We start from the raw sequence: 71297 nt of genomic DNA, 5'->3' as shown, positions 1-71297 counted from the left end.
CCTGTTTACTAAATCTGGCTCTTGGTTGGACTTGTCACTGTCTAAATCGGGCAGCTACTTTGAAACAAAGTACAGTCACATCCACCTATTTCACAGCAAACGTTCTGACTTGTCATAGAAGGAAAACTACAAGTGGAGGAAATCACATTAGCAATAGTTCAGTCCCATTAAATTTTCTTATAAGATATGTGCTTGTTTCAGAGCACAAGTGGATATTTTGCAACAAGTGGGAATTCTAGAAACATCTGAAACCCTACCATGCATGATGGCTGTGGAACACCCACTTGTGAACTGCAGAGACCTTTATTTGCCAGTAACCCATAAAAAGACCCTAGAACTCACGTAATGGAATGATTATAATTGTTATAAAGCATACCATTAACACACAGACATATCACTAACTCAGTGGTGAATACCATCACGTATACTTTGCTTAGGACTTATAAATGAGTTTTATACCATGAAACTTATTGTATAAAATGTATGCAGATCCATTTCCAAAACCTTTCCTGGACTGATTTCCTAAAATCTTGCTGTGTTCCTTTAAGATGCTCAGCTTTGGCAAGCGAGATATTTCATTTGAAGAGGAGTGTGTAGGCCTACATGTGTGGGTGTTCATGATGCAAGTCTGTGAAAGCATGAGCTAAATGATAAAAGCCAGCAGACCCTTCAGCCGTGGTGGCATTTAACTCACACACCATGGATTCGAATGGATGCAAGTGAGCTTGTAGCATGAACGGGACAGCTGAGGTTCAGTTGGCGCGCACAAGACAGAGAAGATTTTTTTTAAATGTACTTAGTGTGTTTAGAATGCAAATATGCACACACAGACTCATCCACCCCCTGGGGGAATTGGTGTTTCTTCCTGTGAGATGCTCGGTAGGCGTGGGAGGAGGTCAAAGTTCAAGGGGAAGTCAGGGTGCACGCATGCACTCGATCAGAAGACAGAACGACCCACTCCAAGACATCTCACTCACACATGTGCCGGTGAATCCACACCTCATTCTCTGTTGCATGGGTGTTAATCTCTCGCTCCATTTGCACTCATCAGGAGATAACGGCATCATTAGCACACATTAACATGTCTGTGTTATCATTCCCTCAGAGGCCCGTAGTCCCTGTGCAAACTATACGTATGTGTTTGTGTGTGTGTGTGTGTGTGTGTGTGTGTGTGTGTGTGTGTGTGTGTGTGTGTGTGTGAGTGAGAGAGAGAGTGAGAGAGAAGAGAAAGAGCTGTGAATGGGGATGAGGCGTGAATATGGCTTTTTCAACAATTTCAGTCTCTCACAGTCTGTCACTGAGATACGCATGTGTAAGCCAACACATCCATTTACACATCAGCCAAGATTTTCAACAGCAAAAAGTACTTGCTAATTACACCATTATGTGGACGGTTGACATAAGCTTTTTGTCATTATGTCAATGTTGGAGTGGGAGAGATTTTCTTTTTTTAACCGAATCATAGTGGGGAAGTGTTTTTTGGCACTTTTTGTTTTCAAGCGTTTAGAAGTTAACAACGTAGGAGCTATACAAACGTCACATGGATGTAAGAGCCATTTTGTACCCCTCAAACTGCTTCATAATTTTATGTTTGTGAATTTTAAGAGTGTGAGGAAAAGAGAAGGAATAAAAAAACTTTTATTTTTTGGACAGAAGTTTTTTGTTTTTGTCTTTGGATTTTAACAGTTTTTGCCCTATATATAGCGGCATGTGTTTTTTCGATATTTGGATTGATCTGTCCAGCTTGTAAATATGTTAGAGGTTACCCAGGCAACCAAATCCTGGAAAGCCTGCTAGCAATCTGCAACAGGACAAGCAATCACCCACTGTGGACGCAGCATAAAACTTAACAAAGTCGGGTGAGTTCAAGAAAACGTCACCCGCTGTAGTTGTGTTTTGCAGAGAAAATTAGCTCTGGAGTCTAAATGACCCCCTTTTTTCCACGAGGCTTTTTACTGCTGTAACATGTTAGTCTGTGGGGATTGACTCCCTTTTTCAGCCAGCCTCAAGTGGCCATTATAGGAACTGCAAGTTTTGACACGTTTGTATTTCAGCTGGTTTCTTTTTCAACCTCAAAAGTTGATGCTTTACTAAAGCACTTCAATATACAGCCTAAGAAAGCAGCATTTTTCATTCAGCTGCCATAAGCAGTAGCAGAGGGAGCTCTCTCACCACAACCGAGCAGTATTTCACTACTTTTTCTTTTCTTTTTAACCCAGTGTTCTGACCAGACTGCAAGCAAACAGCTTATTTTGTACTCCAAGCTAACACAGAGCTTACTTCGTGGGATGTTAAACATTTTTCGTCCATTATATTTGCACAAAAGCAGCTCCTTGTGTTTCTCTTCTCATGAAATTCTTAGTCATTCTGGTGTGTTTCTTACCCCCCACATCCACATAGCCTACTTGTTGTCACTGCGAAATATCAATGGAACCTGTCTGAATGCTGTACAAATATTACTAATAGCTGGTTAAAATAAGGCTCAGTAGAAGCTTATAATTATATTAAAAATAAACATGAAAAAGCCCTTAAATTATTCACATTTTATTCTGTTGATTGTGGCTTAGAGGGCCACTCTAATTGGAACCTGTGTGTTTTGTTCAAGGTCACTTAGAAGCATACATTCTTTGCCCTTTCCAATTTTATCCCTCTCTGGACCATCCTGCTGCCAAAAACAAGGTGACTGTATTATATTCTGAATGCAATTTTTGCTGTATCTGTTTTTTCAGGCAGTCTGCGTATTTTCTTTAGAAAGATCCTGCCACAGCCTGATCATTTCCAGTGTCAGGGTCCTTGGCCTATCCTGATGTTTAGGAATGAGCACAAATCAAATCCATCTGGGAACTTGAAGGATGGGAATTTGTTGCTAGCTACGGGTCTCTGGTGGATCTGGATTCCCACTGGACTGAGAGCCATCTATGTCAACAGCTGGTATCCTGTGCCTCAAACACTCACATGTGTGAAAAGAGAAGAGTCAATAAACATAAAGATGGAAGGGTTAATGCATCAAAGGACTTCTTCAAATAGTCTGCAAAAAAAGAACAGATGACTTTAAAAGAAAATGTTTAACCAGGTTAACCAGCAGCAAAAGTCACTCAGACAGAAGAAAAATAGGTGATTATTTAGTGTAGTGGTTAACACATTTGCCTTGCACACAAAAAAATTGTTGCTTTGAGATGAGGAGGAGACACAAATAAGTGGGAGAGTTGCATGTGTATCCATCAGCTTTGCTGACCCCTTATGAACAAGGTAGCAGCTGAAAGGAACTTTATGCATTTAAACAAGGGTCTACTTGCCAACTAGCCAACACTTGTGATGGTGTGCAGGCGTGCCTTCAGGGTTTCTTGGTAGAAGAGCTCTCTATCTCAGGCAAGAGCAACAGATTGCACAGAGAGCAAACCCAGCACACTTATCATATCTTAGAAAGCGTTTCTGTTAAAGTCACCAAGAGGCAATGATAGAAATATGTGTTCTTAGTCTGTGGGCTACTCTTGTTTGTGCTTTCCATAGACGCTACAAAACATGGAAATGGCTTCTGTGCTGGAAAAATGAAGTCAATGAAGTTCCTAAAATCCTGCATTTCTATCTGAAGGCCACCAGGTGGCGATAGCTGTAGTTGCAAAAGGACTTTAGATACGTGTCAAACAACTTTGTTTCTTGACCTCTGTAAACACCTTAAGAACTTTCCTGCATCCTTTATGAGCTCAGTCACTAATTTCTGGTCCTACTGAATAAAAAGTCTTTCGTGCAAATTTCGGACATACAGTGTTTGAAATTGCAGGATTACCTATCATACGAAACATTGGCTAAAGACTGCTCCTGCACGTCACATTCATTCATGTGTTTTGGGGGGATTTTTACTGGAGGGGGAATTCTGGGAACCAACAGGTGATAGCTACGTCCATCTTTTATGCTGCGTGTGGTGCTTTTGGTGAAGGTTGAAGCCATAATATACTTACGTATGAATTATGCTTCAGTGGGAAATCTACGTTGTGATCTACAACATAACTGGAAACCCCTATTAACAAATCCCTCCACGTAACATGCACGTATCAAGAAATGTAACTACACTCTGGGCCAACAATGGTTTGAATAGTGTGGATGGTTGTGGTGTAGAGTTTCGTAAGTTAGCGCCTAGATTCCTGCAGAAGTCTAAATCAAGCTTTAGTTTCTTTGTAGTGAAATCAAACAGGGAGTTAGATGCAATATAAACCGTCCTCTGCAGTCTTTGTCAGTGTGTCATGTCTGTTTCTTGAGCTTCAGTGATTTCTTTCGTGATTCTTACCTTCGTCATAAACTTCCCTGCTGCTTTCTCACGTATTTAGGCCTCATTTACAACTATTCAGCATTCAACTTACGAGATTCATTGTCAAAATCGGGTTATGTGCTGTTAAATTATTTGTTAGGCTGCACGAAAGCAACACTGTGATACCCACAATCCTTCACTCTCACACTCAAATTTGTACTGCATAACAAATCAATAATTATTTCATGTGTCATGTGTCCAGTCTTCAATTATTTGTATATAATATTTGCATGGAGGACAACTTTTACTTTTATCTTCTGTAAGTTTTGTATGTAAATGTTGTAAGTTTTGCATCATATTTGGTTACCGACATTTATTGTCCTGGTATTAAAAAGCTGAAAGGTGTTCTTAAAGAGGAATAAAACTTCAAAATGCTGCCACTCTATGCACCCATTTAACTAAATTCCCCAGCTTTTAAATGAGCAGTGCAATGATACCAAGTTGTTTGTACAGTGATATCAACTGAAACTGGTACTATTTAAATTATCCATGATAGAAGCCCATTTTGTAGGTGCAGCTGATATTGTGGATCTAGAGTCAATTATAAAGAATCCCATTATATTTTGGAGTTAATGCTATGCTAAAAGATCAGTTTGTGTGAGAACTACACTAATGTTGAGCAGTATTTTCCGTTATTTTCTGCTGAATATTTTCATTTCATGAGCAGCATCTTTTTTCCTCAGTCAATACTGTTGGTAGATAGCGAGCCTGCAGAAAGTAGGATTTCTGTGGCGGCTAAATTTATTTATCTCCTGAATCCTCTCTCAATCCATGATCCATGATGTTCCTCAAAAACCTCTGGTCTGGCCTTTTGGTGCGCATCCTAGGCCCTCAGGAGTGTATGTGTCCAAGCTAAAGCTGCCTCTCTCTGCCTGACCTCACTGTGCCTGACTGCCTGCCTTCCTGGGCCTTAATCCTGATCAAGCTTGTCTAGACCTCTCATTACCAGCACATAATAAGAGAGCAGGGGAAGGACAGGGCAATAGGGCGAGAGGGAGCTGGATGGTTGGAGAAGAGGGAAAGATACAGAGAAAGTGACCCTGACTTTGACCTGCTCCTTCATTCTAGTGTTTACTCTCTCAGTAAACAGACTATATATTCAGCCAATACACAGAATGGAAGAAGGATGGCAGGACAGATACGAGGCTGTGGAGAGAGGGGCCCGGACACAAACAGGGGATTGCTGAGAGAAAGCAAGTCAATAAAACAGATCTTGAAAGTCACAAAATTGTTGAAAATTGTTGCTTCCATTCGAATGCTTAAGTTAAGCTAGCAATCTCCAAGCAGTTTCATGTGGACTGTTTAAATACAAAGGTGTTCTAACTTGTCACTCTATACTAAGCATGTTTCCTGATATTTAAATGTACCAAAATTGCTGTTTAGATTACCGGTTTACAATCTAGGCATTTATTTTGTTGTAATTTGACAGAGAAATTCAGATTTTCCTTTCTTTTATCGAAAGACCGCTTTGCCAGTGACTATAATCAAACGGGAATGCCCAGGCTGATAAAAGAGAAGAGGCAAATATCATTGATGTCACTGGATTTACCATCATGAGCTCAATCCCATTTCCACACATACTCAACGTCTGCTAAGCCACGGCTCCAGTCGAGCAGCTGAGTGTGACATGCTGCGATTACTGAACAAGAGTAGATGTGATGAGGGGCTAAACGCGTGAACTAACGACATGACGGGCGTCACTGGCCATCCACGAATGGAAATGACTGCACGAAACCATAAGACAACACAGAGCCCAGAATATTGATTCGGGAGTGTTTTAAGCATACACAGACTAGATAGATGTTGTGAGTGTGCATATCTTTGGGGTCTTAGAAGAGTTGCATGTGCTGTACACGGTGCCATGTGCAGTAGCGTGATCCCATACAAAATTCCCTGCCTGGCACGATGTCTCCCTGCAGCTGAACGCATCCTCTGACACTCGTGCTCCCACACACGTGCACAAAATCCACTCTATATATGATCAAACAGAATGCCTAATGTGTGCACCTGCACGCAGCCCCACATTCACAGTCTATGTCCTATAAATGCACAACCAGCTGTGTTACTATGCACAATGACTGGAAGCCTATTTCATCAAATTACTGAAACACTGATGTAGGCTTGTATTTAGTCTCATCCCAGTATTCCTCGCTGTTTCCACCCCCTCACCCTCGCCTTGCTGCTTCTTCTTCTTCTTCTTTCCCAACCCCCCCCCCACCCCACCCCACCACACACACTTTATTCTCACACTCATAATTTGGATTCTTTTTTTTTAAACACACGTATATTCCTCATCTTGTCCCCTACTCTCTCCAGCTTCCTAATTACATCCGCATTCATTTTTCAATTCTGTGCCCGAGACTTTTGCCATTGCTGGCAGCACTTGAATGCTTTCCTGCAAATTCTTAGCCTTATTTACATACGAGGGGGGCTCAACAGTGATGCTCTAATTGGCTGTCTGGACTGTATTCAGTATGCTAATTGCTTGTCTGCGAAAGTGTCCATACGAGGGTCGACCAATGCCATGGGAGGAGTTTATAGAGTGGGCAGTCAATAACTACAGCCAACCAAGAACGCTTCTATTGCAATACCTTAAGCAGTGACAATCCAAAATAAATTGATTGAACCTGAACAAGATGCAAATATGAGCATTATATTGTAAAACATTTAGCATATGTATCTTCAATGTCAGATACACAAAGGGATGTTAGCCTCCTAAAATAAGGCTAATGTTACTTAGTCCAACAGAAAGCTATTAAAGTGGACTTTCAGCTCCACGTGGACACCACTTTATCCACTTTCAGGAACGAACAACTTTAATCGTGTAGTAAAAGTAACTTTTGGTAATTTATATTAATGCAACTATACAATATGCTAACCTTTCATGTCGAGAGACAGTGTTGAAAGGTACCACAGAGAATGAGCGACTCATGAATATAACAAATATAAAATAAATTCCCCAGCAGCAGGATTTATAAGGGTTTACAGTGAGAGGATTGGGGATTTTTTTCTGTCACTCAGTTAGAGTAGAGTTTCTCTTTGCAGCTCACAAACGTCCTGGACATTTCTTTCTTCTCCTTCTGTTTTTCCTCTAGAATCTTCTACGAGGAATAATTTTCAGAATTTGACATAAACACGAACTCTGTTCACCAAACGTGGTGGCAAAACTCTAATCTGAAGAATACTGCCATATTAAGCAATAAGACAGATGCTCCCACTCAGCTTATAGTGAGTCACGTGTAATAATTTTCACACACTGGCTGTGAATAATTACACAGTGTTGTTAGTGGCGCACGTCACATCTTTAAGTATCCTATCGTCCAATTCTTACTTTGTAATTAAACACTATTTTGGGATTCAGGCAGCAATACGTCTTATTCTTTATTCATTTATCTTTTAATGTGATCGTGTCTTTTAAAAAGTTGATTTTTCCATGTCACTGATAAATGCTAAAGCAATAAAAATGCTTTGATTTTTATGTTAAACTTCTTAGTTCAAAACTGTCGTGGTCTCCGTGTCTCCCTGGCTGGCTCAGCATCCGGCCATATGTTTTTGTTGTTGTTGCTCTCTCTCTGTCCTGTCCTCTGTCTGCCTGGGCAGAGCTCATAATGGGCTCCGCCCTTGGCCCATGCACGTGGCCATTATTGTCCACCTGCTGCTGGTTTACCTGATTACGTGGCCACTACTTAAGGTGGTGGCTCAGTGCTTCTCATCGCTGGATTGTTGAGTAACCTGAGTTAGTGCAGCCCCGGCAAATCTTGATCTCTGTGTGAATCTCTAGCTTGCTTCTGATCGTGTATTTCTGTACATAGAAACCCCTGGACCTGTTCCCATTTACCTTCCCTGGATTTCCTGAGTGTGGGAGAGTGGCATGGTGTGAGAGGAGCGAGAGCATGAGTGTTTGAAGAGGAAGAGGAGTGTGGCCTGTGGACCTTTCCCCCCTCCTTTCCACGGATCCCTGGAAACCCCGATCCTTGCACATTGTATATATTGCACTTGGTGTTTTTGCAAATAAACTGTGACAAAAACATTTACAAAACACATGGACAGAATATTTAAATAAACCATGTTGACACCAGAAAAAAGGAAAAAAGTATCAAGGCTATAATGCATCTTCAGAAGAGTGTTTTTTTTTTACTTTTTAACTTTCTTTTCTTTTTGGTTTTAAGCTCCAGTCATGACTCTTTTCTGGTCTGAAGCATACACCTTCAAGCACACAGAACTCATTTTCAAGCACTGTTGCTGCCTACACAATAAATTAACCATATTACACCCTGCACAACAAAATATTTGATGTTAAGGCTCCTCAATCTGTTTACTACTAAAATACTTTAAAGGTGCTCATTACTTTAAGATAAGATAAGATAAGATGGCCTTTATTAGTCCCACAGGTGGGAAATTTGTTTTGTTACAGCAAAGGTGCAAAGTTATGTAGCAAAAAATACTTACATATAATTTGATCATTTTTTTCTTTACAGACTGAGACTCACTGCCTTGTTTTACTGTTTACCTGTGAAATATTTCAGATGAAAATGACACCCTAAATTCAAAGAATGATAAGATGTATTTTCTCAACATTAATCCTAAATCGTGGGTTATATTATGAAGCTAATAAATTGAATGTGAACAAATGTCCAATTTTAATAAGGTTGCTAAGTCTTATGTGAAAATGAGCTGTAGCAAAAGGTAGATTACTGAAAACAACTGGCTTTTCATGTCCATCCCTTGCGTTAATTCAAAAGATCCTTCCTTATCAGCACCATCACAGTGTTGACTGTGTTTTATCTGTAATTTTGGGAATGTTTGCCTGTGAATCCTGCAGCTATTGCATTGTGTGTCCTGTGATAATTTAAGATTAAACGCTGAGAGGCATTCGGACTGCTGTTGTGTTTACCTTGCAATCAAAAAAAAAGAAAAAGCAGGTCATTAACATTCTCGTCATTGTTGTGTGCCACTTCTCAGGCGCTGCGTTGCATCTCAATAGGCTTTTCATTGAGACAGTCCAGGAGTCAATTAGCTTATCTGGCAAATGGCAATATCTGCCTTGATGTTGTTGTTGTCATACACAAGCAAAGGGCCTGTCCACATTGACTCCGAACAGTTCCTTTACACAAAGTCACGTAGCGGCACGTCAGCCACTGATAACACCAGGACCATCTTGAAAGAGACCACACATGCAGGTTCCCTCATCTTCCACCCATGTACACATTCCCCTGGGCTGTAAACGAGAGCAGGGTTTCCCCAACAGATAAACAGGATTTATTGATTCAGTGTAATTTGACTCAGTTGGCCCCATAATGACATTATAGGGGAGGACCAGTGACTGTGTTTGTGTGGATGTAAGCATGCATATATGCATGTGTGTGTGCACAGACGCTTGCCACAGTGACGTATTATTCAGCCAGAGGAATTTAGCTGATTGGAAAGTGATATAGAAGAGAGCAAGCCAGATGAAAAGAGGATAGGAGAGGACTAGAACAGCACCAGCAAAAGAGGGTCTGTGTGTGTGTTGTAGATGAGGAGGTAGGAGTGTGAAAGGAGAAGTAAATTGTACTGCTCTCATGTGTCTTTTTCCACGGGTGCCATGCCATAAATACTGCCTATCTGTGTAAAACCCCCAGGCAATCAATGAGCCATCGGAATAATGTTTTACTTGCTAATCAAAAGGAGGAGCAGTAAGAGAAAGGCACAGTTCAATGGCGAGTTAGCAGATAAAGTCTTGAGCTGAATTCCAATCATTCCCAAATCAGTGTAGAGTTTGACTACAGATTTGGAAATGCTAATCAGCCATCTGTTGATGGCCGACAGCAGATCAAGGCCATTCCCCACTTCTGGTGGATGGGCTTCAAAAATAGACACTCATCTGAAAGGCATTTGTTTGGTTTCACTTTGGCGCTTTACGCTTTACAGAACATAAAGATATTGTGGTGAAAATCTAGCAGGCTCAGACTTACAAATATGCATGTTAGAAAATGTTTTGTTTAACAAATAATGTTAAATTGGATCTGCCAGTGACTTCAATCACAGTTTACACGTTTCTGTTGCTTCCTGTAGCAGCATTTAGCTAATAACACTTGCTTAATAGTAGTGGTAAAATAAATACTTAGTATTGTGAAACCAGTTTAAACACTGGTACTGGGCTCAATTCAGCTTAGGTTAAAAATATAAATAAAACTCTAATAAATATGCTGAACATCTGTATAACTGTAGAGTTAAAACAAAGATACCTTACATCTGTTTTGAAATGCTTACAGAGCTAAATGCTACCAAGAAAGGTCAAAGTAGCATGCTAATATTGCTAACATGCTAATATTTAACATTTGTAGTGTTTCCCAATTCCATTAAAGTACAAGCAAGTCTTTTAAGTAATTTAAATTTATCTACAAGTAAATTTCTCTTTTCTTTTGTGGTGAACTTCACATGTCAAACAACCAGTCTACGCTTCCCTGCTCCCTGATGTAATCATTATAAACCTTTGATGTGAATAGTTCAGTGTCAGTAAGTTTAGTAGCATGAGGCATTTTATTTAATTTTATTTATTATTAATAACTAGAACCATTTTCATTTTCAAAGTATTTCTCAACCTTGACTAGATGCAGAGAAAAGACCACCAGATGACAGTTAGCCAGTGTCTAAAGAGGTTGAAGCTACATGTGAAGAAAAACTTGATCAGTTTGTTTTGGCTTATAGCCTTTATCGCAGTCAGGGCTATTTAACATCAAAATGTATGCTAGGTTGTTTGTCTATTTAAAGCTAAGGATTTTAACTTATAGGATTTTGGAAATAACTTGACTGAAGTTGGTCATTGGTATGATTCAGACTAGTGTCATCATGGGTGCTGCTTCCTAAATACTCTGTATGAGTATATCTGTCATTGGTGTTTCAGTCGTTGTAATGATGTTCCTTGATTATTGTTGTTCATGTTTTTTGGGTTTCTTTGGTTCTCTAGTGAAGGTTTAGTTCAATTTTCTTATTCTCCTCATTTAGTCTCCGTGTGTTGTGTGCTTAGTTTTAAGCCTGTCATGTTCCACATCTCTGTGTCTAGTCTGTTTTCGTCTCTTGCTTCCTGTTTTATTTTGATATCTTATTGTCCAACGTCAGTGTATCTAGTTTTGCTTCCCCTCGTCTCATTATTTCTGATTAGTCCCAGCTGTGTTTCCTCCCGTTCCCCATCCTCTCGTTATCCTACTTGTGTGTTTTAGTCCTCAGTCTTCCCCTGCTTGTTGTCTTGTCGCTTCATCACTATACTGTGTGTTTCTTTCCTCCGTGTTCCAAGTCAACTCCTAGTTTTCTGTTCCTAGTTTATTTTCCAGTGTTTTAGTTTGAGTTTCTTGTTTCTAATTTCTAGTTGTGCTTTGTATTTGAATGTGAAGTTTCCCAGCATTTAAGCTGCCGTGTTGAGTTTACTCTTCCGCTTATGAGTCCTGCATTTGGGTCCTACATCCTGCCTGCCACACAGAAAACCATGACAAAATCTGGTAGTCAGGACAGTCTGAGGCATAATAGTCCCCACTGTGTGCTACATATAAGAAAAAACAACTGAAAAAATGACCCAAACTGACTCTTCTGAAACTGACTGAGGTCAGTGTGCCAAAAACACTTTTGACTCTTTATTGCTGTTAAAATTAAATATAGAAATAGAACCACTGCAGCAAATTTTATGGCAAATCTTCCATCTGTCTTTATGATATCTCATTAATGCTGCACCCAAACTAAGGAAAACAGCCTCTGTAGATCTTGGCACGCCCAAACTTATTGCAACTGTGTGCAATTAATTTCAAGTCTTGTTGCCTTTTAAATGGCTACTTTGTAGACATGACTAGCACTGTGACCACTCGCAGTCAGCTGTCATCTTCATACTGACTTTGGCTGATCAAGCCAGTGACAAAACAACAATAAGTCTGCTGTCAGTCAGCTTTCAGTTTGTGAATGAATGAGGTCAATTAGATGCAATCTGTTTGTAATATTTCAGCAAAGAGCTGTCAGAAATGAGCAAAAGTCTGCACGAATAGTCATTCACATTAACTTCTTACCTTAAGGGTTCAGTCAGAATGCCATATTTCTGATTCCTCCATAAAAAGTCATTTAGTTCCTGCAGGATAATGATTTACCTGCAATATAACTATTATACAAGCAAATGGCAACCAGCTGAGTCAAGCCTGCTATTACAAGAGATATGATGCAGTTAACGTTAATCTAATTTGTGCAGACTGACTCAGACAGATTGCAGGACGTTGCCAATTTGTCTTTTTTGATGCAAATTATTTACAAATTGTTATTATTTACAATAAATGCCAATCAGTCTGAGAGTGGCTACAGTCAACTTGATTCAGATCCCAACTGTTTGGAGACAGACTATGTCCAACAATCCAATCTGTGCATCCGCTTTGCAATCGACAGTGGTTGCGTAAACCACTACTACTTGCAATCAGAAATAAATGCAATTACTGGATAACCACAGATTTTTTCCTAGTTGCACAGAGGTTACCATACTATTTTTACTCTAGTGTGGCTGAGTCATAAAACCACAATGGTTAAAATATTTTACTTTCGTTTATTCCTGTCAGGACCATGAATGTCTTTCCAAAAATTCCCAGTTTTTGAGACATTTTAGCCTGTACTCAAGTGGCAGAGCACGCCACATTTTCCCAGAGACCACATTGTCAGTAAAAAGTCAGCAACATCCTGACACACACAACGCAACAGATCAGAGATGTGTATCCCAGCCTCAGTGAGTGCTTCTAACCGCCCAGTGGTGGATGATGAAGCGTTTCACTGTCATTTTGACTTCCTCTGGCTTTGCTTGCCTCCACTTGACAGGCTGAGACCGAGGTAATTGGTGCCACATATGATTCTGTCAGCTTGGACAGCAGGTAACAAGAGACTGTGAAAGACAAAAAGAAATACAGACAGAAATTTACTTCAAGGCCCCCGGTGTAACTGGGCTTCAGTGAAAATTTCCATTTTGTCTTCGACTGCGACCTTAAATTTAATTCCTCTGTGGTCTGTTAATGCAAAAGTGGCTTAGTGTGGAAAATTATATATGTGTGGGTGTGTGTGTATAAATTGCCATATTTATGTAAATTAGCCAATTTTCCCTGACGTCTTTGCTTTCTACAACCTTGTCTAAATTTCTCAAAAGTCAGATATTCTAAAAAATTTAACCACCAACCCTGAATAAATTCCTTGATTTGTTTTTAAAAAAAATGCACACACACACTTTGCAGCACCAGCTCTTCTCCCCCATCAGCTACAGCCATGCATTTTTAAGCAGGGTGTCAGAAAACACTGCATCATATTCACACATGTACATATTACACACGTGTGTGCAAGCTGAACACAGAGAAGCATCCTCATCCTCAAGTCTAAATATGTGGCACTGATAATTCTGTCTACTACACGAGCAGCCATCGCACAGAATTAGGTCAATTCACACAACACCCCTCCTTCTCTCTCGCTCTGTCTTTGCTGATTACCAACTCATTTGCCTCATCTTTCTTCCTGGTTATCAGCTCTCTTTACCGTAATTTATATAATCAGCAGGCTGTAGAGCAATAACTCCCAATCCAAAAGTTGCCATACTGTGCCTATTGTAAATATCACATTTTTTTCCAAGGGTTTCAAAGGTGCACAACCTGCGTTGAGACTTGAAAGGGTCTCCAGCAAAAAATGATCCACCAGGAATCATTTCTGGATTTGCTTAACGTGTGATGTGTATTTCTTTGATATGGAATTTTCAAAAGCTCGGTCTGTGATTGCTGATGGCAAAGCTGCAGATGTTCTGATCTTTGCAGATGAATTATTCGGCACAGTGCGCCTAGTTTAACAGTCTGGCTCATATACAGCCTTTAATTTAACAGGAGTGCGAGAGGCAGACTGAGCTGTGCAGCCATCTTGCCATCCCCGAATCGCACTCTCTTTTCAGTCTCATCCTTGGGCATGCAGCCTCCCTCCCCCCACCACTCCATGTGCCAGCCTAGAGGGTGTGCTGGGAGGGCATAACCAGTGTGTGTGTGTGTGTGTGTGTGTGTGTGTGTGTGTGTGTGTGTGTGTGTGTGTGTGTGTGTGTGTGTGTGTGTGTGTGTAACCAGCGTGCATGTGTGTGAGTGTGTGTTGATGTGAAGGGCAGCCTTGCTACTGTAGCTTTTCAAGCTTTGCTGCCAGTATGTCAGTGCTGCTGCCCTTTTCTTATACGTCTACATTTTCCCTCCAATGCTGCCTTCTTCTATCACCCATGCTTGACCTCATTGCCTCACTGTCATGCAGAGCACATGGTACACAAATTCATCTCATACTGAGGCTGATGCAGATTCTCCACATTCTTTGGAAACGATGTGACCTGTCTGTGGAGCTCTGCTGGGTGTGTTGTGTGTTTTAATGTCTTGGATTTACATAGTGGGCCTTTATTCCCCCCTAACCAGCTGACTGTCTTATCTTGTGTAAGCAGCACTGTAGGCTAAAACCCCCATATGGCTGCCAGAGAACCTGTCTCACCTTCCTTGTCTGTTTATTCACACCAATGGAATGATAAGATGTTTTATGCTGCTTACAGTCACAAATACAAACAAAGACCCTGCATTCACCGCGTTCAACGCTCCGTCTGGCCTATTTTTCATGAGAGATGGCATCCCACTGGTGTGTGTGTTTTCAGAGTGTAAGGTCTCTAATGGGAATATTAAGGGGCCAGTGTCAAGCCACCCTAAAAGAGTGCACATCAAACCAACCTCCTCGCACCGACCTATCACAAGCTCTCAGTCAAATCGCATCCTAATTCTCCACACTGTGTATATTTGTGTGACTCCTCTCCCTGGTGATATGTGTCATCGTGACTCTTGGAGTGTGTTTGTGCATAAAACATTATTCCAGAGACACATCTATCAGACTATCCTTGGAAAGTGTTGTGCATTTAATTAGATTTATATCTCTTTAATTGAAATACTGTTTCTCCAGTTCTCTACCATACGTATTTACTTGCTACTTTGCATGTCTCAGTGTGTTCACGCTATCAAGTAAGGCTGCAAAAAGTAGTCTACAAGCACGTGGATTGTGTAGTAAAAACCGTCAAAAAGTTAAATGTGGAACAAACGTTGTACGTTTCTCATGCTGAAAGTTCTCCATCTTGGCTACTAAGCAGAAAGACAGGAACCACCAAAGAATTGTGAGACAGTATGAAAGAGGAAGAACTGTCAGCAACAATGATGACTCGAATCCTAGGAGTCATCATGTCATCAGAGAAATCCTTTTTGTCTGTTAAGCCACTTCAAACTGCTCTACAAATCATTCAATAACTAATCTTGTGTCTACACTTAACAGACAGCTTAGCAAATAACCATTTTTACATTCTTTTATCCTTAGGTACTTTGTTACTAGTATTTGTAACTAGTAACAACAACAATTATAACAAGGTGGTTGCTGAAAATCCATTAGATAAAAACATGGCGTATCCTGGCATGCTGTGCAGAGTGTCCTTACAAGATTTGAGGAAACTGTACAAGTGGGGTATAAAGGAAGACGCGGCAGATGTAGGAAACTTCCTACAGCAGATGAACAGTATCCTTTATCCTTTGTTAAGGGTGTCCTTAACAAAGAGGAAAAAGTCAAGTAAAGACCTAACAAAGAACCTGAGAGATGCATCGAGCTCTTTGGATGAACCATCTACTGTTTGCCACATCAGAAATATTCTCAGTTGAAGGGAGGTTGTGAAGAAGCCATTCTTAAGGAATGGAAACAAGTGGAAAAGGTTGAGGTATTTCACATTACACTAGCTTGGCCTCCGGGTGTCTCAGAATTCCTTCTTAACCTTGATGGCTTCGTTCAACTTCAGTGTCCATTGTCTGATTTGGAATTACCATCATGACAGGAACCAACCACTTTACAGCCACAACTCTGTCCAGCCCCCTCAATAATAGAGATGCACGAGGTTTAGACTCCATGTCCCCAGCCCCGCCAAATGTTTATGGAGTTCTGCTGAAGGTAGGAATTGAGGATACCAATGTAAGCAGCCCCTGCCAGAACTCAGGTTCAGATCAGGCAGGCCATTCCATGTCGCCCCTTCAAGTCTCGCTGCCATTGCACACATGGGTAAGCTGGGGATGGGACCGCCCTAGAATGCAAGCCAACACAAAATACAACCAATCCCTATGAGGCCTCCTGTGAATGGTGAGCCCATAGTAAGGCAGGGCCATGTCAGCTGTTCACCTGGCGCTCTCCCTTGTGCTCCCTCCAGTTCCCTATCCTGGGCAAACTGGTCTTTTGATTTGTACTTTTTCATATCAAGCAACTCTTTCTTTGTCTGGCCCCTCACAGAATTTTCCTTGGAAACCCTACAAGAGGCAAAATCATTGCATCTGGATCACTGGGACACAAAAAAAACCCTCCACCACAATAAGGTGGGGAATCATGGAGGGGATTAATTGGGGGCTTTGCATGTACTAACAAACACATTTCATTACCTTTGTCAAACAGCTTACCAGTGTATTAGCCTCCCCAAGTCTGCCTTACTGATCAAGGCACAAGAATAGTATCACTTGTCTCTTGAAAACGAATGACTGTGTTTTCTAGTGAACCCTTTAAGAACAGTTTCAAAAAAGTCGAAACACTTCCAACTGGCTTTGACATCCTAACATCTCTGGCAGTGCTGCATTCTGCACCTGACAGTGAGGCTCTCCACCTTTACACTGCTGGATCAAATAAAACTCGAAAAGGAAATATCCATCCATGTGATTCACTCTTACTATAAGACCACAAAAGAGATGAGAGTGAAATATAGTTTCATTCGATTGATCCCTCACAGAAGTTGGTTACATTGAATCTCATCTTTTTACAGCTAATATTTAAGATTAATTTAGATTCTACATGTTGAATTATGTTACAAAATATCAAAACTACATTAGCTGTTTTGTAAAGGTCAGGCCTACACTGAACTCCATTATGACTTGGGGGGTTTTACACATGAACTTTTGGCATTAAGAACTTTATGGTTTTTTTTAACATATTATGGGGCTCATTGTCAATAGATTTGCCATGCTTTATGTTTGAACTGAAGTGCCTCTTGCCCACACTGTCATGACACAAGGTTCTGAAACTCATTAGATTTTCAAAGCCAAAAATACATCTGACAGATTTAGAAACCAAGTGTGGGCAAATCTTGTGAAACCTGGTTTATGTTTCCTGTGCTGGCAGAGCATTACTTCCTCCATTTCATGACATTTAACTACAGAAAGGCAATGATGTAGCAGAAGTGTGCTCATGTGAGATTTCCTCACTTAAACCAAGCATATACCCAGGAGTATAACAATGGAAATGCACATGATGCATAACTCATTCAAAAAAGCCCTTGTTGCAACATAAGGGAGAGTTAAGTTCGGTAAAAAGGGCTTAGTAAATTGCACGTATCAGTGTGAATTTCTGTGTTTCATCAGGCCAGTTAGAGCCACTGGCAATACAGCTGCAATATTAGTGGGTCAGTGTGCCATCAACCCATTCATCAGCACTTCTTCCTCTCTTCCCTCTGCCTCCATCTCCCCTCTGACTCACCATCAGTCCGTCGTTCCCTCGCTACCTACCGCTCACTCCCTCTCCCGCTCGCTTAAGTTTGTGAAGAGTGCATATGCAGAGTGCTTTAAAGCTCATGAATGAATTCCTTTAGAATGACAATTCCAAACGAAGTGTGTAAAGGAACTTCGCTAATAAGGTGCATTTTATAAATGCAGCAAGTATTTGACAGATAGGAAATTAGACAGTCAAGAGAAGTCGAGATTCTCGAGATCTGTGGCAAAACTAAGATAAAACTAAAGACAGGTCTGTTTTTTTGAGTTGTGACCATGTGTTGGAAGTATTCTCAGTAGTTCAGTCAAATAAAGAAGATGTAGCTAAAAGTGTTCACGGTCATGCCTATAGTGACCTCAGAGACCACTTCTTGTGGGGGGCGAGTCAGGCCATAGGCAGGTTGTAGAAGATTTTGTGACTTGGTGTGATGAGTCCTACCTTTAACTGAATGTGTCAAAAGCTAAAGACGTGATTATTGATTTTAGGAAGTCCTCTTATAGCTCATCACCTACTATTATTAAAACTCCTGATACTGGCATTGTGGAGAGTTATAAGTATTTAGGTGTGGTGGTGGTTAGGTGGTGCTTGACCATAACCTGTGCTTTGAACGTCGTGCTGAAGCCAGCACTAAAAAAGTTCAGCAAAGACTGTTCTTTTTAAGGAAAATGAGATCCTTTAATGTCTCATCTGCGATGTTGTCTTTGTTTTACAGAAGTTTTATTGAATCCGTTATGTCTTTTTGTATCGCTGCCTGGTTCGGTATCTTGACTGTGAAGGATAAGAATCGGTTGGGACTTCTGGTAAAAACTGCTAACAAAATTTCAGGGCGCTGGCAAGACAGACTTTTGGCCATTTATAACAAACATGTGCTGAGGAGGGCTCATTCTATTGTTAATTGTTTGAACCATCCACTTCACAGTGAGTTTGACTTGTTGCCCTCTGGCCGCCGTTTTAGAGTACCTGTGAGGAAGACCAAAAGACTCCAGGCTTCTTTTATCCCTACTGCAACCCGTCTCCTTAATGGCAAATAACTGCCTTGTGGCTTTTTATTATTGTCATTTTTATTATTAATATTATTGTTTTGTTTATTCTTATTGTTGCCTTGCTGCTAAATTAATTTTCCCTTGTGGGACAACAAAGAATTTGAATTGAACTTGAATTGAAATAGTTGGTTGGCTAGTTGATTTCAACAGCTGCTGGGTGAAATTATATTTTACAGAGGAATTCATGGTTCTTAAGGATTTATATCATCATCACCAAAATTTGTATTCATTTGCCAGTAAAAGTTCTTGAAATTTCCACAAACCTTCTGATTGTTATTTATTATATCGTAGAATCATATAAATCATTTGTGCATTGGGATTCTGTCAAAAAATACATGGAACTCCCGATAACGTGGGCCGCTCTCGTTCATGTTGTGCTGTTTTTACTTCTTTAGCTTTGTTTCTGCTACACAAAAGACAGGAGTCAGAATATGCTTCTTTGTAGTAAAGTTAAACAGTGTTAAAAACAATGGAAACTTTCAATTTTAGTGATTGGCTTGCTTCTTGTATATGCATTTTGATTTTTTTTCTGTTGTTTTCAAACTACTTCCTCTTTGTGGTTAGCACTGTCTCATTCCCTTTCATGTTCAGGAGAACCACTCAACATTGTAACTACAGTACTGTGAAAAATTGTTTTTTCCCCTTCCTGACATCTTATTCTTTCTTTCTTATTTATCACACTTAAATGTTTCAGATCGTATAACAAATTTTTAATATTAGACAAAGGTAACCCAAGTAAATACATATTACAGTTTTAAAATTGTGATTTCATTTATTAAAGGAAAAAACTTATCCGAGCCTACCTGAACATGTGTGAAAAAGTAATTGCTCCCTAAGTGTTTGTGATAGCTGCCAATGAGTCTTTCACACTGCTGTGGATGAATTTTGGTCCACTCAGAGATGTTTAAATGCAGCTACATTGGAGGACTTTCCAGCATGAACGGCCTGTTTTAGGTCATGCCAAAGCATCTCAGTCTGATTTAAGTCGGGACTTTGACAAGGCCACTCCAAAACCTTTTTGAGCCAATTAGATGTAGTCATGCTGGTGTGTTTTGGATAACCTTTCTGCTGCATATCCCAAGTGAGTTTGAGCTTCAGAAGACGCACTAATAGTCAGACAGTCTCCTTCAGGATTTTCTGGTAGAGAGCAGAATTCACTGTTTCAAGTCGTCCAAGTCCTGAAACAGTAAAGCAGTCCATAGCACTACCACCAACCTGTTTGACTCTTGCTATGATGGTCTTATGAAGTGGTGTGTTAGTTTTATTTCAAATGTAACAGGACTCTTCCATGGATGTTGTTTTTACCAAGTCTCTTTCTTATTGTTGAATCATGAACTCTGACCTTAACTGAGGCCTTCAGTTCTTTAATGTTGTTCTGTTTTATTTAGTTTTTTCTCCATTTGGCTCTGTCTGTCTCTGGCTGGAGTCCCAAAACCTTAGAAATGGCTTCACAACCCTTTCCAGATTGAGATATATCAATGACATCTTAGTTGATTGTAGCGGTAGACTACTGTTCCCATAAGGCTGTGTGTGGGGGTACTTCCGGGTCTCGAGTAAAGTTGGAAAACATCACCCTCATCACCCACACATTTATATGTGGTGTCAGAAGTGGGATCGGTGGTCTCCACAGTATTTTTGAGTACAGTACGGTGCAGTTAACTGCAAGAGAAGTTTTCGCATCGGTAACCCGAACAAGACCGGCATGCAGGTGAAGCGCGGCCGAGGCTGTTACCGGCGCTAGCAACAAGGCGCGTGTGCACGCTCGGTCGAGCACGAGCCTCACATGTCGGAGGGAGGAGACGGGGTCGGCACACCGGAAAGCTTGGATTCTGAACGCGAGGAAGCCAGGGGTCCACACATCACGATGGCGACCACGGTACAAATAACACCCCCAGAAACATTTGACTTTTCTCATCCTGCCGAATGGCCAAAGTGGATCAGAAGGTTCGAAAGATTTCGCATTGCAACCGCTCTTGATAACAAATCAGACGAGTATCAAGTTAACGCACTCCTGTACGCTATGGGAGATGCTGCTGATGATGTTTTGGCAGTTTTACCACTGTGCGATGCAGATAAAAAGAAATATGCAACTGTCAAAGAGGCATTTGACAAACATTACGTAGGAAAACACAACGTAATTTTTGAAAGAGCACAGTTTAACTCCAGACGGCAACAGGATGGGGAAAGTACAGAGTCGTTCATCACTGCTGTGCACAAACTTGCAGAAAATTGTGCATTTTGCAGCTGCTCAGACAGTCTTTTGTCTTTTATGCCAACCACAATTCTGTCCCTTATGAGTTCGTCTTTGAGTGCTCCAATGGACTCAGAGTTGACTCTTGCTAAAGCCATTGAGAAAGTTAGGCAGAGCGAAACGGTAAAGAAACAACAATCAATACTTCACAGCAGCGCGGCAGTGGAGAAAACACTGAACATGGACACAATACGGACAAATACAACACGTGGGAAAACGTGCAGAGACCCAGAAAGAAGTTACTAGGGCCAGGCAGTTGCCCACTCAATGTTAAAGGCTGCTTCGAGGCACAGCTAGCAGTGAAAGGGCGCAGTGTTTCTCAAGACGTCTACCTTGTGTCAGGTCTAGTTCAGCCACTATTAAGCAGGCCAGCGTGTGAGGCTCTGGGTCTTGTGTACAGAGTAAGCACAATAACGGAATCGGTGACAGATTTCAGGGCAGCATACCCAGATGTTTTTAAAGGTTTAGGTATGCTGAAGGAGCCTTACCACATTGATCTAGAGCAAGGAGCTGTACCAATAGCCCTATCTGCCCCAAGACGTGTTGCTCTTCCCCTCAGAGATGCAGTGAGAAACGAGCTGCACAGAATGGAAGAAATGGGAGTTATCTCCAAAGTCACTGAGCCTACAGAGTGGTGTTCAGGTATGGTAGTGATCCCCAGACCAGCAGGAAAGCCCCCCAGAATATGTGTGGACCTCACACCCCTGAACACAGAAGTCAAAAGAGAAAGGCACATCCTCCCAGCAGTAGATCAAACACTCGCGATGATGAAAGATGCTAAAGTGTTCAGAAAGCTCGACGCCCGGTCTGGATTCTGGCAAATTCCGCTCACGCCAGAGTCAAGGCCACTCACTACCTTCATCACGCCTTTTGGAAGGTTTCAGTTCAACCGCCTTTCTTTTGGCATTGCATCGGCGCCGGAACATTTTCAAAGGCGAATGTCACAGATGCTGGAAGATTTTGAAGGGGTGATTTGTCACGCCGATGATGTGCTTGTATATGGCAGAGACAGGCAGGAGCACGACCAGAGGTTGCACTGTGTGCTCCAAAAGTTTCAGAAGGAGGGTCTCACTCTGAATGAGAAGTGTGAGTTTGCTAAAAGTCAAATAATCTTTGTGGGGCACAAAGTGTCAGCAAAAGACATTGAGGCTGATCCCAACAGGGTAACAGCAATCCAGCAGCTGCCGCAGCCTCAGAGTGTGGAAGATGTGCGCCGTCTCATGCGCATGGCTAACTATCTTGCCAAGTTCATGCCACAACTAGCCACAATCACCACACCATTACAAGAACTGCTAAAAGACAGAAACGAGTGGATGTGGGCGGAGCCACAGGAAACAGCGTTTCAGAGACTAAAAGGGATATTAAGCTCTCTAGAAGTGCTCGCTCAGTACTCCAACTCAGCAGACACACGAGTCGCTGCAGATGCATCGCCATACGGTATCAGGGCTGTTCTCACTCAGAAACACTCTGACAACTCCTGGCGACCAGTCACATATATCTCAAGAGGTCTCACAGACACAGAGAAACACTACGCGCAGATAGAAAAGGAGGCGCTCGCTGTAACGTGGGCGTGTGAACGACTGTCATCTTACCTCATGGGCCTACAGTTCACTCTAATCACAGATCACAAACCCCTGGTCCCTCTTCTGAGCACAAGAGGCCTGGACGACCTGCCTCCACGCATCCTGAGATTCTGCCTCAGGCTGCTGCGCTTTACTTTCACCATTGTCCATGTTCCAGGGAAGAACCTCGTCACTGCTGATGCCCTCTCACGAGCACCGCTGGTGGGCCCTCCTTCTGCTGGGGATCTTCAGCTGGAAAAAGAGGTGGAGGTTTTCGTGGACTGTGTGGTTTCCCATCTCCCAGCCACAGATAAAAGGCTGGAGGAGATTAAGTTGGCGCAGGAAATGGATGACCTGTGTAGAAAGGTGGTATATCAATGTGGGACAGGCTGGCCAGAAAAAGGTAAACTAGGTCCTGAGTTAAAGGGGTACTGGCAATACAGAATGGACTTCAATGTAGTCCATGGTCTTCTCATGAAAGGGGAGAGACTTGTGATACCACCTCAAATGAGAGCAGAGGTTTTGTCACGTTTGCATGAAGGCCACCAGGGCGTTTCAAAATGCAGGGCCAGAGCAAAAGAGTCGGTGTGGTGGCCGGGCATCTCAACTCAAATACGTCAGATGGTAGACAGGTGCGAAACATGTCAAAAACATAGGTTACAGTGCCGTGAACCAATGCTGGCAACTCCTGTTCCCGACCGCCCATGGCAAAAAGTCGGCATGGATCTGTTCGAGTGGTCAAAGAAACACTTCCTGCTGATTATTGATTTTTTTCTCAAGGTACATTGAGATAGCTGAACTGAGACACACAACTGCAGAGGTCACTATTAATGTTATAAAAGAGGCCTTTGCAAGACATGGAGTTGCCGAGACTGTGGTGTCAGATAACGGGCCACAGTTTTCATCAGTACAGTTCAAGCACTTTGCCAAAGAGTACCAGTTCACACATGAAACGAGCAGCCCTAGGTACCCCCAAGCCAATGGGGAGGCAGAACGCGCTGTTCGTACCATTAAAGACTTGTGGAAAAAGGACTGTGACTACAACAGAGCACTGCTAGCGTACAGGGCCACCCCACTGGAACATGGGCTCTCGCCGGTGCAGTTGCTTATGGGGAGACACCTGCGTACCTCGCTGCCACAAGCTGTGGCAAAGCTGGTGCCAAAGTGGCCTGACCTACAGGCTTTTCGCAAAAAAGATGAGGAGGGGAGGCGTGAGCAGGCAAAACACTACAACCGCAGACACAGAGTCAGACCGCTTCCGGAACTATCATCAGGACAGAAAGTGTGGATTACCACTGAAGGAACCACTGGAGCAGTAGTTGGACCTGCCAATGCTCCCAGATCTTATGTGGTAGAGACAGACAGGGGTTTTCTGAGGAGAAATAGGAGCCACCTCAGACCAACAGGGACTATTACCAGATCTGGTCGTGTGGTGAGACTCCCTGAAAGACTGGATGTGTAATTCTCTGAAGTTATCCATTCGTGCCCTATTCAAAGAAGGGTTAGGCTGTTAGAGATGTTTACAATAATGTGTTTTGTTTAAATGTAAGTGAACAAATGAGGGACGTGTATAATTTTCACGTTTGATGATGCTCCGCATTTCTGTTCTTGTGAGCTGTTTGAGTTGTTATGAAGTATGTCTTTAGCTAAAAGGAGGAGGTGTAGCGGTAGACTACTGCTCCCATAAGGCTGTGTGTGGGGGTACTTCCGGGTCTCGAGTAAAGTTGGAAAACATCACCCGAACAGGCTCTGTATAAGTGATTTCTTAATTCAACAGATCTGGCAGTAACCAGGCCTGGGTTTGGCTAGAGAAATTGAACTCAGCTTTTTTTGATAAAACATTTAAGTATGACAAATATGCAAAAAACTAAGGAATCAGGAAGTGTGCAAATACATTTTTGGGCTACATAGTGTTGGCTTTTTGGATGACTACATACAAAGGCATTTATGTTATGCTGTAGTCTAAATTCCCAAACATCAACCTGTCTTGATAAGCTATTGGGCACCAGTAGCAGAAGTTCATTTTTACAGGTATCAGATATTAATGGTTTGATAGGTTTTCCTATCATAGTTGTCATATTCCAGCACTAACTTGTCTTATCTCTAAAATCATTCCACAAGTACACTTTCTGTTTTGATTTCTGTTTAATTCTCACTTTCCTCGAAGCTGAATGCCTTACATGCGTACAAGAGATAAACACAGAAAGGAATACCAGCCTAAGATTCTCAAATTTTTGGTCCAAATAGCATGCACAAGCCTGATTTCCCTTCTTTCACTGTGTTCCCATTTCCCTACTTTACTTTGGCATTCCCTCCATCTCTCGCTGGATGGATGGTAAAGTAGAGAGGAGGAGGCAGAAGAGGAAAAAGGAGGGGGTGGATGTGTTGTTCAGTTCTGCTGAATGTGCTCACATGTATGAAAGAAGAAGCATTTATTTTAGGACTATCGCGTGGGTGTACACAGATTTGAAACACACACACACACACACACACACACACACTGGAGAAGTGAGAGCTCACAAACCCAGAGATAGGCCTGACCTACCTTTATATCAATCTTGTTTTGAAAGCTGCTGGAAGGGTGCTTTTCTCTCTAGCTCCCAGACTCTTCCTTATACCTGAATACTTCAAATGCATTACACATCCCCTCTACACACACACACACACACACACACACACACGCACACACACCCAGGAGAAGCAGGACAAATAAAGAGAAAAAAACACAACAGGACAAGAGGTGAGAGCCAGAGAGCATGAAAGGAAAATAAAAGGCAAGTGGTTTGCCTCTCAGCAACACATCGCACAATAAGTGTCCACGTTGTTGTGTCATATTGTGCCAGCATTGCCACAGCATTATAGTGTGTAGAAGCTGTTGTCATGGTAATAAGGTCACTGGCATGCTCGTATGTCAAAAGGGATTTATAATGGGCTGACACCATTTTCGCTTCTGCATGTGCCAGCCGTGTGTGCGTGCTTGTGTGTGTGTCCGTGTGTGTGTATGTACATGCCTGTGTTTATGTATACAGTATGTTAGACAAAGATGGACTGGCATTTTGAGTGGGGGAGTAATTTCCCCAAGAGCAAGGTTGAATTTCCACATTTAACACAAACTCTACATTATTTCCCCCAAAACTCCAGCCCTATTTTAAAATAAAGCTCTTAAAAAATACCCTTTATGCCATTCAGAAAGTCCTCAGCCAACACATCCTTTTTCTCCTCCTCAGTATTTAACATTGTTATTTACATTGTGACACATAACTTGAGGGAAATCCCTGTGGGGATTTCCCTTCTGATAATATATTTGTTTGTAATTGGACATAAAAAGCAAAAGTAAAAGTAAAATGTCACGTGGGCGCTCACCGTACTTGATGCCTCAGTGGTAGTATTTAGATTGTAAATGGAAAGTCCCTGACATTGACACATTCACACAACTAGAATAAACTCCAAAGTGTCCCTGTGTCGCTCCAGAGAACATATTAATGGAACCTACTTAGCTGGGCTTGTGTACCACACAACACTCCACCACCCCATTTCCTTGCTCGTTGTTGTTTGCCCCCCAGCTCCGAGGCTTTTGACCCTAGCTACTAAGGGCATTTTTTTTGCTCTGCTCTCTATTTGTCCATCTTGGACATCTGTCAGCTCAAATGCTAGGCCATATGCTGTCTATTGCTGCAAAGTCACTGCTTATGTGATTGTGCGAGTCCTAGATATTGACTGGCTGGCTTTGATTAAAATCCTGATTATAATCCAGGGCAAGCATTGCATCCATTTTCAAAAAGAAAAATTGGCGTGGTCGCCTAAAAACAGTTTCAAAAAGTGATGTTCAAAAAATAATACAAAGGAAGGAGGCGTTGATGAACTTTCAGAGCACTCTCACTCTCTCATCTGATGTAAGACCATAAGCCTCTGTCCCTCAGCCTTTCTGTCTCCTTCCCTCACTGTCTTCATTCAGCTCTTCTCTAACCCTCCAGCCAGAATTGTGATGCTCATACATTGAGTGAAACAATGGAGGCTTTAGGAGATCATCTGAACATCCAGGGCTACAGAGCTTCATTGACTGCGAGAAAACAAAAGGACAGTGAGGGGGTGGCATTTGCCGTCACACGTAAGATAAAAGAAGTAGCTGACATTAACATAAATTACAGCTACCGTGGGATTACAGACACAGGGCAGGTAACAGTAACTGGGAGATGTAGTCAGCATACCAAAGCTGTTTCAGGAGCCTCAGGCGATGACCTCAAGTCATGCAATCAAAGGGTGGGAGTAGGGCAGGTCAAAGGGCAGGAAAAACTCTGAGAATTCCCCGAGGCTCAGCTGTTTAGCTTGGTTTGATAAGGTGACAGCAAGCGGTGGAGAAAGTTAAAGGGTATGATTGGGCTCAGTTACACTTTTAGCGATGTACCTAATAATCCTTTTCTGACAGTTTGAGGAGGTGATTGGCTCGTTCCAGCCGAGGAGCTTGATGACAGCGACACTTTAAAGTTCAATGGTGCTGTTGGCAAGTTGTTTATTTTTGAAGCATACATGGAAACTTGCCATTCACATTCACTGCTTGTGCCGAACCAGTAAAAACAAATGATAACTGAATGAACTGTTTTCCCACTCGTGCGTGTTTGCCTTTGTGATTATGACATCATACTTTCATTTCCCACACGCTGTTAGTCACCGCAGTACTGTTACCTGATTGGAAAGTACCTTTCTCACACTGCTCCATCCTGACACAGTAAAACTGAAAAAGTTAGGTGACTTCCTCTGAAGAAGGTTGAATGCCCCCCCCCCCCACAAATACCAAAATATTTCCCTAAAACATCTGCTACACGTGAGTCCACGCTGTTGGCAGCTTTGACACTTCCCTTTATTCATCTAATAGCCCTTTCCAGTAGTACTCAGCTCGGCTTGACGCAGCTTGACTCAAATCGGTTTCAGTCGTTTTCCATTACAATCGAGTACCACCTAATGTGCGTTTGATCGTTATAGCAATGCGCCCGAAAGTCCAGTGACATCATTTGTATGTGACATGAACGCCACAACAATAGAGGATGTTCATGTGATGGTATCTATGGCTTTTTGTCAGACTTTTTTGTGTAATCATTTCCCTTGTTGCTGGGTTTTCAAATTTATGGGTTTTATTTACATGAAGGAGTTGATCCTTCATGATGCTGTGGAATGTAGTCTATTGATGTCACATTTTCGGATCACTTGGAACCCCAGCTGAAAACCTAAAAACCGAATCGAGTCGTCCTGAGTAGGTACTCAAGTCGGCTCAATTCATACTTGTTATTAATCTCTGTCTCTCTTCCACAGCATGTCTTTTGTCCTATCTTCCTCCTCTGACCCGAACCGGTTGTTGCAGATGGCCCCGCCCCTCCCTGAGCCTGGTTCTGCTGGAGGTTTCTTCCTGTTAAAAGGACGTTTTTCCTTCCCACTGTCACCTTAGTGCGTGCTCATAGGGGGTCACATGATTGTTGGGTTTTTCTCTGTATGTATTACTGTAGGGTCTACCTTACAATATAAAGCACCTTGAGGCGACTGTTGTTGTGATTTGGCGCTGTATAAATAAAATTGAATTAAATTGAACTAGTTTGATCCTGATCTCCTCCTAGATGTTCTGTCTTGATCAAACTTAGCTTTAGGCACCAAGACTCGTAATGTTTTCACACATACATTTTAACAGCCACGATGGCGGTTTAAGTTTTAACTGGGAAGTTCTCCTTTTCTATCTGGTGCGTCTTTATCATTATGCTCCATTACCTGAGGGTGACAGACAGTCACAACAGCTGGCAGAGAGAGAGAGAGAAATGCTTCTGGACATTTGCTACAACCTTCTTTGGATGTAGCAAATGTCCAGAAACATTAAAATAGGCTGCAAGAAGTTGCTGTAAACTGCGGGCATTCATTCCTTTGAGGTGAAGTATTGCTTTGTCTTTTCAGTTATTTCCATCTTCATGTTTACAATCTAAAGCTCCATATTACTGATATTAATGCGAAGATTAAAGTGTCCGACTGTAGCAAAACTGTAGTAAAAGCCGTGCCCTTTCCTCTTTTAGTGTTGCTCAGAATAATATTTAGCAGTAATTAAGCTATGTAGGCTTATGATTCTCAGGTAGATCAGCATTTCCAAATAACACAAAACACACATTATTGAATGTTTACCAAATTGAGGAGGTAGAATGCCTATATACTTTAATCTGAAAAATAAATTCTAGGTTTGTGCTTGTTAGGATGTGGCTAGATCACAGCCAAACAATACCTCTAATCCTAAATGAGGTTTAAATTTCCAAGGTTTTTCTATATATTTTCTATCTATCATCTTTTCAAAACTCTGTCGTTAAATGTGACTCATTCACGCCCACTTTGCTTCACTTGGCACCATTATCTTGAGTCTTCTTGTCTCCATCCCGTCCCTGTCCTGCCTTTGTAAATGCATTGGAATTGGGGAGGGGTTAACGGCTGTTTGATGACCTCTTATCACTTCTTTGCCTGCACCTCATGTTATCACCAAAGCTATCAGCACATCATTCCAATGCAAGCGATGTCCAAACAATGCGTTGACGGCCTCTACCTCCAGCTATCTCCTTTCTCCCCCAGCCACGGTTTTCTTTATATGTGAGGCCTTTGCTCTGACGTACTGATTAGAACCCCCTTTCCTCCTCTTTTTCCCCATCCTGTCTGCATTCCAGCCCTCAGCACATCTATATGAACCCTGTCACAGCTGACGTCCCAATGCTTTGTGTGTGTATAATGTGCATCTACGAGTGAAGGAGCGCTCCTTTGTGCCTTTCTCCCCCTGACGCTAGCTTGGTCCCATGACAATGCTTCCCTTATATGCACATGAAACACAGGGGCACATGTGCAAAGACGCAGACGTACATTACACAGAGCAAAAAGTGTTAAGAGTGGCGCTGCGGAGGTGAGGAGACGATGAGTCTGTTCTTCGTCACTGCTCTCACAGCCGTCGGTGGCATCACACAGTGTCTAAGATTTCAGGGAAAAAGAAGAATGGAGCAGTTTATGTAGTTCAGGCTGCAGAAGTCAACCATGATGACGCTCGCCCCCCCTCAAGCTCCCCCCCTCATCCCCTCCAGGCGTGAGTTACCTCAGGAGGGGTGAAGAAGCCCATTCACAGGAGAAGATGGCTTGAGAAGACGGGAGGACCTGCGTGCCAGGCATTCCACAGTACACAGTGGACACATTATTATGACATTTACAAGGGCAGCAAGAGAGATACAACGTGATATGAGAGTGAGAAAAGGTTGTCCTCTCAACATGACTGCTAGAAAGGGGAGGCAAAACCACAAACTAACGTCAGAGTAAAGAGAACCAAGTTCAAGCACATTCTTTTGAACCGTTGGATGCATATTTAAATCTGTTCTGCGATTAGGGCAAATGAAACCATTTACAACTCCTCATTATTTCCCCTGCTTACGTGTTCAAACCTTCAGCAAAGATAGCAATCATAGACTTTTTGAATCACTTGTTTTTTTGTCCTGCCACTATAACATTTTTTGTTTCTCAAACAGCCACCCATAAAGATGCTTCTTTGCTTTGATATTGACATTGAAAATACGAAGACAATTCCGGAAATGAGACGAAGGTAACAACAACATGGCCAAAAGTAAACCCCGTTCGGGATTCTCTTGCATTCCTCTGGTTTGGGGCTGTTTTCTTTGGTTTGGGCTGGAGCCATTTGTTCCAATTCAGGGGAAGTCTCGTTGCTTCACCATACCATGCTATTTCAGAGAATAATGTGCTTCCAACTTTGTGGCAACATTTTGGAGAAGGCCCTTTCCTGTTTTAACAGGACAATGAGTTCATGCCTCGAGTCCACAAATGAGACTAAGACAAATGTCTTTTGCTAGGTTTGTTGTGGACTGAGTTGTCAGAAGTGTAGACTGTCACAATAAGAGGATATGTATATATGAAAGATGGATGTAATTACATTGAAACCAGTAACCACCAGTGTTGGGAGGTTATGTGTGTAATGTGATTATATTTAAATGAGAGGTTCGAGAGTTTCGTTTTCAGCTACTGCTTGCTAGCCTGGTTAGCAAACTACATTTATAAGACATCTACTCATCAGTGCTAAGTAACAAGCTTGTAATATACTAGAATTTCACTCTTTCTATCAAAGAAGCCCATGTCCTTTGATACTATCTAGATAGATGACTGATAAATACAATTCATCCACCATAAGGAAGCTACCAGTAGTTGCTAAACACTTTTTTTTCCTTTTTTTTTTTAGCTGTAAACATGTTTTTTAATCTTGTAAAGCTGACTATTTTAACATGGGACTCTATGGTGGCTGACTCTCGGAGACAGCCTCAATGGCCATTACAGGAATTTTCTTTTGCTCAGGAGGTTGACGCTTGATGAGGATACAAAGAGGAGACAGCTTAGCTTAGCAGAAAGACCTGCACATGCAAGCAGGAAGAGCTTGCATCAAAAGGTAAATATATTTTCCTAAAAGCACTAGGCGGTGACTTCCTGGAGTCTTGTCCTCAGTGAGTTTGCCAGGCAACCAGCACATGGAGGTCACTGCACCTGTCCAGGAAATACCACACAATAACACCATAAAACCGCAATGCTAATCAGCAAGCATCATTTTGATTTTGTTCATGTTTTTCTTGTCCTATCACCTCTTACTGATCTTATTTGCCTTTTCTGTTTCTTTGAATCTGTTCTGTCTACTTTTATTTGATGCATCTATATTAAATCAATATTCATGCTGGTAATAATTTCTTGGTTTCATTACCAATTAAATGATCTATCTTTTCTGACCACCATGGTAATTTGGTCATGCATTATAGCCTTCTTCCCTGATCACATGAGAATGATAACACTGTTTTTTTATAGTTAATATCTCCCAATAAATTTAACCTTTATTTCACATGGTTTTGTTATGCTAGGCTACTGAGGTCAGACAGTGACACAACTTAGACTCTTAACCTTTGTGGGAAGCAGATTGTTGAGGAAGTAAGGCCTGTAAACTCCACAGGAGCCTAAACAACATTCAGGCTAAGAGGCCCTTCTTCTTCTTCTTCTTCTTCTTCTTCTTCTTCTTCTTCTGCTAGTGATCCAGTAATAAAGTACATTAAACAAAGGCTGATTAAATGTTTTGCCCTGTGAGCTCAGTGTTATTTCTATCTATTATAAAGACTAAGATGTGCATAATATGTGAGCAACATTATGCTCTGAGTATAATCTAGCTTGGATCTTATGGCACTATATGACCACTAAATATACTTTAATTTGACCATATTTTAACTGCAAGAACTCTAATAGGTTATGGCTCTCTTTGTTTACTATCTATTAAAGAGAGTGTTATCTCACGTAATGTCTACTTTGATGCACTGTGCAGCCTGTTGCTACTTATTAATGTGTTGCAAAATAAAGTGAGACATTTTTTATTTCTTGTGTGCTTTGGTTACTTTCTTCTAACAGTCCACCGTGGAGTAACAAGTTGCTCTCATGTGTGTGAAAAGTGTCGATAAAACGGGCAACAATGTATAGTGTTTCCATCCTCCTTCAAGCCCTCATGCTATAAGATCAACTCAGTAGATCCCAGCTGTGAACAACTATGAGTGTGAACAACTATTAGTCTTGGCTCTCCTTTATCTCTTAGCAAGAATTTCATGAACTACAGATTCCTTATTTAATGTCATTATATTAGCAATTACTTAGACTATTACTTAGGCAGAAATATTTGCTTGCCTGCCTTCACACATACAAATGTGAGTAGCATCCCATTCTTCGTAATCCACAAGGTTTAATATGAAGTCAGCTGATTTCTTGCAGCTATAACAGCTTCAACTTTTGTGGAAGGCTTTCCACATGGTTTAGGAGTTTGTTTATGGGAATTTATGACCATTCTTCCAGACCCACATTTGTGAGGTCAGACACTGATGTTGGATGAAAAGGCCTGGCTCGCAGTCTCTGCTTTAATTTATCCCAAAGGTTGTGTGTCAGGTTGAGGTCAGGCCAGTCAAGTTCTTCTACACCAAACCCGCTCATCCATGTCTTTATGGACCTTGCTTTATGCACTGGTGCACTGTCACGCTGGAAGAGGAAGGGGCTATCCCCAAACTCTTCCCACAAAGTTAAATTGTCCAAAATATCTTGGTATGCTGAAACATTAAAAGTTCCTTTCACTGGAACTGAGGGGAACTGAGGGGCTTAGCCACCTACACCTCCACAAACTTTATACAGCAAAACCCAGACACGTTGATTGGATTGCAAGATGAAGACGGGTGAATCGCTGCTCCAGGGAGCACATCTCCACTGCTCTAGACTCCAATGGCAGCGTCCTTTACACCACTACATCCGACTCTTTGCATTGTGTTTGGAGATGGTTCTTGAGCTAAATTTCACTACTGCACTTGTTGTTGAGGTCTAAGTACTTGATTTCATACACCCGTGGTCGTGGAAGTGACTGGAAGACCTGAATTCAATGATTTGGATGAGTGAGTGAATATTTTTGGCATTTATAGAAACATAATGTATAGCCACAGCTATACTGGCCTGTTCATGTGAACGACATCAGTAAGGAGCACTCTGCATACTACAGTGAAAGTCTTCAGCTGATACAGTCACATGAATAACTTTGTATTAAACACATTGATGAAATGTTTGCGTGGACAATGCAGGACTGTGTTTTGAGCCCATTATAAATGCATTCATGATTACACAGTTCAGCCAGTGTCTCAAACTCATTTGTGTTCATCGCTGGTCAGGATCTGTACCTGCAAAGAGATGAGCGAGTGGGTTTCCAATCGGACACACATTTCACTGGTCCCGAGTCTCGCAAAATCAATTAGACAGATTGGTTGCAGTAAAGATCAATTTGCACCACTGAACACTGGAGTCTTTGGCTCGCGTAACTGAGGTTTTTAACATTATCAGCTGTTGTGAAGAATGTTTGTGGAGGCAAACGATCAGGTGAAATGTGCATGATCATCCGGTTGGCATATTTTAGCACTGGTATGTTGTTGACAAACGGAAGTGAACAACAATTCTAGTCATGTAGACATGAGGAGATAGTGTGACATACCACCAGCCTCAACAAGAATCCTGTTCTCCAATCTGATGGCCAGAAATGTGTCCTCTAAATCTACAGCGAACAATAGTTGTTTTTTCATTCATTTGTATTGAATGACACAAGTAAATCCACTTTAGTATTCAGCTGCTCCTCCTGGTGGGAACAGATCTAGATGGCGTAAATTTTCTTCCATCACAGTGAGGGACTTAATGGACATACGGTAAAAGCAAGATTAAAAAGTGCTGAACTCCAAGACAGTGAAGAGGTGATCCATGGGGAAACAAGTTACTGATTACTGTTTTTTTTAAACTGCAAAAGAGCATGCTGGCCTTGGCGGAGGATGCACTCCCTGAATGCCCATTTAGGTTGTGTTTATTTCTGTGTAACCAAGATTTTGATCTAATTGCTCTTCCAGTGTACCTATTTCAGATAACTGCTCTGCAAATTAGTGGGATGCAGTGAATCAAACCCATGACAATCTAAAATTACTAGATTTTCACAACACTAAAGATTGTGGTAGAAGTATAACTTTTTAGAGCAAAAAGAAAAGCTTATTTTAGGGCAGAGTCATTTATATGGTTTGACTTGTTCTTCCATACATGCAAAATCAATAGTCTAGTGACCTCTGAAATTAAGGCCAATTTAGCCGTGCTTCAAAAATAGAGGAATTTTAAGATGGCTGTAGTGCTGCAAGAATTACTTCTTCTCATCTTAAATTGTATTTCAGGAGCTGTGTTGTGTTAGTAAAGCATAATACATCTACCTGATGGAACTACTATTTTTCAAGTGATTTGACTGCCCAGGGGAGACTCTGCCTGTGATTTACTCTATATGTAGGCTTTTGCATACCATAAGATGACTTTTGGAAACGTGCTGGCTTTTACTGACAGTCTGACTAATTGCTGAATCAGACTGTAATTTGAGATATGTTTTTGCCTACCATCTGTACTGAGACTGAAACCAAAAGATGTCCAGTCAGAATTCCCCCACTTACGTCAGGAAGCAAAAGTGAAACAATAACGGTGCAGTGCATTACTCAATGGCATGAAATAAGACAGTGGGAATTGGAGGTGAAAGCAAAATAAATCTAGGTAAAAGTCTTGTCTTTTTACTTTTTAGAACAGTTTTTACTTTTTTTGGATCTAGCAGTCAATTAATAACTCAAAAGAACTAGTTGAAGCCCTAAGGGTGCTTGTGCATCCTGTGTAAATAAACTGCTACAATGAATAGAGTTTTTATACCATGTTCATTATTTCTCACTGCTGATTTCTTGATCAAAGCAACTTTAAGTTATATTTATGCTATGACTGAGTGTAGCAGGTACAATGCAAACAAAACAAAGCCTGCACACACACCCAAACAAGTGGTTTAATGTTTACTATAAATATACCTCACTCTCCTCTGGTAATCACCTAGATGTTCTATGAAGCTATGTGCTCCACATCTTCCCTCTGAATCATCAGCCATCATGTGAATTGAGGTAAGCAAACACACTCATACAGTAATACTCACTACAAGGAAGGAAACTACTTTTGTGTGGGAGACTTTTCTCTTATCTTTATGCTATGTCAGCATTGTTTTTTTAGTTTCATGCCTATAAAACACTGAATTTAGTAAGGCTGAATTGATTTCATTGCTGGGGGTCCACTAGGGGGGCGGGGACAATTAGGGAGTCAGGGGTGATTGGACAAAGCCGGGCTGGAGCAGACGATGATTGGCCGTTCATGAACAGGCCCCGCCCACGGGTGGTGCCCTGAACCTGCTGTATGTTGAAGCGTTGCGTTCAGCGAGCTTCGAGTTTAGAGGGTCTCTCTCTATCGGGGTGACAAGTCAGACAACGAGAACAACCGAAGGGGAGTAGCTGCCGTGTGAAGAAAAAAATTTAAAAAACACACACTTTTCACGGTTTCACCGCTGGATACGTAACTCGCTCTGGAGTTGGATTAACTTAAAACCCGCCTTTTTTAGTTTTTGTTTTTAATTTGCTTTAGAAGACCGCCACTCACCGAAGACAATGGGATCCCAGGCATCCAAGGGAGAGGTGGCCGCGGAGGCAAACGCTGCCGCCGCTGATGCTGCGGCTGCCAAAACCAACGGACAGGTAAATATACCGTCTAGTGGCTCCGTATGACTACTTTATCACAGAAGGATGGCATAATAAATTGATAAAAGTTGAGTTTCTCACACGAAAACCTCGCATATAGCGGATTTGGCTAACGATGAATCGATTAAACTTGAATGTAAGGACAATTTGGGGCAAGTCAGGTGGGGCTTTGTAGCATCTCGTCTCAGGCTCAGACGGGTGTTCACAGAGCTCCCCCAAAAAACATATCAGTCCGTGGGGAGGGGGGCTGTTATTTGTCACGGTTTTCCCAGTTTCAAGTAAGTATGTGTTTATTTGTCACTGAGGTCGAACCGAGAACGCTTTTTGACAGTGCCAGTCACAAAAGGGGGAGGGGGGCGGCTTGCTCGCACGTAGGCAGTCTACTACTCCTCCCTGAAAAGAGCCCTGTTGCCGTCTCACCGCAAATCTTGCAAATTGGTACTTTCCAAAACGTAAGTAAAATTAGTCATTAATGAGATGTCAAATGTCACTAATATTCAAAACGATTAGATCATCATGAAAAGATTTTCCGTCACTCTTATCAAATAGTCTTCCGATGGGGGGGGGGGGTTATTTCATACATAAATATTTTTCTTCGGAGTTTTAAATATTTTTCCCCTGGAAAATTATCAAATTTTTCTTGGGTAAACAAAAAATAACAAATTATGGTGTTTTCTTTCGTCCATCGATGAGCTTCAGCCTCGTCTTTGTTGAGCCCGCCTGTCTGGTAACCCGGGCGGTCTGTGAGGCGCTGCCGCCGCCTATCGCCTGATTAGGGTACTGCAAGGCGTCGCCTCTTGAGCCAGACGACATGGTGGTTAATTGATGAGCGCAACGATGCTCGGCAAAGATATGAGACCTCCCCAACAGCAGTTATTGCTGTTTGTATTTTATGTTTGTTTTTTAAAATAAAAAAACACAAGACTTGATAGAAACCTGACTTATTTTGTGGCTTTTTTTTTTCTTCTTTTTTTTTGTAACCCTTTCTCCAGGAGAACGGTCACGTGAAGACCAATGGCGATGTCTCTACAAAGCCCGATGGGGATGCTGCAGCTACCAACGGCTCTGCGGAGGCCGCCAAGGAGCCTGAAGCCGGTGCGGGAGGTGACACTATCGAACCGGCGCCTGCTGCAGACGGAGAGGCTGCGAAACCCGAGGGCGAGGCTGCGGCCAAAGAAAGCACCAAAGAGAAGAAGAAGAAGAAGTTCTCCCTGAAGAAGTCCTTCAACTTCAAACTGAACATCAAGAAGAGCAAGAAGAGCGAGGCTGTGAAAGAGGAAGCGGCTGCCGCTGCCCCCTCTGAGGAGAAGCCTGCTGAGAATGGAGCCGCTGCTCCTGCTGAGGAGAAGAAGGAGGAGGTGAAGGAGGAGGCTGCTGATGCCGCCGCCGCTGCCTCTGCCGCTGAGGCTCCGAAGGTGGAGGAGGGGCCGGCTAAGGAGGAGGCCCCCAAGGAGGAGGCCAAAGAGGCAGCTGCTCCTGCCCCCGAGGCCACGAAACCGACAGAGGAGAGCAGCTCGACCCCCGCTCCGTCTGAAAAGAAAGAGTGATTGTACGTTTAGCTCACAATGAACTGGGTGAACTGTTTTTCAAGAGAGAGAGAGAAAATTTAAGAGTATATATATATATATATATTTATATATATGTGTATATGTATACATATGTATATGGATATATGTATATGTAAATATATACACATGTATGTGAGAGACTCCTTCGACGTGCCACTTTTTTCGTCATGATAACAAGACGACAGACTAGATTCACTAGATCACTTTCCTGGTTACTGCTCGACATCTGAACCTGGACTGAGTTTTAGGCTGCGGGTTTGGTCGCTGTGCGTGGGGAGGGGGGTTGGGGGGGTGGATTTTTAATGGCTAGCTGGCCGGCAAATGACACCATAAAGTACCGATGGATGACGAATGGAGGTCGAAGCATCTTTTCCCTTAAAAATCTACAGCTCAAGATGCCTCCTGCCGAAGGAACGACGCTAGATAAGATACTAGGACACCACCACCACTTGAAATGACTGTTAAATAGAAGAAGAAGAAGAAAAAAAAAAAAGAAATCAGAAAATTAAAGAGACTTGCCAACTTTTTACATTCCTATATTTTAACCCAAATTTGAAGTATTTTGTGGTGTATTATAGAGAACCATCTTAAAGATTCAGAGAAGCTATGTCTTGTTTGTTCAAAGAAAAAAAAAAGATAGACGACTTTGATTTTTACCTTACTATGAAAAAAAAAGAACACTTAAGCTTGCTATGTTCACTGTTGCGGTTTGATATGAAGCAGAGTTGTTTATCTGTCGTGTGTGAGCCTGAATCTGCTTTGTCTCTGTAAATAAATTGGATTGATTTCTGTTCTTTATTTTGCTAATGTTGACAGATGTTACTGGTTTTATTGTAAAGTTGATAATGGTAAATAAATGTTGGTTACCTGCCTGTTGACGTGTCTTCATGCTTATTTCCATCATGCATGGCACTGCTCTTGCCACGGTACAGTTGACTTAGAATCTCTTGAGTGTGTCTATCATATTATCACATTTTTAACGAGTAAACAGGCGTCCACTCGCAGTAGTCAAGCAACAGGAAATTGAGCAACACACATAAACGCCATTAGACAAATACAAAGTCCTTAAAGAAGCAAACCTTTCCACTTGGACGTAATCTCTGGGCAATTATTAGGAAACTTCAGTTCTTTGGTCAGTAATGTCTAGAAAACTGCAACTTTGTTGCAAAGATTTCGTTCAGAGTTCTTCGAGTACCAAATTTCTCTACGAAAGCACCGAGAGTAAATAAATGCAGCCGCTGCGCTGTCCCCTCCAGGTTTGACCTCAAAGTCTAATTTATTAAAGTGATAGTATCTCAAGTTTTAGAAGCTAGAAAAAATGTACCCACTCTTCCACATGTAGAGCAGTGTTACTACACAGTCTCTGGTTTGGTATAACCACTTTCATTAGTCCTCACTGTAACAATACCTCTTATACCTGAATTATGCTGTAATGGGACTTACTTCGTAACTGGGAACTGCTTTTAATCCTACACTGTAACCTTTGACATAACCTAACGTGCACCTCCCAAGAAATGTAACTAAACATAAGGTCGATGCAGCCCGCAATGACGCCAGTGGCATGGCTGGGTTAAGAGGGGTTTCCGGTTATGTTGTAAGTAAAGATGTAGATTTCCTGCAGAAGTCTGAATCAAGCTTTAGTCAGCAATTTATACTTGTTTTGTGTGTTTGTATAAATACAAAGTAGTTAATGTGTTAACGTCGGGTGGCTCTAGTAAGAGATTTAATTTACTACTACTTTACTACTCTGACCACATACAGGACTTTATGCTATTTATAGATTCAGCCTTCTCATCCGAATCTATGGAAGAACTCTTGCTTTTGCAGAATTCCAGATTTCCATGAAATTTCGCAAAATTGAAGATCTTAAAAATAGTAAAACTAAGCTTTTAAAAGCTTTCTTACAGTCTGCAAACTTTTCAGGTGATTTTTTCTGCTAATTTTTATAATAACATTTATACGCTGACACTGTGTGTGCATTTTGTTTATATGATGGCAACCATCTGAACAAAGGTTAACGTTTCAAAAGCGCTAGGAGGCATTACAAGATGGCTTTCCAGGGAGAACTTTGCTGTTGTACGTGGTCAGAAACACCAATATTCCAATGGGAATCATTTTTTTTCTAGATGTATATTTGTAATCAGATACAACCCAGTAAATCTGAACAGGTAAAGTTTTATTCTACTAATACATAAGTAAGTAATAATGATCAAAAGGGACTTTTTCCTTCCCACAGTCGCCAAGTGGTTGCTCATAGAGGGTCAGCTGATTGTTGGGGTTTTCTATCAGATATTGTAGAGAGAAATATTACCTTACAATATAAAGAACCTTAAGGCAACTGTTGTTGTGATTTGGTGTTGTATAAATAAAACAGAATTAATACACAAGAATGAACTATTATAGGACACCTGTAATATTAAAATATATATATATATATATAAAACAGGACTGGTTTACTTGCATTATATTTGGCTTAATACATCCAATTGTCATGTCAAATTATTTAGAAATAGCTAAAAAGGTAAAATGTAATATAAATTTTAACAATTTCTGGTTACATATAACTTGCAGCCCGAGGCTGTATTGACTTTGTGCTTTTCCACTAATGGAAAACGACTGGAGACATCTCAGTGGGCTAAAAAAACAAAGAAAAAAACCCAAAACACATTCGTCTCATCATAGTATTGATGGTCCACAGCTCATTAAAAAACCAAAGCCCACTATTTCTATTCTTAGTGATAAGGAAATCCCACATGGCCCAAGGTTCTAAGATAATTGAGCACTCTTGACATTCCAGTGTGAGTCCGCTGACCCCTGGCTCCTCAATTAGTCCCGTGGCCCTGAGATCACTACAGCTACATCCACCCCCCGTCTCCTTCACATTCACAGTGTTCCTTCCATTAGAAGGAAGGCAACAAGGCAACCACCCTGCTGAACATGGCCAGCTGAACACAGCAGCCCTGCTCTGGGTGATCTGACCCAGTTCACATGCTGATTTGATGAGTTGAGATCTGAGCTACATTTGGATCCAGCCTTCAAACAATTCTGAATTATTGAAACAAAGCCGGAGCTCCCAGCTGACGAGGCGCCGTGCATCTTGTAGATTTCACTTATTAACCTCTGACAGCAGACATTTTCTTACTAACAGACAGAATTGTGCATAAAATAATGGCAGAAGAAGCGCACTTAATTGTGTAAACCATCCACATCCGCCTACACTGCACACGGGCACGAAAGATACAGTGAGCTACAAATTATTGATGGCTGCTCCGCAAGGAGTTCACCTCTCCATTGTGTGGTTTATTCTGTACATCGTTGTTCTGTTTGCACTGCGTGATGTAGGTGAGATACTGTGACTGATCACTTCAGAGCTGCTGCATTTTTCATTCAGCACTGACAGGCTCTGCAGAGATTTGGGAAGTTCAAACCAAGCACAAATGAGCGCACAACGCCATCTGGTGGCCAGTCTCAAATCCTAATCTGTTTCAGGTTTCGTCATTGAGTTCAGTAGTAAAAGGAAAATGGGTTCTTTATGTACTTCACATTACGTGCATTTGTTAAAGTATATTTAGTAGAAGAACGGGATAACATTTACCTCTGGCTCATTGAAACGCTTTTATTTTTCAATGAGAACAAACAAAGCAAACCAACCACCAGCTTCTTTCACTGTCCAAACTCAAATTTCAAGTTGAGACAACAATCAAGAACCAACCTTACATACAACTAAACTATGTCTAAATTTTGAAGCTGATATCAGCATTTGATAAAGATGTGAGAAAGTGGGAATGTTGTGGAAAACCGTTTATAAGTATGGTCGTCCACAACACTCCCATCTACGCAGTAGCAGGAACGGTTTGTTACTGCGTATAGAACATAGACATACATCAATAATCTCTGTCAAATTGAGTATATTCTCTGTATTATTGGAGGGTCCTGACCATACAACATAAAGCACCTTGAGGCAACAGTTGTGGATTGGCGCAATATAAATGTTAAAAGGAGTCCAGGAGTTTAGAAGTAAATGGGAAAATGAGCCCACTGCTCCCTTCAACTATGACCTCAGTAAACACATTCTTGATGACTTTATTGATTTATTTTCCATTTTTTCTGGTTTCAGGTCATATTGATTCCCACATTGTGTTCAGTTTGAAAACTACAGTCCCCCATTAGAGCCAAAAAGGATGGAAAAGGAGAGTTGGTTTTTTTGTTGGCCTACCTACTTATTGTTTCTCAGCTTTCCACGCCTCACTTGTCACATCTGGTTTCACAGCACCAAGATGGCAATGGCCAAAACATTCAGCTCAAGGCTTCAAGACTGGACTTCAAAAAGCAATGGTGTCCATGTACTTAATTTTATACAGTCTATGGTTTCACCCTGAAAGAAGTGGGTGATGACAAATTGATGTTGTTGAGTTTGTCTTTCTTCTCTTTCCCCTGACTCACAACCATTTGTGGTGACTGGATGCCCCGCTCTGATCCTGGTTGTACCAGAGGTTTCTTCCTTGAGTTTTTCCTTCCCACTGTCGCCAAGTGGTCGGTGACAGGGTTTGTCTGATTGTAGGTGTTTTTTTCTAATATTTTAGTGTCTTTTCTTTATTCAAGAAGAAGAAGAAACGCTCAATGCATCATGGGAGTCCCCCAGCAGTCTACACCTATCGCAGCATAACTAAGAGAGGATTCAGGCTCACCTGATCCAGCCCTAACTATATGCTTTAGCAAAAGGGGAAGGAAAGGAAAATGATGCAGGCCAATTTTATGATTATTGCCAATTACTTTGAAGACACCTTAGTTTATCGTCATGGACCTCTGAGAGTCCCTAGACAACTCAGTTAATGTATTACAAAAGGTACTAAACAGAACCTTGCAACAACCTTGCTATAAGATAAAAGAATTTTAAAGAGATCAATAAAATGTTGGTGTAACTGGTGTGTTTATGTTAAAGGGTGGAACATACTGTGGAAGTGTGAGCTGAGCACAGACACTACCGTTCCTATACATATTCAGGTATTTCTTCTGTGAATATTAGAGGAGAGCCATCATCTCCTAGGAAATTTTAGGCATCACCTCATTTCCTGCCTTCACGTAGATTTTTATGTAACTATTTGTAGGTTTTTGTGTCAATTTATAGTTGACATGCAATTATTTATGCATAGGAAAGTACACAAATCAATGCAGTGAGGTTCCCAGGCATTTGGTATTTTCAGTATTCAACTTTTCAAATAATTATTCTCAACTGAAATCATTTAATATTGTTCCCTGTGTATCAACACTCTTACATGTTTACTCATCTGCCTTCAGTATATTTTTTCCCGTTTGCTCTGGTGACCTTCTTTTGGCAGGTGGAGTGGGCTAGGGGGATTTGGGGGAGTCCATGGATTTTAAATATCGGGGGGCGGGGGTCATTTCAATCCCTTCTCGAATCTACAGTAAAGCTGTTTTTCCCTGAAGTAAAAGGATTCTCGACACAGGGGAAGACGAAAAGTTCATTCTTATTTTATCAGCTCACAGACTGGTTGTTGCTGGAGATTACAGTGACCAACCGCACATTTTAGAACTGACACTGACTACTGTACGTGCAGAAACTTGCCTTCATTGCTTCTTGCAGCTTGAACCCAAATACCCAGTGCAACTGAAAACGAAAAGAAATCTTTGCCATAGAAAACCCTGAAGGCAAACGGCCTACAGAGCGCACTAATCTGTCCGGTGGAGGATGGATCTTAGGGCGCTCTTCGGTTTGTAATACCGGCGCCTCCCTGTAGGGCGGTTCAGCCTCTGTGATTGGTTGACAGGACCTCAACGAGTGCTCCCTGGAGCCACAGAGGAACCGGTGAGCACGGAACAGGGGGGTAAAATGGCGCTGTCTCAAGGAACAAAGAAGAAAGTTTGCTATTACTATGACGGTAAATATCGAACTTATGCACCTTGGTTTGCCTTGATATCGAAGTGGCATTGGAAGAGTAGGAAATATTACATGTATTTCATAAAGAATCGAAAAAGGGTGTTATACCACCAGGCTAGCTAGCCGGTGTGGTGAGCTAATGTTAGCTTGACTAACTAGCCTGCTTTAGCCACACGGAAAGCATAGTTAGCTGTTAGCTTAAGCCTGCACGCAGCACACTGGTGGATCTTCATCGGACTTTCAAGTGCTTTAGTATAGGGTCCAGTTTCGTGAAATTGTTAAAGCATTTTATTGGGTTTTAGATGCGTGTGGCTAATAAGGTCTTTCCTGCAGCGTGAAGGAGTCGTGAAGCGATCCGACGCTAATCACATCAGTGTTACTCGGGAATTGCTAACAACTTCCGAGAAGTGTGAACGATGCACCGGCTTCCTCTGTGATTGGCGCTATCTAGCCCAGTGGTAGAAGTTAGAATGCGTTTGACTCCATTTTTTTTTTTTTTTACAAAATTAATGTGCATAACCGCATACATAAGAAACTTCTATAACACTGAGCTTATAAATTCCCAGCCGAATGATTTGGCTACATTAACGGGTGTATTGAGCGTGGTCCTTCTCTCAAGCCTTCTTGTGTGCTTTTTAAAATGTTTGTCTGGCAAAATAATTCCGATAAAAACTCCTACAAGTCAGCTCAAGACGTCCACTGTGTATTATGCAGTAGTCGTTTAGTGAATATGTGTTACAAGTTTTAATAAAAAAGAGGCTTAGAGTTGGCCAAGTTGACAAAAAATTCATCCTTACACGAAGCCTAGTAGACCTTTTAACTTAAAGGTGTATATAAAATGCAGATGAGCAGGTTTTGGGTGGAGCTGAGCTTGAAGTTGGCATTTTAGAAGAACTAAAATGCCTAAGGCAATGTGGCTTTTCTTTTTTTCTTTCTTTAATATCTAAAATAAACTTGTCTGGATGATGTTTTTGCCCACAGGTGATGTGGGGAATTACTACTATGGCCAGGGCCATCCCATGAAACCGCACAGGATCCGTATGACGCACAACCTCCTCCTCAACTATGGACTATACAGAAAAATGGAGATCTATGTGAGTCATACCACCAGACACATCAGACAGAGATGCACACACAGGGTTTCTGCCAGGACTGACAGCTCTCAGAGCCAAACTGTTAATGCAGCTGTACCTTGCAACAGGTTTTACACGCCTAAAAATGGGTAGTTATGTGCTGTTTACTGCAGAATTGCAATGAGGTTTTATAAAAAAAATAAAACAATGTCCATGTTGAGTCACATTAATAGAGGCTCATGCAGCCGTAATTGTGGTTTGTGAGTCTGTGACTTGTTCCTGTGCAGCCACAGTGAGGGTTTGGTCTCCAGCAGTAAATTAAACCCATTCCAAATTGGCATTGGACTCAGCCAGGGATCCCCTTTGTTACCGAGTCCCTTTCTAACTTTTATGGACAGAATTTGTAGGCAGCAGGTGAAGAGCTCTAGGTTTGGTGAGCTCAGCTTCACATCTTTGCTTTTTGCCAATGATGTGGTGCAGAGGGAAACACGAACCTTCTTGTTCGCAGTATTCCCAGAGTATTTGGTGTCCCTGTATATCGCCACCCAAAATATCATGACGCTATGCTGAATCTTTTTTTTTTCTGCCCCCCACCCCTACTGGTTTTAATTGAGTGATAGTGTCTGGCTCTAACTGGGGCAACTGGGCTGTCAGAGGCAGGGATGGGTTTTAGCTGGAAGTTCAGAATCATCAGGTTCTTGTTTGTGAGCGTGAAGTCGTAAGGTCGTTTGTTTTTGTTCCTAATCTGATTTAATGCCAGAAACTTTGAGTAGTGATCAGAATCCTTTAATAATCCCTAAGGAAATTATGTAAAGAATATGGTCTCGGATACATTCAGTAGGGCTCAGAGCAGAGCTGCTGCTACTCAGCATCAAAACGAGCCAGGTGAGGTGGTACAGGTGTCTTACTGGGATGCCTCTTGGGTGCAACTTAGATGACATATTTGAGGCGCGCTGAACCCAGAGGAGTCTCAGAACATGCTGGAAAGATCGTGGCTCTCTGGTGCCGAATCCCTCAATATCCCTTCTAGGCTGGTCATGTGACTTTGACCTCAATAAGTGATAGAAGATTGATAGATAAATGGATAGGAAGACTGTGCAAGGTTTCCATATTTGTTTTATCTCAGAAAATTAACTAAAAATGAATTTTGAAATGTATCTCAAACTGCGTTATATAGGACTGTCAGTTATATAAGACAGGTAAATAGGGCTTGAATGATGGGTTAGCCTTGTCTGTATTCACACACCTGTACCAAACTGCACCGACATGTTAGTTGCACCGACATGTTAGTTACACCTAACGATTAATGACAATCTGTGTCATTTCAGAGACCGCACAAAGCCAGTGGTGAAGAGATGACAAAGTACCACAGTGATGATTACATTAAGTTCCTGAGGTCCATTCGACCAGACAACATGTCTGAGTACAGCAAACAAATGCAGAGATGTGAGTGCGCTGTTTTCTTCTCATTAATCCTCGGCTTTTCCTTCTGTTCAGGCGTATAAAAACTGTTTTTCTCTTTCTTACAGTCAATGTTGGAGAGGACTGTCCAGTCTTTGATGGTCTCTTTGAGTTTTGTCAGCTCTCAACAGGTGGCTCTGTGGGTACGTTTTCCAAACACACTTCACATTATCTCAGTCCTTTTGTTTACAAAGAGCAGCTAATCAGAAGAAATCTAAAAAGGAGGGTGCATGCTAAAATGACTTGTTTCAGACAGGGTGAACTGAGAGGCCCAGAAAAACATACATGAGGAATATTTTGACTGTTCAAATGCAAACCTACGAGAATCAAAATACAGTTAAAGCTTCCCTTAAAAGCTCCATCAGATTGTTTAAGCATTGTTTAATGTTGATTATTCTTTTTCATTCCTGTAGCTGGAGCAGTGAAGCTGAACAAGCAGCAGACAGACATCGCCATCAACTGGGCCGGCGGGCTCCATCACGCCAAGAAGTCAGAGGCCTCTGGTTTCTGCTATGTCAATGACATCGTGCTGGCGATCCTGGAGCTGCTTAAGTAAGCAGCACAGTTTTGCTCTGTTTTTACATGACTGTATATCGTTGTCCTCTGTCAGCAGAGCGCATTTATGAAAGCAACCAGAAATGCTCTGTTAGGCTCGCTGCCTTTGTCTTTGTCCTATGTCTTTCTGAGTGGTTGATTTGCATCAGCATTAGTTTGGTTTTAAGTAGACACACACTGGGGGCACTTTCAACCACTTTTGGAGGGTTTTTTGTTGTTTTTGTTTATGTTATTATACAGTAGTAGAACTGTATATGTTTATTAACTGAGTTCTATGCCATGTTCCAGATACCATCAGAGGGTGTTATACATTGACATTGACATCCACCACGGTGATGGAGTAGAGGAGGCCTTCTACACCACAGACAGGGTCATGACCGTGTCTTTCCACAAGTATGGGGAATACTTTCCTGGCACTGGAGACCTGAGGGTTAGTTTTCTTACTCTTACCTCTGACACGTGACCAGTGCAACTTGAACATGTGTGAGCATCAATTCAACAATGTTCCCAATGTGTGCAGGACATTGGAGCAGGAAAGGGCAAGTACTATGCAGTGAACTACCCTCTCAGAGACGGTATTGATGATGAGTCCTATGAAGCCATCTTCAAGCCTGTAAGTTTTCTTTGATAATGTTTCTGTAGCCAACAGAGAGCATGTTCAGACTGTTCATGTTCTGACTTTATTATTACTGTGTGTGTGTTAGATCATGGCTAAAGTCATGGAGATGTACCAGCCCAGTGCAGTGGTGCTGCAGTGTGGAGCTGATTCTCTGTCTGGAGACAGACTGGGCTGCTTTAACCTCACCATCAAAGGTATAACCACACAGTTCAAAAGATAATGCTCAGATCTGCCTTTGTACCATCAGAAAATTCACGGCAATATGTGCTGACTCTTGCAGGTCACGCCAAGTGTGTCGAGTACATCAAAACTTTCAACCTTCCTCTGCTGATGCTGGGCGGTGGAGGCTACACCATCCGCAACGTGGCCCGTTGCTGGACCTACGAAACCGCCGTCGCCTTGGACTCCTCCATCCCCAATGAGCTGCCCTACAATGATTACTTTGAGTATTTTGGCCCTGATTTCAAGCTGCACATCAGCCCCTCCAACATGACCAACCAGAACACCAACGAGTACCTGGAGAAGATCAAACAGCGCCTGTTTGAGAACCTGCGTATGCTGCCTCACGCCCCCGGTGTCCAGATGCAAGCGATCCCAGAGGATGCCCCTCATCCAGACAGCGGAGACGAGGAGGAGGAAGACCCAGACAAACGCATCTCTAGTAAGAGACTTCAGCAGGAATGTATTTTTTTTTAGGATTAAAGGAAACAGTGGCATGAGGATTTGTACTGATGCCTTTTTGTGTGTGTTCTATTTTTCAGTCCGAGCCCACGACAAGAGGATAGCCTGCGAGGAGGAGTTTTCTGATTCTGAAGATGAGGCGGAGGGGCAAGGCGGGGGACGCCGGAACGCAGCTAACCACAAGAAGGCTAAACGAGTGAAGAAGGAGGATGAGAAGGAAGGAGAGGAAAAGAAAGGTGAGGCTAGTGAGACAAAGGTATCATAGAGCATGATTAAAGATAACAGGAACAATATTTACCCATGTGTCTTTGCTTCCTAGAAGTCAAAGAGGAAGAGAAGGAGGAGGAGAAAATGGACACATCAGGGTAAGAAACATTCAGACTGGGACAGAGTGGTTCACTTTTACTAGTCTCGGTTGTTCACCACACTGGATATGGAGTAGGGAATTTTGACACCAGGTTCCCAGTTTGAAGCAATTTTGGATTCACGACATTGTGGTTTGTAACTGGTTGGTGTAGTGGTTTCTTACATTTATCATTTAGGGTTATCAGTTAAGGCCGTGTGTGTAGCAAGGCAATACTGTCCACCCCTCTGCATACTGTGTGGCTCACACAACAACAACGAAGCAGCTAATGAGACAACAAGATGCATGTAGTGGAGTTACCAAATTCCAGCATAAAGAGAAACAATGGCTGTTATATCAGAGAGTTATATCAATGCATGATTTGACCTACTTTTTAGTTGTTCTTTAGACTTGTAGTTGAAGTCGTTCAGTCAGTTTTTTAAGTGTTTAAAAAAATGGCTTCATGCATACAGACAGGTGTAGTAAGCTCGAATCAGAGGAGCTGCTCATCACACACATTGATTTATACAGAGAAGAGGTGTGAGTCACTAACAAGCAAATGATCATCGTCCATCACCTGCCTAATCTGTTCTGCAGCTACTAATGTTGCTATATGAAATTACTAATGATTATTCAGTGCTGTTGGTAACTTGCTGTTGTTCAGTTGTTGTAAAGCACGAGGTCATTGGTGTGTCCTGGCACACTGCTGGCTAATCAGTCAATCAGTGATATGACCAAAGCTTAATCTGATTGGACAGTTGTTTTGATAAAGAGATGTATAGTGTGGGTGTAATATGGTGTTTCACTACATGACATTATAGTTCGTGTTTGAGAAAAGGGCCTGTAACAGAAGATGAGTTGCTGAAACTGCTAAAAGAAAGGGAACCCTCTTTGTCTTTGTGTTAGCTGTTTAGATGATGTTTTCTGAGTAAACTCAGTGTAGTAACTGTAGCAACTTCTAACCTGTTTCAGACCAAAAGAAGAGGTGAAGACGACCTGAAGACCAGCACACAGAGGAATGGATGGTTTTATTGTTATCCTCAAGCCCCTCTTGATTCCTGTATTCTCCCACTCCAGTGATAGGACCTTTTTCTATTCCTGTTTTTATTATGTGCTCTTAGAGGCAAGCCTGATTTACACTGTCACCTGTTTACAAGCTCAGTGATGCGCCGGTATAAACCCCACCCGCCTGGTGCTCCATGTAGAATGAAATGAATCCCTGTGAGCTGGTGTGTAAACCAGGTTTGCTCTAATAATATTTGAAAGCCACCCAGAGTGTTACTGTTCCTATCCTGGTATTTCACTCTGAAGTCCCTGCAGAGATGTAGATGATTTCCAAGTGCTCACATGCAAAAAGGCTTCGTTAGTTTTCAGACATCTATTTATGATACTGTGATACTGAATAACCAGCATGAGGCACTGTTTGCCTCTCTGTGTTGCTTCACTAGTGAATGCATGTTTAGATTGGTCTCGCCTTTAGCATGTACTTATTACTGCCTTTGCCCAAACAGTCCCTGATCTCTGCTCAGTAACTTATTTAAAATCACGAGTACAGTCGGCCCCCTCAGCCCATCTTCCTATGAATATCTGCTCTGTTTTTTTATTTTCTTTCTCCATTGTATGTTTATGTAAGGATGAGTGTGAACCTCTTCTGGGGTTAGTGTTGGGGTATGAGTGACTTATTTTAGATATTTTGTACCATTATACATGAAGGTGGAGTGAGCCTCTACATGTGCTTGTTTGGAGTTCTATCCTTGTGAAATGTGCATTATCAGAACTTTGTTATAAAAAAATAAATAAAAGATAAAACAGAACCTTATATTGTCCTGACTTGTTATTCGTACTGACACTGTAAGTTAAAGATACAAAGGCAAGCCAGAATTTGTGTACAGTGCCACCTGACTCGTCGTCAAAGGTGTTTTAAGAAAACCCTTTTCCCCAAGTTGGCTCGGTCACACTTCCACATGCAATGTACTGAACCCCAAATTGTCTGTGCATGTGACTTTGAATGCTCAGAGAAGAAAATGGCTACAAGTACATTTAGTTCTGATGAAACTATTAGAGGCATTTTCCTTACCACACCCTGACAGTCTTGGTGCCTGTGGAGATTAAGGGCTCAGAGTAGGGAGTTTTGTTTGGTGTAAGCCAGCTTCTTGCAGAACTTGAGGTGAGGTATCTATTGTATAATCACAGGATGGTCTGTGTAGTGAACTATCAGAACGTTTTCTGGTCCAGCCAACTTAAGATCAAAGTTTGACGTCCCCATCCTACAGTATTGGTCAACTGCCTGTAACCACCTGAAAATTTCAGACCTCTAGGATATTGTGCAATTGTACAAAAATAAATCTCAAACTAAAAACTGCAATTTACTAATAAAAGTTCCCGTTTTTCCTCATCCAATATGTGAATCAAGCGCTAATGCAGGAACACTGAGTAAACTGTACTTCGATGTGTAAACGTTTTCTCATCACTGTCTCAACCTGCTCTGCTCCTTGGATCAAGTGTCAGAACTGCAACCGTGACTGACTTGGTAAAAGAGCGACCGATTCGTTAGCAGATCATTAAGTTTAGTACAGAGAAGGTATGTCCTACATGAGAGTATAAGGAACACAATCACCACTGTAAAGTTGTATCACTCCACACTGTTCAGGCTTATTTTTATTATCAAGTGTTATCAAAATGAGAGATCACAGACTGGGACAACTTTTTAAGGTATTTTATAGCGATTTTTGGCAGAATGGCTTCACAACAGAAAAGTCAAATTCTTGTCAATTTAAATACACTTCAGGAGAACGGGTTAAAGTCCAGTCACAAAATATGTAGAGATCCAGACGCCCCTGATGCCACAGGAGTGTCAAAAGTGATGTTAGATAAAAAACCTTACAATAAACACCACACTCTCGTCGCCTCTATTCCTTTATTGTGAAGTAATCTGGGAGAAGTGTACAGCGTAGACCTTTGTTGTACCCCGACTCCAGATCAGTTCAGATGAAGGAGAGGAGACAAAGTGTCGACTGTCCGTTATTCCTCTTTCCTGACTGGACTGAGTCTGATGTTAGCTGAAGCTGTGGGGTCAGGCGGGCTAGCAGTTTACGCCTCCAATTCAAAGTCAAAGTACTGTGGGTCAAAGTAATGAATCCTTACATATCCGTCTTCTCCTCCACTGCTGTAACTGCACAAAACAACAACAGCAGGAGAAATGTGTTAACAACTGCTTCAACCACGCTGTCTGTATATTTGATGATGATGGTCAGGAAGGCGGTCGTCTTTTACCTCTTGCCGTCAGGGTGGAATGCCACACAGTTGATTGGGCCGAAGTGACCTTTGACCCTGCCAAACTCCTCTTCATAGGCAGCATGGAAGAACCTGAGTACAGTAAAGAAGGCGGTTACCACCACAACACTACGTCAGGTTCCTGAAAGGACTAAAGTCAAGCATTAAAAGGGGAATCCACATCTGTCACATTAGCTTACCTGGCCTCAAACTTCCCGATCCTGGTGGAGGTCGTAGTGACCTCCATGGCTTCCTGTCCACCTCCCATCACCACCTGAGTGACACAGCATGAGTAAATATTAAATGTCAGACTGATCCTCTGTGCAAAGGACGTGCAGCACTGTGATGGGCTTCTCTTACATGGTCCATTATCGGGGAGATGGCAGCGGAGTTAACAGGTCTCTCTGTCTTAAATGTCTTGATGTGATCCAGAGAAGTCGAGTCAAACAACTACAAGAACATAAGGAAGATGACCAACACTCAGTAACAGCATCACAGACATCTGCATGTGACATTAACGCAAACGTACATCAGTGACCTGATCAGGGAGGTTGTGTTTAAAGGCTTACCTTAGCAGTGTTGTCCTTGGAGGCAGAGATGAACATCGTCAGATCTACTGATGTCTGGATGTCGTTGATCTGCTTGGTGTGCTCCTTGGCCTTCTTCAGGATCTCTCCGGACTGTCCAAAACATGAAGCACGTTTCAACGTGACGCTTTGAAGCGGGATTCTTTTTTTTCTTGTTTCAAGCTCCGGATTTTTATTCGTGCACGTCAACCATTCAAAGTAAGCCTTGTTCATTTTATGTTACAGTGGACCTCATCAGTTCATCCTGTCTGAAACAAGCCGTTTTGGCTCCGCTCCCTTTAAGCCATTTCTGTCCTGATAAGCTGCCTCTTGCATGTGTGAGATAACCATACAAGGACGCCCTCTCTGACATCACACAGGGCCAAGGTAGGAAAAGAAGATGGTGTGAAACTGTTTGGAGCAGTCTGGCTTATAATGACTCCTTGTACATACTCCAATGTCATATGAAATTCTGGTCATGTTTAATATGAGCAATCACCATGGTAACAGCATATACAGAAAACAAGGGAAAGGTGAAGAGGTCACATTTTTGTAGCACTGTGAGCTATGTGTAGTTAGCACTTGGCTTTCTATGTTGCCTGTTTAATACACTCCCACATGTTCCCAGTGTGTGACACAAACCTTGGCGCTAAACTGGTTGATCTCCCCGTTCTCATGGCCGGCGATGACAAATTCTCCCAGTGGTCCCCACACAGCACTGGTGATCTTGTGGTCACTGCAAGGTACGGTCAGGTAGGGCTGGTTGTCCTCTGCAGAGAGAAGAGAGAAAAAAATTACAACTTTATACCACTGACATGAGCCATAATCTGCATGTACGACAATAATTCCACTGATACAGTAAAACTCTCTCTAAATACATATAAAACTGAGATAAAGATGAGTTACTTCACACTGGTCTATGGAGGAAAATGTGCCCAATGGTGGCTTCAAAGCACCTCTTCTGATGTGTGACTCTTTAGTCTCGTAGCCCTTTTTCTTTAAAGATCAACATGACTGCTAACACTGTGTATATGCACCTATCTGCTGTGGATCCCGCAGGTCAAAGAAGTTCAGGAAACACTGGTAACCCATCTGCTTGTCTGTGGAGAACATGATGATGTTGCCGCTGAAGTCGAAGCCGCACGTTCGGACAGCAGAGTTGGTGTTGAGCAGAGCCAGCTGTTTACCTGTGGACGACACACAGTGGGCTTTATGACACTGTAGAACAAACTACTTGCGGTTAGAGATGTCTCATACCTGAGTGGTTTAGACGATGCTGCAAAAATGGCATTAAAGTGGATACATTGTTTTTCCTTATTCTCTTATACATACACTGTTACAATGGTCGATGCTTTTATTAAACTCAGACAAAATTTAAAATGACAAATAATCCCCACAAAACCCTGTTTTTTCTACCCTTGGCTCTATATGATGTCATTGAAAACAAATTTTTTTAATATGGCCATCTCAGGCTGTGAGCACAGAAGCCCCACCCACCCCTTGTTCAAATCTTTTGTTTGCAAGAAGCAGCCAATAAGAATATAGTTACACATAAAATGAAAGGAGCTAAAACAGCCAGTCTGAGACAGAAGATCAACTGAGGGGGCAGAGCAAAGCCCAGTATACCACACATGAGGATTAGTTTGAAATCATGCAAAGCTAGTGAAAGAAAAATGATTAACTTGTTTTCAACCTACCAGTCTCGCAGTCCCACAACCGACAGCTGTTATCTGCTGATCCTGTTAGCACATTTTTAGTGTCCCCTGAGAGAAGACAAGTTAAGGATCCAAACATGCGTATTCTCAGCACAGACACTATCACAGGATTACAAACTCATCCCAGAAAGTTTGCTCTGTTCATTTCGATGTCACATATCTAAGACCACCTCAGCTCATGTTTTTAAGATGAACAGAATTACTTTAGTTGGATTTCCTTACCTGGATGATTGAGCATGCACAATCAATACATTACAATCCTAAACTACATCCGTTTGCTATAAAGCAACATTTCCAAGCATTTTTTCCAGAAAAATAAGGATACAGTCACAGTCCACACACCACACAGCTCCTGTGTGTCCGTTGTAGGTACCAAGCCTCTCGCCATTGACCGAGTACCATGCATTAGCTACCTGTAGAGAGAGATGCTCAACGAGTTAGCCAGCTGCAAACAAACTAACAAACAATGGATCAGTGAACTTGGCTGTTATGAACCCACCGTGTCTTTAGCTACAGAGAATAGCAAGTCTCCTTCTCTGTTGTACTTGATCTGAGTGATGGACCTCTCGTGGCCCTGGAGCAGGATCGGTTTCTGTGAACAACACCAGCATTGATTTTAAATCAGCAGGTCGCCCTGTTTTCAAAGGGGAAACAATGCGGAGGACTCTACGATGACGAAACAACTATTAACGTTAAAATGTTTGACAAAACAGCGAACGACAGAAAATGGCAAAGAAAAAGGGAAAACAGCTTTTCACTTGTAGCAACCACCACAGGCCGGCGCAACCTCTTTTAGCTACACCCAGCTAACACTAGCTCAAATATAAGCTGTAGCTGGCTAATTTTCGAGCTAAGCTAACGGTAGCACCAGCAGTTACGCTAGCTAAGCTGGAGGCGATCCTGGTATCAACAAACCGCTTCATTCGAAAACGATTAGCATCAAGAACCATTTACCAAGAAGCACACTAACCATTTTTGTCAGCTAAGTGTCGGCAGCAAGTCCAGTATTGTCGCCGTTCCTCCCGTGGAAAGAGAAATGATGAACACTCGTGTTTCAGGCGCCGGAGCCGCGGCGGAAGAGGAAATGTTCTTCTTCTCTTGGCGGATGGGGAAATCGCATTCGAGCGCATTGCCGCCACCTCCTGCTCTGGAGAGTAGAGTTACGCTTAATAGTTAAAAATAATAGTTATAAAGGAAATCCTTAAAAAAAAAAAAAACCCCTCTTGTTTATCTTTTTTAAACACAATTATTCCAACATATTTGTCTCCATATGTGTTCGAGATTATTTTCTGAAAATGTTATTGATATTTTGGCTCCAGTCTGATTAAATTCTTTTTCACCCATACTATAAACAGTGTATATATTGCTACAGATAGCGGTAATTTATAACAGTATATCATTTTAACTTCTTTCCACATGTATAATTTTTCCTTTGTCTTTTCCTCAATTTTCATTTCATTTTGATCCATTTCCATGTTGAACATAAAAACACATAAAACCAGTTTTATATATATAATAATTCAATACCAGGTCCAATAACTTGTAGATGAAGGTGGGGGAAATGATCATTAGGTTAAAAATAATAAATAAATAAATAAATAAATAAATAAACCTATCAGAATCAGAGACTTTGCAAAAAGTGTAGGTGTGGTTAAATGAACAATTTGAATGAAAACACAAACTCACTGGTCAGCTCAGCGCCTATAACACATATGCCAAAAATAGTCCGGGGGCCAGAAACGGCCCAGCAAAGACTTCAATTCGGGCGGCTGGACATCTTTGCAAAATGCGAAGGAGAGCATAAATTTTGGACTTTTAAGTACTTTTTAAAAAAATAAACTTTAGAGTTTTTCCTGTTGATAAAGGCCTCCCCTATTGCAGTTCATACTACACCAACATAATAAAGTAACAGTAAACAATTAAATGACAGAAAAGTTCTTTTTTTTTTTGTAGTATCTACTATAGAAATTCATGTTTTTTTTTTAACTTTGTAGCAAAAAACTCAGCAATTTTCTGAAAATAATATAAAAACCTCGTGTTTGATAAATACAGGTCAGTCTCAGCAATGAGCTAACAGAACATTTTTTCTGCAGCGCATTCATTCCTTACAGTTTAAACCCAAAGAGTTTTGTTGACAGATTACTTTACTACAGTAACATTTCTCTATCATGCAGGAAAACCTGAGAGGTACTATTTAAATTGCACATCATTTCCTTATAATTAGATCACTCTGGGATTAAACATTTAATTCAACTTCTTTTCCCGCTTATAGTATGGGGAGCTTCACTGGGCCGGCCCCTTAAAAGTTCAAATCGGGCCATATGTGGTCAATGATGTAAAACATCTTTGACATCCCCGATCTTAAAGGTCTGAAAGTCCACGGACTTCTGACACTCTGAAAATGAGGCACAGTGTCAAAAGATGTCTGGATTTCCTGAACAGTTAATGCGGCATTTTTGGAAATCCACCTCAACTTAATATCCACCGTGGTGCTGTAACTGAGGCAAAATTACACACATGCTCAAAACACAAGCATCACTGACCAAATATTTATAGAAGCATCAGATAAAAGCTTGAGTCTAGAAAGTCAAAGCTAAGTCAGTTCTTTTATTTAACAAGAAACAAAATATACAGAGCCAGAGAAAAGTACTGCAAAAGACCAAAAAACCCAACAAAAACAGAAACATCTTTGGTTCCTTCTCATGGTTAATGAACCTCCCAGTCCACTGTGGGACAGGAATGAATCTGTCCTACGGGACAATGGAAGAGATTAGGTTTGTCATTGCGATATCAGATGAAAATGAGTCGTCACTCTGTTCCCAGTGCTACATATTACGTAGTACACAAGAATGTCAGAAGACACGTGTTCAATGGTCCATTAAGAGGTGGTCTAACTTTTCCATCTGTATTCACATCGGCTCAGTCGGTGCATCTTTCAAGAGATTCACAACATCACGCTCAACGTCGAAACAATCCGGTGTAGCTCAAGTGTGGGCCAAAAGGAAAAACAAATATATATGTGTGTGTGTGTTCCTCTGTGAGATGTCATGTGTGGTACAGCACATCCATGCAGGACAGTGGATATAATGCAAATACATTCTCAGCTGAGTGCTTGTCAGATCAGACTGCCATAGAATAAAACCAAGACACGAGCGTTGCATAGAGGTCTTTGAACATTCAACTGGAAAAACTGGATTACAAAGTACTTCTATCACACACACTCACCATACACACACCAGACAACCATGGAGTTTAAAGAGGTCATTACTGCAGAGTGACAAACCCGAACAAAATTAGCAAAAAGCAACTGAAGACATAAAACTAAAACTCTTTAGAAATGCTCTAAACTAATGGCGAGTACAGCGTGCTCTGCCAGATTTCCACATTTCAATGACAGAGATTCATCTTCCAACAATGCAGACGGACCAAAAGTTCAGGAATGCAACGATATCGGAATATTGACAAGTAAAATGATTCGTCGATCAGTGGCTGATATTAATCTGATGTCACATCAGTGATGTGCTGCCTTAATTTTCAAAGATAACATGCTTAACTGCCATAAAATTGCCATTTTAAAGATCAGTATGACGCTTTAATAAGTGGGACTCAAATTTCAGGACCGAAAAATTCAAGAAAATGATTGATTTTCTTCTTTTATGACTGGAACCTGCTAAAAATATTGTGCCTGATGCTGCTGTTAAGACTTCACTTGAAAGAAACACATAAAGTGGGTTTTAGGATAAACACTGACAATCAGCGTGCAAACTGAAGCAGACTAACTGGACACACACACCATTCAGCCTCTGACTCTTGACACCAAAAAGCAGGTTGGCTTCATCGCACACAGCAGTGTTGCTGTTGTTGCCGGGCCGACTGGACCGGAGGTGTAGCAAAACAGCACAAAACAGAGGCGGTCGGTGGAATTACATGCACACTAGTAATGAGGTTAATACGGACATATATTTGGGGGTTTTCAGCTAATAAAATACTATTTATTAACTGTCAAAAAAAACATGATGAGATCTGAAGATGATGCGACAAAAACCTCTGGGCCTGAAAAATGTGAACACACAAAGTGCCAGAAACTGCAATTCCTCCTTAAACTTGAATAAACACGTTTCCAGCCCGGGACAACAAATCCCTTCATAACACCACCATGACAACCTGTTATCCATGTGAATCAACGCCTGCTCTGACCGACACAGGGAGCTGTAGTTAATCGCCGTTTGCTAGGTCAGCTAATTCAAGTCACTGAGCTGGACAGCTCCACCATGTCTGTGCTGCTGGGACCTTCTGGAGGATTTTATTAAATGAAATTAGTTTGTAATCTAGTTTGAAATTCTACTATTTTAATCTGTTGCAGGCATGTGTGCCTTTGCTTCGCACCCCTACAATTTATGAATGCATCTTGCTAACCAAGCTAATTAATATTAGCTGTTAATTTAATATTTCCACCTTCTTGTACAAAGATGAAAGGTCACTTCTGACTTTGAAAATCCAACACAGTCACGGCCAAAACACTATATTTGAGGCTTTTAAATGTGACTTAGAAACCAAAGGGTGGCCACTGTTTGCATACAGTCTAAGGGCAATATTAAGGCTCTGAAGGTTATTTCAAAGATGCTATTATAATCAATATGTTAAATATGGATAGAGATGTTTCTGGAACTCTCATGGTGTGATTTAAAGCAGGAAATAAACTTACTGAGTACCGAGTACAGGAGTACATGTGTGAGTTCAGAAACAGAAAGGAAGAATATGGCAAACTTCAAAATAAGGGGAACAAACTCGAGAGTTAGAAATGAAGAGTCAGAATTATAAAAACTGGCTCTGGATCTTAGGAAATAGAATGAACAAAGTGATGTAGTTAATGTAAATTTATTCATACGAGCTTTATATATACTTTTAATTTGCTAAAAAAGCTTTGATAATTTGTATATACAAATTTAGATGTGTTAATATGACTACACGGCATGGTTTTATGTTGTTATGGTGGTCCTTTATGTCATCCTGGGTTTCTGTTCATTGATCATTTTTACACATGTTGACATTAATATGTAGATAATAACTTGTAAATATGATCACTATCCTTTGACTATAGTGATTTCTGAAAGTATTGTAATAGTATTAACTTGCGTGGCTGATTAGTTGCTTCCTGTAGATGATCACGCTGGATAGATGCTAATAAAAACCATGAAAACCAAATTATTGCAGAACATTGCATTATACATTCACAGTAACTGTGTGATAGTGTGCATGTAATTACACCAGCAGACTTTTGCAGAAGATTCTGGGAGATTACAACTAAACCCTTCTGTCAAACGTTGATCTGGTATTCTGGCCTCGTGCATAAAGGTGTGACTTTGCAGTTTGCTTCCGTCCCAGTGTTTAACACGGGCTCCATCCAGCAGAGGAGTAGTGGCTTGCAGGCTGGTGGCTTATCTGTGGGTGGTTTGAAGAACGTGTGAGCAGTGCTGCTTCATTCCTGTGCCTGGACAGGCTGAGTGTTTGCCTCTTCCAGCAGGGTGTCTGTGTCCAGCTGTGGCTCACAGTGGCAGGAGTGGGAGCAAGAAGAGGTGGAGGCGGTGGTGGTGTCAGGGGCAGGGCAGGTGCCAGGCTCCAGCAGAGAGTCTGTAGGTGGTGGAGAGGGGGAGTCAGTCCCTGGGTTGGAGGTGGGGGCTCCCTCTGTGCCGCCGCTGAGGCTCTGGACCTTCTTGTTCAGCTCATTCCGTTCGACTTTGAGCGCCCGCCGGAGCTTCTCCAGCCGCTGGACTTTTCCCTGAAGTGCCTCAAACTCGCGATCCCGAACGGCTTTCTGTGAACAAACACACATCCGGACAAAATTACAGCAACTGTGCTCTCAGATTTTTAGCCATCTGTGCATTGAAAAACAGAAGATTCCAGTTTCAGCTGCAAGGAAGCTGAAACATCGTCGTGTTGTCACAGAAAAGATTCACATTAGTGAGATTTTTGGCTTATTGTATCCATAACACAAGTAAGCATGGATCTATTTAATATCCTAAGAGAAACCCAAAGGCGGTGACATCGTTAGGACTCTGGACTGAGCCACTTATGAAGCTGTGATGTCGTAACTTTGCTGCAAAACAAGATTTGCAGGTTATTCTACGGTTCATGTGCAAAGTCACCAAACTTTTGGTTTGACTGGAGATTTGACGCATCCACTTCCTACACCCACACCTGCTTATAACATTTAATAGAATCACAAATGAAAATAAACACTGCAGCCATAATAAACTGTCTACGTAAGTTTCCACTGTCTAGAACCGTGGCTTGAAATTTTAAGGTTAGGTCACAAATGTGATAGTCTGTGAAGCAAATGTGATGTCATCGCAGCCTGTAACCATTTATACTGCAGCTTCATGCCAATTTCACTGCAGTCTTATCATAAAGTATAAAGAAACAACACTAGAATACAAATAAAGGAGGTGAAACGACAACAAAGCTCAGCTCAGCTCAGCTATTGTAGCATCACTTTTAGCACACGCCTCTGTTCACAAGGGTGACCAGGGTGAGCATAGAAGGGCCAATAAACCTCGTTTTGCTCTGCAGCTCAAAATAGTGGCACATACTCCACTATTTATGTGACATCCTAAAATAAACTAGCTGCAGGTTAATTTGAGGATTGCCCTTCATCTTGCTAGACAGGTAGCAGCGACTGACCCTTCAAAATAAAAGCAAGGATGTTGTCCACTTGTATACTAGCTGCAGGTGGGGCTGTTCTCTAAGACAGCTGAAAAGATATACAGATTTTTAAATAGCTACACTATTCAAACACTGGTTTACAGTGTCTTAACAGCAGACACGGACACAATAAGCACAAACCAGCTTTACCTCCTCCGCCATCTCCAGCAAGGCCTTGTTGCTGCTCTCCCACCTGGAGCGATACATGGCCGTCTCCTTCTCGAGCTTTTTGATCTTTTTAGTCATCTGTAAGCACAAAGAGAACAAGACTGTCACCACAGCCGATAACCACGGAGACGTTTCATTCTTACACCTTCACGTTAGTGGAGCCACCTCACCTTCTCCATCTCCTGCTTGAAAGTGGTGAAGACCTCATTGCTCTTGGACAAGGTGGTCTGAAACTCTTCAAACTTCTCCGTGTACAGTGATAACTAGTGAGGGAAAACAACAACATTATTTAAATTCTAAAGTCAACCCGAGTTCAGCTGAAAATCTGAAAGGCTGATGGGAAACCTGCTGCTTGAGGTGAACTTCCTGCTGCTTCATGAGCTCACACATCCTCTGAGATTCTACTGCTTCTTTTAACAGCTGTGGAGGGAGAAAACAAAGCCAATGTAGACTGACTGTTGCATTTGTGTGTAGACTCAGTCTTGTGCTTGGACTGTGTGTATTTATTTTAAAAAGAAAAGGATAATTACAAAGTCTTTCTCTCTTTCGTGGCGGTCCTCAGACTCCTTGAGCAGCTCCTGGGCCTGGTGCAGTTTTGCATCCACCAGCTGCTGCTGCAGGTCTTTGTGCTTCACCACCTTCTCTATGTGCTGGTGGGATTACAAGATCAGAGAGGCGAGAGCTTCAAATAACTGAGGACTCACTGGTGGCGCTTTAACCAAGCGGGTGAAGGAAGACACTGCCTACTCACTTCTTCGCGGAGTTTGTACTGTTCATACAGTTTCTTCAGCTTCTCGGCGAGTTCTGCGTTCTCCTGTCGGAGGCTGGCGTTCCTCTCGTCGTGCTGCTGCATCTGAGCCTGGATGTCGTTCAGCGTTACCTGGAAATGAGAAGTCACCTCCTTCCTTTTCTCCTCCTCCAGCCGGGTTCTTTGCATTCCTTCCTCCTGCGGAGACATGATGTTTTTTTATGTGATCGTCAGCTTTACCCTCCAAACTGTTTTCGCTTCATCAGTAAAATAAGACTAAAGTTAAGGAGTCTCTGTACATGTACGTTGTGTAAACATGTAACAGATGGAGGACAGGGTCTGTACCTTGAGTGTCCGGTTGTGTCTCTGCAGCTCCCTGCAAAGACTCTCCAGCTTGCTGCGAGCAAGGATGGCCTTGCTGTGTTCGTTCCTCAGGTTGTCTTTCTCCTGGACCAGCTGGTTCTGCTTCTTCTGCAGCGCCCTCATCTGCTTCTGGGTGTTTCGGTGCTCTTCCAACTATAAAACACACACACGCTCTTTCAGGTGGGACACCGCCAAACTAACATTTATATCTTTTTATGCAGGACGCTGCCTTGCTTTCCTATAAGACACGACAGGACAAACTTGCCTTACACACTTTCAAATGTAAGAATAGTGCACGCAAACAATATGATGCTTAGCCTGTTTTTTTGTCCTTAGAGACAGACTGGAAATTTTACAGCAGTGAAAACGTTGCTGTAAATATGTTCTGAAGTATTTGTTATTATGTTAACGGTCACAATGATGTTTACAGCCAAAGCTACAAACTTCAGAAGAACTACTCACCAGTTCAGCATACTTCTTACAGAGGCCTGCGAGCTTCTCCTCGGGGGTGCTCAGTGTGTTTAGAGTCTGCATGAGAAGTGTGATCTCCTTCCCTGCTCACAACAAAGGCAAATAAAAACATCAGGATGGAACCTCGGCCACCTCACACAGACGTTAGCAGCTTTTTAAACTACAAACTGATGGAGGAAAAATACATTTCCTTGACACTTTTTCTATGAGGACATAACATTTTTAAGAGATAGGCCAATTTACAGAAGACAGTGTAAGATACTTATTTGTAGTGGTAGCAGTAGTGAGGTGGGATGCACATGTGCACACGTGCATGAATGAAGAAGAAGCAGCAGCAAATCCTGCATATGTTTGGTCTGCAGCACTGCTATTTTAAAAGAGTAGATTAGAATAAAAGGCCACAGATGTATTACAGGCAGCACTTTTACAGTGAGCCGAGCAGTTTGTGGTGTTTTATGGTTTTAGTCACATTTCAAAAAAACTGCAGAGAGCACAAGCTCAGCAGTGAACACACACAGAGCTCTGTGCCATCACAAATCCACTTATTTTTCTAACTTCCCTTAGATATAGAATCCTTCACTTAATACACTGAAGCATCTTTAAAAATAAATCTTTTAATGTGACTCAGACAGACCTGACAAAAACGTGACAGAATCTCACAGAATGTCTGTTCAGGTGCCACTAAGTGTAACACGAGATTCTGTTACTCACAGCTGTCTGTGAGTCACATTATTTTCTTTTATCTTTAATAAACACCTGCAGACACAAATGCAGGAAAAACAAACAAGAGTCATGAACAAGTTTACACAAACATTAAGTCCAACAAGACATTAACAATATGGTATCTAATGTTTTGTGTCCTTCTAAACATATCACAGATGAGCTGCTATATACAAATTTCAGGTTTGTCGAGCAGACAACAGCAGCCCTTCTCTGGATGAATACTGCTGCACTACATTAGCACTCTCAGTTTTATACAGAACAGCTGCCTCAGCCTGCAACATCCAACACAGTCCTCAATGATTTCTGATCAAAGGCCCGTATTTCAGATCATGTTGAGTCTGCTTCTCTTTGACCTAAAATGCTATGCTGTTATTAAAAAGATACACAAATTCTTTATCAGACCTACTCGTTTTATATCGCCTGATTTGCATTTCTGGACTGTGCTGGTGATTACCGAAACAAAATGGTTTTGTGTGCAGTCATACATTTGCATTTTTAGTTGATTACTCACAATCTTTCCACTTGGATCACTCCTTGTGCAGAGCGCTCACGCTAATTTCTCCCACTTATTCCTATAAATCTGGCCAAAACACTGAACACACTTCCCCCTCTTACCTAGACCCTTCACTTTTTTCTTCTCCTGAGTTTTCTTCTGCTGCTTTCCCACACCGCTGTCACCACCATTGACTTTGCTTTCCTCTGGCTTGTCATCTTCCCTCTCATTGGTCAGGCCATTGAGCTCTGGGCTGTGTGACTGGCCGTTAGCTAAGGCGCTGGCGTCGTCTGAAATGCTTTCCCGACAGTAGGTGCTAAGGATGTCCTCCAGCTGCCGGCTCAGCTCCTCTGCCATGTCACACTGAGACAACGGAGCCTCTGCAATTACACAGAATGGAGGGAAAAAAATGACTCTAGCTGCTTTTCTTCTTCTAAAGTCAAATATGTTGCAGTTTGGTTTTTCAGTTCATAATAAAAAAAAAAAATTTTAAAAATTTAAAAAACAGACAATGTAGAATTCGACAAATATAACGAGAGAAATATGAAGCTCACTCCCTACAAGACCATGTCAGAAATACTCCTTTAAAAAAACAAAACAAAAAAAAACCACCTAGATTATCAGCTCAGCAACAGTTTAGAAGTTTAGACAGTTTATTTACAATATCTTGAAAATAAATGAGAATCTTTAATTGATTTGTGATTTTGAGATGCTTTTAGGCACCGTCCTCAACCACGACGCACATCTGAAGGCCTGTGACTGGCGTTATCATCACAGATGATCACATGGTCAGCGTTTCTACTTCCTGTCACTTTGGCCATGCTGGATCTCACTTAGCAAATTAAAGGCTTAAGAATAAGAAAAATGAAACAACTAATAATAATAACAACAGCAAGCAAACTATTCTAAGCAGTGTAGAGTCTGCAAACATTAGTGGTGCCAGCATTATAATATGGAGCCGGAACCTGCTATTAGTAAATTCTGCCAGTAGACTATCATTGTCCGTATCTGCTAACACTGCTTATGATGCGTGCATCTAGCATGGCACTGAAACTGATGCAGAAGCATTTCATAGCTGGAGCTTGACAACTGAGATGCAGAAAATGAAAGAGGCACTGAGCTTTTTGATTGTATACTTTGTCATACTGCTGCTAAATGCTGTTTGTCTGCAGAGGGTCTATTGTAGGGTCTACCTTACAATATAAAGTACCTTGAGGCGACTGTTGTTTTTCACAGCAGTATTTGAATTTATCAGTGAGGGGATAACTTTTCCTCAGTATAAAAAAAATAATTATCCTAGCATCAATATAAGGACTCACAAATGTCAGAAAATTCCTGGAGGGAGACTGCTGAAACTATCAGAATGGACGTGAAGGAATGTACACTAAGAGGGAAAACTTCCCTGAAAATAAATTGACCACAGCAACAAGCGAGGACCCAGGAGGCACTGCATGTGAAACACCGGGACAAGGCCCTATATTAATTAACAAATAATGCATCAGCACCAGCATAAATGCACTTACATAGGTTACATCTTAGGCTCTACAAAGATTCCCCACAGAAGTCTAAAGCAGGCCGGAGAGTGCAACCCCCCCACAGCTTGTAGTGGGAAGGACACACTAACTAAAGCACTGGATCATATGTTGCTATTAGCAAGCTTCCTTGCTTCAAATCAGAATAAGAACTATGACCACCAACTCCCAGGCCAATTAGGTAGACAGCAGATGAATAATTTGCAAAAAAGAAAGATTTTAGAGCAGGAATTTCTAAACTACAACAGTCAACTGAAAAAAAATGTGTATGTGTGCCTCCTCCTTTCACAGGGAATAAACAGGTACATGCACCCTTCTGGCTGGCAGGTTAATCAGTGAAACAGAGAAAAAAGCTCTACTCCTACATCTTGGTTGCTTGGTAGACATACGCATGCACAACTGGGAAACAAGATGACAAACTTGAGTCACAAAGACTGATGATAGGAAGGTTTTAGCCTACTATATAATCTAGTCCAGCTGGGATTGGCATGAATTCAAAGTTTACCTCCCCCTGCCCCCTCCTCGCCCTGTGGCGGTGTATCCGTCTGTGGTGTCTGTGGTTCAGACTCTTTGGGGCTGTTGCTTTCCAAGCTGTCCTTTGCAGCTGCAGGTGACTCTGTCCCTGCTGCTGCAGCTGTGGGTGGAGCATTCTCAGCAGCCTGAGTGGTGGACTCTTCGGTATCTTGTTTTTTCATCTCTTGTTACCTGTTACAAGGAGAAAAACCTGCCATGGTTAGCTCAGAGGGATGGAATGTAATAACAGCAAGTAGACTTATTTATTGAGCAACACTTAATCGTCAGCGCAAATGAGTCATAGAACATTAAACGTAATAAAGTTTCTCTTTCCTAGCCTAATAAAGCCTCAGCTGTATGGGGACACAAACAAAGTGGCAGCAGCTGAACCACAAGCGAAATAAACCTGTAGTTACTCCTGCTAGCTGTGCTCCTTCGCAGTGCAGTAACGTTTCCTGATGGACTTGTTTTTAAGTTTTGGCTTTAAGACAAGCTCCGCACGATTGGTTTGGTGAAACCTGAACTTTAGCCTGGAAATTCATATCCATTTCTATCCTCCAAACATTAAAGAGTAACTTTTTTTAGCTGCTTTCTTTTCTACCGTGCCCTGTCCCCATTAGCTTTCACTTTGCGTTAGCTAGCAGAAGCCGCCAGAAGCAGCTAAACTAGCTTACACAACTGCCAGGTAGCCACTGTGAGCTCGTATATATCGGGCACAAACTACTAAAACAAGAAGGCACACTACACTGCTACTTGCTTATAAATGATACATGTTGTTTACAGGTAATATACAACTGTTTACCTTTAGAGTCAAGGAGGAAATTGCTAATGTGTCTGTAGGTTTCCTTAACAGCGTGAGACAGAAAAAAACCTCACTTCCGGTAATAACTTTGGGTTCTTCTTCTTCTTTGAGGTTTATTGGTGCTTGGCAAACAACTGGTTGGTGCTTTAGCGCCACGCGCTGATCGGGAGAGTCAATTACAACGTTACAAAGCAGCCCCTCAGTCAAATTAACTAATGCTGAAATTAACTAATGCTTAAATATGGCGTGATAACACATTTACTGATAACATTTTCATCGTGAGCTTTTCAATAAATTGAGTTATTTCTTCCTATATTTCTTATAGCATAGCATGTGTTCTATTGTTTTCTCCTATCCACAGTTGTAACTCTTGCCTGTTTTATGTTTCCCTATTTTAAACAGTGCACGTCAGGGGTGTCAAACATAAGGTCCAGGATTAGCCGGACAAAGACCCACTGGGTGCATTTGGAAAATGTGATGAAAGACATGAATTTTTGGACTTATAAATATAATTTAATACGTTTCGCAGCTTTTCTTACCGATAAAGATCTTCCTTGTGGCTATTCTAACTACAGCAAATTAGTTAAATAACAGGTATTGACCATAGAAATTGTATTTTTTTTTTTACAGAGGGTCCACAAAAAAGGTCATGTTCTGTGAATTACCAGAAATTTTCTGTTTCTGCACCATCTGAGCTACAACTGATGTTTTTTGTAATTTTATACATTTACTTCTTATAATTTAAGCCCAAAGAGTCATACTGAAAGACTGATTACAGTAGCATCTCTTTATCACTGAAAAACAGATATTCAGATACACATATTATTTTTATTAAGATGTCCAATTGATTAAATAGTAGTTCAATTCGTGTACAGAAGGGGGATTTTCACTGGTTTGTCCCACTTAAGATGAAAATAGAATGAGTTTGACATTCCTGGTGTACGGTTTAGTTCAGCGTGTAAAACGCTTTTACAGATGTGTCCAAAAAGCAATTTCTAATGTTTCTATAAGTTTTCTATGTGTAGTACCTTTGCTTATAATTTTAAATAGAGGTGTCAACATGATTCATGAAGGGGTTATATATAAAATAAAGAAATGAACTGTATCTTTAAATCTTTAAATTCATTATAACCAATCCAGTCCTTTTTGGTCACAGTGTTTGCTACTCTCTTTGCCAGATCTCTCTGGAAAATACATTTTAATGTCAGTCAGATGCTTTACCAAGCAAAGCCACTTTGCCAAAAACTAATTGCAGCTTCTACCTTGTGACAGGAATGTCCTCTCGGGCTCAAAATGACTTGATGTCATTCTGCCAAACATGTGTTTGCCACATGTTTGGCAGAGCATAGGCCAACATATCATTTTAAACCAACTTTATTGAAAGTTGCATTGGGATCAAACACCACTGTGTACTTTTTGGGAGTAACAGACAGACTGAACTTAGATCAAAACTCACCATATATTAATAGATTTGTTCAATCATTTTCCACCCAGTTTTTACAATAAAACTCCAGCTGATCTGCTGAAGGTTTCTTCCTGTTAAAAGGGAGTTTTTACTTCCCACTGTCACCACGTTGTCTGACTGTTTAGGTTTTCTCTCACTTTGAGATGACTGTTGTTGTGATTTGTTGCTATATAAATACAACTGAATTAAATTAATTTTCTTTTTTCTTAAAAAAACACTCCTTTAGAACAGTTTAAATATGGATTTTTTATTTTATTTTACCACAAATCACTTTTTGGCACAACTGGTTCCATCCTGCTAACTTTATTTATCCCAACTTGCATCTGTATTGTCATCTTTTCCTCCTCCCGCTGATTTTGTAGCCTTTCTTTCAGTTTTTGCTCATTTCTGTTTCCCGCTGCAGCTAATTGCTTAATCAATTAAAATGCTTTTTGTTTCTATGTTTGAAAACCTTGTCTGCAATGTTCCCTCTAATTTTTCACGTGTCTGAGCGAACACACAAACTCCCTGAGCGATCCCTTGGACCACTGTGAGCGACATCAGACGTGTGCACTGTGGTCACGCCAGCATCTAATCCATCCAAGTTACATGGTTTTTTAAAATAATCAAATTACAGCATTTACATTTATGTTAGACTACTTTTAATTAACTGCTTTAGCCCACTTACAATGAAATTTAAAAAAATCCTGTTCATGATCTGTGTAGTATGTTAACACTATTGAAAGTAAAAAATAACTTGAACTCCAATTTTGAAAACACAACTTTCTTTCTTTTTTTTTTAAAAAAAAGCTCTGACTTGTATTATGAGTCTGTGGTCTGGGAGAAAGTCCTGTAACTCTGTCTGCAAAATACAGTATATAATGACCAATGTTGGGCAATTAATTATATAGTTACTACTTCAAAAAAGTAACTCAGTTTGGCAAACAACAAAGATTTTTGCAGCTATTTATTTTTTTTAAATGCAGCCAAGGCATTTTTAAATAAACATTTCAAACTATTTACAGAACAATCAGCTGTTCTGCATCAAATCTGATGCCACACAAATTATTTGTGCCACTCCAAAAAATAATTTCTGTCCACTATGAGATAAAGGAGAACAACAGCCTGATACCTGCAGGCCTGACAACAGGAGATGTATCACTCCTGTAACACCTGTAACATTCAGCAGCCGCTTCATTGTTCTGACACACACAACAAAACTATTGACTACACTACACACTAACTACACACTAACTACACAAGATTTGCGCTAAACGTCTCAAATCTCTCACATCTCAAAACACCGCCGTCACTCCTAAAACTTCCCCCCGTTTCTTAACAACTAGATGCCACGTTGCCATATCATTTTTTGATTGGTCGACATGGTACTTTTTTGGACGAATAGGAAAGGGAGAGGGGGGTGGAGTTTGTTCTTGCTCACAGGCGGAGAGTGCTTTCGAGCGTTTTCCTTATAAAACGCCGTTTTTACCGTTTCTTCCCGCAGTAAATCTAAACAACGACAGTATTCAGGAAGAAAACCAAACATTGCAGATATTTTTATCATAACTCTGGTTTTACGTGGCCTATCAACACAATTTAAAAACTGGTATAAAGTCCACACATTTTCCGTCAATTGTTCCGTCTGTCCTGCTCACATCTCCAATGGCTGTACACGTTGTCATTAATGTGGCTTCACTCCACATCAGCCACGCCGCTTTGCTAGCTAAAACACCGGTGTCGGCACATAAGGACGCTGTCATAGCCTGTCAACCACGTTGATTAGCTGCGTATATACGAATGTGAATCGCATTATTGGCTGGTCTTTGGGATAAGGTGGCATCGTTCTAATACAATATGGGAGCAGCCAGTCACTTACTGACTAACACTGCAAAACAGAATTGTTAAAGTATTCATTTTAACTTCAATTCAGGTTAATTTTTTTTGTGCGCAGAGACCGTGCCAGCAGTGCGCAATTGCGCACGTGCGCAGCTTAGAGGGAACATTGCTTGTCTGACATTTTGTTTCTTTTTATATCATAATGGGCTGGTACACATAAATGACTGAAAGCCCCATCATACTGCACCATAATCCTCCAATGAGAAATTCTGGATTTTTTACTGACCACAATCATTTGTATAAATATAACTGCGGTAAATTTAAGTATGTTCCTGCCTGTGCTGTATGTGCAAATCCTTTTAATGCTAATGATGTGTTTGATGTTTAACTGATCTGTTTCCATTTGTGCTGCTTTCTGTCACACTGCCCTACCAAGCTTGTTCATTTTCATTCTCTTTTCTCCTTCCTCCATCAGCATGTGTGGCGTTGGTGTTGATACAGTAGCTTCTTCCTGAAATTCCTACTTCATGAGTTGTTGGGATCTACAGGATTCCAAGTATTTTTTATTCAAATAAAAAGAAAGAAAGACATAGACTGTATATAAAAAAAAATCCATATGTTAGTATGACCTTGTTAGCCATTTCTGTGTCCAAACTGAGTTCAACTGAGTTTGAAGTTAGTACAACATCTTTAGATGGAAAGTAGTGAGCTATGCTCTGACTGAAGGATTTCTAAAAACCTGAAACATACAGCTCTAGTTTTCCATCTAGAGTGAAAGCAAACAGCAGCAATGTTTGCATGAAAGCTGGACTACCTGGTGGCTACTACAGAGCTCTAGTCCCATTGTCATGGTTAACAGAGCAATATAAACAGCACAGTTAATGGTTGAGAGTCCCTGATGGGCAGATAAATGCAACGGCAGGAAAAAGATGATGAAAATGGACCGAATGTAAAAGACCAGCCTCTGAGTGAGTCTTTCCTGAAGACTTCAAATATTTACCATTTGACAAACTGTCAAATGCATCTTAAGGCCTAAAAAACCACCTACAATAGGTGAAGAGTGTCTGAAAGTCATGTATACCTTACACAGGACCTGAGGGATCCATCTGCTGTTCACTGAAGCCTCATCAGAAATGGTCTGAGTGGAAGAATGGCTTCCAAAAAGCCAGTCTTAAGGAGGCTGAGCCAAATTACACAAGAACTGGACTGTAAAGTCAGTGGCAACAGGTGTGCTGGAGCAATTAATCCAAATTTTAATTTATTTTATGTGAGTAGAGCACAACAGTAAGTGCCTACAGCCATGTATAAAACATGGTTGAGGAAGAAAAACTGGCGAAATTCTGAATGCAGAAAATATGATTTTGATCCAGCGTGCAGTCTCCATCTGGAAAGTGTCTGACTGGCAACAGCTTTATTTCTCCGCTTGAGAATAATCCCAAACACACTACCAATGCAGTAAAAGCATACGAGCATAGAAGAGAGAGGGAAAAAAGTCAAAACACTGTTGAACACGATCAGTCATGACTGGCCTGTCATTGTGCGATCAGCTTGACAGGTAAAAGAACAATAGCTTTGAATGTCCTTTAGTAAGTCTGGAGAACGACTCCTGAAGAAAAATTTCCTTTGAGACATTAAAAGAAAGTTTGCCTACGAGAGTTCTGTGTTTAATAAAACTGGTGACACCCAATCCTGAACATCAGGCTTGTAAGAATTATACCAACTGTTTTTGCCTTCTATGGCATATTTACATTAATGTTTCACATTAAATATCACCGTCAACATTCCAACATGAAAGAACACTGAGGAAGAAAAACTCATTAAAGGGTTGCAACATAACTTTATTGGATTTGTACAATATTTCCACTGAACAGTTTTTTTTAACTCAATATGCTTTCTT

General features: G+C 41.4%; 5 protein-coding genes across 5 annotated transcripts in view; 2 read left to right on the top strand and 3 right to left on the bottom strand.

The window, feature by feature from the left end:
* The first annotated feature begins 35521 nt into the window (after positions 1–35521).
* On the top strand, positions 35522–38297 carry marcksl1b (MARCKS-like 1b). The gene is made up of 2 exons (XM_031734427.2): positions 35522–35849; positions 36845–38297. The coding sequence occupies exons 1-2, from the start codon at positions 35763–35765 to the stop codon at positions 37397–37399; spliced, it is 642 nt and encodes a 213-aa protein (XP_031590287.1). The 5' UTR covers positions 35522–35762; the 3' UTR covers positions 37400–38297.
* A 4867-nt stretch (positions 38298–43164) lies between these two features.
* Positions 43165–49865, top strand: hdac1 (histone deacetylase 1). Its single transcript, XM_031734405.2, has 12 exons — positions 43165–43320; positions 44301–44413; positions 45721–45838; positions 45922–45996; positions 46267–46405; positions 46697–46838; positions 46929–47021; positions 47113–47221; positions 47308–47688; positions 47789–47944; positions 48028–48073; positions 49024–49865. Exons 1-12 carry the CDS (start codon positions 43272–43274, stop codon positions 49049–49051), a joined length of 1449 nt encoding a protein of 482 aa, XP_031590265.1. The 5' UTR covers positions 43165–43271; the 3' UTR covers positions 49052–49865.
* An 813-nt stretch (positions 49866–50678) lies between these two features.
* Positions 50679–54726, bottom strand: eif3i (eukaryotic translation initiation factor 3, subunit I). The gene is made up of 11 exons (XM_031734410.2): positions 54576–54726; positions 54105–54197; positions 53931–54018; positions 53588–53653; positions 52928–53077; positions 52533–52660; positions 51894–52004; positions 51685–51774; positions 51525–51598; positions 51325–51417; positions 50679–51223 (listed from the first exon to the last, which is right to left on the bottom strand). Exons 1-11 carry the CDS (start codon positions 54576–54578, stop codon positions 51142–51144), a joined length of 978 nt encoding a protein of 325 aa, XP_031590270.1. The 5' UTR covers positions 54579–54726; the 3' UTR covers positions 50679–51141.
* A 1466-nt stretch (positions 54727–56192) lies between these two features.
* txlna (taxilin alpha) lies at positions 56193–66229 on the bottom strand. The gene is made up of 11 exons (XM_031734404.2): positions 66121–66229; positions 65311–65510; positions 63396–63653; positions 62049–62140; positions 61569–61739; positions 61227–61421; positions 61006–61125; positions 60821–60895; positions 60646–60738; positions 60458–60553; positions 56193–59420 (listed from the first exon to the last, which is right to left on the bottom strand). The coding sequence occupies exons 2-11, from the start codon at positions 65498–65500 to the stop codon at positions 59085–59087; spliced, it is 1626 nt and encodes a 541-aa protein (XP_031590264.1). The 5' UTR covers positions 65501–65510; positions 66121–66229; the 3' UTR covers positions 56193–59084.
* Positions 66230–71217: 4988 nt separating this feature from the next.
* The window catches only part of kpna6 (karyopherin alpha 6 (importin alpha 7)), a 15014-nt gene continuing 14934 nt past the window's right edge, over positions 71218–71297 (bottom strand). Inside the window, exon 14 of the mRNA XM_031734395.2 lies at positions 71218–71297. This exon is cut by the window's right edge and continues 5132 nt beyond it. The gene's annotated coding sequence lies outside the window, so the exon portion shown is untranslated.

Source organism: Oreochromis aureus, linkage group 22 (genome assembly GCF_013358895.1).
Source record: "Oreochromis aureus strain Israel breed Guangdong linkage group 22, ZZ_aureus, whole genome shotgun sequence".
Classification (NCBI taxonomy): domain Eukaryota; kingdom Metazoa; phylum Chordata; class Actinopteri; order Cichliformes; family Cichlidae; genus Oreochromis; species Oreochromis aureus.
The sequence above is the reverse complement of the archived record's forward strand: the minus strand, read 5'-3'. Positions and strand labels throughout refer to the sequence as shown.

Coding starts and splice junctions, on each gene's coding strand:
- marcksl1b (XM_031734427.2), top strand. CDS start 35,763: ATGGGATCCCAGGCATCCAAGGGAGAGGTGGCCGCGGAGGCAAACGCT. Junction 35,850..36,844: donor CTGCCAAAACCAACGGACAG/GTAAATATACCG, acceptor CCCTTTCTCCAG/GAGAACGGTCACGTGAAGAC.
- hdac1 (XM_031734405.2), top strand. CDS start 43,272: ATGGCGCTGTCTCAAGGAACAAAGAAGAAAGTTTGCTATTACTATGAC. Junction 47,222..47,307: donor CTTTAACCTCACCATCAAAG/GTATAACCACAC, acceptor TGACTCTTGCAG/GTCACGCCAAGTGTGTCGAG. Junction 47,689..47,788: donor CCCAGACAAACGCATCTCTA/GTAAGAGACTTC, acceptor TCTATTTTTCAG/TCCGAGCCCACGACAAGAGG.
- eif3i (XM_031734410.2), bottom strand. Junction 54,019..54,104: donor TCTCTGTAGCTAAAGACACG/GTGGGTTCATAA, acceptor CTCTCTCTACAG/GTAGCTAATGCATGGTACTC. Junction 51,599..51,684: donor TCTCCCCGATAATGGACCAT/GTAAGAGAAGCC, acceptor TGTGTCACTCAG/GTGGTGATGGGAGGTGGACA.
- txlna (XM_031734404.2), bottom strand. CDS start 65,500: ATGAAAAAACAAGATACCGAAGAGTCCACCACTCAGGCTGCTGAGAAT. Junction 60,554..60,645: donor TCAAGCAGGAGATGGAGAAG/GTGAGGTGGCTC, acceptor TTGTGCTTACAG/ATGACTAAAAAGATCAAAAA. Junction 59,421..60,457: donor TGCTGGAGATGGCGGAGGAG/GTAAAGCTGGTT, acceptor GTTTGTTCACAG/AAAGCCGTTCGGGATCGCGA.